General features: G+C 39.5%; 2 protein-coding genes across 3 annotated transcripts; both read right to left on the bottom strand.

Annotated features, from left to right (window-relative positions):
* Positions 1–1,189: 1,189 nt before the first annotated feature.
* On the bottom strand, positions 1,190–5,331 carry RPS13 (ribosomal protein S13). The gene is made up of 6 exons (XM_068194078.1): positions 5,229–5,331; positions 4,932–4,980; positions 3,246–3,324; positions 2,210–2,379; positions 1,790–1,890; positions 1,190–1,267 (listed from the first exon to the last, which is right to left on the bottom strand). Exons 1-6 carry the CDS (start codon positions 5,249–5,251, stop codon positions 1,234–1,236), a joined length of 456 nt encoding a protein of 151 aa, XP_068050179.1. The 5' UTR covers positions 5,252–5,331; the 3' UTR covers positions 1,190–1,233.
* A 575-nt stretch (positions 5,332–5,906) lies between these two features.
* On the bottom strand, positions 5,907–57,338 carry PIK3C2A (phosphatidylinositol-4-phosphate 3-kinase catalytic subunit type 2 alpha). 2 transcript variants are annotated; one of them, XM_068194069.1, is made up of 33 exons: positions 56,985–57,149; positions 44,053–45,227; positions 38,361–38,461; positions 36,609–36,766; positions 33,535–33,655; positions 32,782–32,893; positions 32,142–32,221; positions 31,975–32,038; positions 29,519–29,662; positions 27,484–27,526; positions 27,182–27,395; positions 26,962–27,084; positions 25,386–25,553; positions 23,129–23,237; positions 22,235–22,377; positions 21,419–21,607; positions 20,861–20,954; positions 20,511–20,605; positions 19,992–20,172; positions 19,336–19,440; positions 18,231–18,323; positions 17,858–17,987; positions 16,227–16,363; positions 14,808–14,977; positions 14,384–14,540; positions 13,854–13,963; positions 12,452–12,659; positions 10,543–10,667; positions 10,010–10,127; positions 9,836–9,917; positions 9,291–9,400; positions 8,936–9,061; positions 5,907–8,412 (listed from the first exon to the last, which is right to left on the bottom strand). In XM_068194069.1, the coding sequence occupies exons 2-33, from the start codon at positions 45,160–45,162 to the stop codon at positions 8,230–8,232; spliced, it is 5,103 nt and encodes a 1,700-aa protein (XP_068050170.1). In that variant the 5' UTR covers positions 45,163–45,227; positions 56,985–57,149; the 3' UTR covers positions 5,907–8,229. The 2 variants fall into 2 exon arrangements, with proteins under 2 accessions (XP_068050170.1, XP_068050169.1); XM_068194068.1 differs by lacking the exon at positions 56,985–57,149 and adding an exon at positions 57,315–57,338 and having other exon boundaries at positions 8,285–9,061; positions 38,361–38,467.
* Between the last annotated feature and the right edge of the window lie 3,610 nt (positions 57,339–60,948).

The raw sequence follows: 60,948 nt of genomic DNA, 5'->3' as shown, positions 1-60,948 counted from the left end.
CAGCGTCCCGGGCTGCGGGGACGGAGGAGGGACTTCAACCAGGCAGCAGCACGTGCGAGAGCAACTGGAACGCTGCACTCGCCTCTCCTAATCACGTCTGTATTTATCTGTATTTAGTGTCGCAATTTGCCAGAGGAATCCCGTTTTTCTGTGAAATCCAGGTCACGCTAGTTATCATCTAGGAGTAGCTACTACACTGTATAAAAATGACATGGCTTGGATCAATTTAATCAACTTCTCAAGATGATTGAAGTAAAGTAATGCACCCCCACTTAGAAGCAAGTCAAAACCCCGAGTAACAGGCACATTCTTCTCTCTCAAGATTTTTCATAGAAGAGCACAGAGAAAGAGAAAACAATTTCTATTTCTGGTCCTTGTTTTTCCCACGTGTTTAGAGAATTGTTTACCTGGGGTGATTGCTTGACTGGATTCTGGTGAGGATTGTTCGAGCCTGATGGCCAATCAAATCCACCTGTGTCTGGACCCTCGCGAGAGGGTCACGAGTTGGGAGTGGGTTAGATATGGTATAGAAAGAGCAGGTATGCAGTTTTAGTATCTCCTTTAAACAGTACATTAATGTATTATGGTATAGTTATAATAAAGAAATCATTCAGCCTTCTGGACTGGAGTTAGACATCATTTCTTCCCCCCGAGTTCACCTGCATTTACAATAGTCCACGTTTACCCAAGTCTCAGATTAATTTTAAAATTACTTACAATTGACAGCAAGTTAATGCCAGGAGCTGGCTGAGGTCTGCTTAAGCTCTCTGGGTAAGCAACAACTCCACATGAGTTGTGATGAATTAATTAACCTCTCCAATTCTGTTTTAACCCCTCATCTCCTGCATAACCCCTTCTGCAATTTCTATGTTTCTACATCTTTCTGCTGTCACTGCTTTCTCCCCCAGCTCTGCAGGACACCAGAGGCACAGCCCCACATGAAAAAAATGCATTTGCAGTGAATGAATAGGGCACTTCACTAACTTGAGGCTCTCAGGTAATAAAAAACCAAACCAGTTTAAGCACAGACACCAGCATCCAGCTGGTGTACAACTCCAACAAGCATGATGCAGATTTGGTACTGCAGGAGAGCAATACAGAAACACATCCCTGCTCCACCTGGAAAATGTCCTGTTCCTAAAACAAGCAGAAGCTTCCAACACACCAACCATTTAGAGACAACACAAACTCAGGTAGCGAAAATTTATTCTTTCAGTTAGTCACAGCCAGCTCTTACGCGACCAGGGCAGAAGCTGTCGATGATTCACTAAAAGAGAGGAGAGAAAAGAGAAAAATATTAATTGCCGAGGCAGTTTTTCAAATTAGTTATCAAAAACAAAGATTTAATTACAAGTTTTAACTATCAGTTAACTACTACCAGCAGCTAAATCACTATTTAAAAAATTTTTATGGCCTAAGACTTCACTCTTCCTTTCACAATAAAAATCCTATTGTGACAGCACAAATCCATGTATTTTAAAACCAGGCTAGCTGCACTTGAGTCTCCTTAGAGAAACAAGGCTAATTCTAACGTCTGTGGGAATTCTATGGTGGTTACCTCTCCTAGAGAAAAGCTACATGCTCACGAAGCTTTGAAAGTGACATGAACTATAAAAATACCTGAGAACCAAGACCACAGTTTAAAGTGTTATAAAAGTCACCTGGTACTGACTGGTGTGTGATACAGACCAATCACAATGCACTCCTCACGCTCTGAATTAACAGCCCCAGCAGAGTTTACAAGACCTTGCAGTATTCAGTGCCAAGAGGAATGCAGGAGAAGACTTACTACTTCCAGTTGGGTGGCAGCACTCTCTTGGTTTTGTAGTAGCGAGCCAACCTATGGATCCTGCTCTCAATCAGAATCAAGCGGAACTTGGCATCTTTGTCCTGGAAAACAAAGTTAAATTACAACCCCAACATTACAACTACTTGGACTTCTCAATACAGAATTCAGATGAGTTTCAGTAAAGCAAATAATCCACAGCTACTGCTAAAACTTCACATTTCCATTACCAAAGCTTCAGCATAAGTCAGAGCAGGACCAGAAATACATGGTTTAAACACTGCTTTAAAAATCCTTTTCCAAGACCATTGTCCTTGATCAAAACGCCTCTCCAACCTCAGGAGTTTACACAAAGAGTCTTTGCTTTGTCAAGCTGTGCACGAACTAGTGTGTAATTTAAAATCACAGACACTGAGTTATCACCTTTCTGTTTCTCTCAAGATGCTTGCGAACAGCAACTGCTTTCTTGATCAAGTGATAAAGATCCTCTGGGAGGTCTGGGGCCAGTCCCTTCGATTTCAGGATTCTCAGAATCTTGTTGCCAGTAACAAAGCGAACTTGGGCAACACCGTGGGAATCCCTCAGGATCACACCTGAAACAAACATGTACATCTTACACTGAAAAGAAGAAATATGCACCAACAACCTTGTGAAATGGACCTTACAGTTCCAAGCTATCAAAAAAAAAAGATCTTCTCCAAGTTAAAAGCCTTTCTAGTGGCAACTGAGCAGTGAGCAAAATACAACTTTTGCCTGGGAAACTTTAAAGACAACTGACTCCCCCATCATGCTTAGAGAGGTAACACATGAGGTGCTCACCTTTTCCAATACTACTGCAAAATTTTCAACAGGACTCATTAAAGCAACGTATTCAATCATTCTATGGATCCCTCTAAAGAGAATTAATACCGCTTCCAGGATTACAATAACTAAAAAAAATTAATTTACACAGCACCTACTTACACTGCATACACAGCTCATGACCTGTGTCATGCAAACACTTCGGCTCTGAAGGGTTCAAACCCCAGAACCAGTACATGGTGCAGCTGCAGTGCCTGGCTCAGTAAACCCCATAGGGCAGAGGGTATTGGAAAATTTCCTCCAGGAAAATGGGCACGCCAAACTTCCCTATAACACCTATTAGTGGCCATTCCTAAGGACAGGCTATAAGATGAAAGTCTTCCACTTGAAAAAAAAACCAAACCAAAAACCCCCACTGCCTCACTAAGTATGCTCCCTGCAAGAACAACACACAAAATGTCCCAGCGTTGGACTTGCTGATCCCTGTGGCAGGATATTATCCTAGGACTCTCTGTGCTACCCACAGTGAACACAGGTACACCAGAAATGCTGTGTTCTCTTAGCACCTTATTTAATATAGGCTGAAGGAACAATTACAAAATTACAGTCACAAAAAATGTGTATTTGTCCCCATTCAGGAGTGGTTAATAATCCTTACCAATTTGAGAGGGAGTCAGGCCTTTTTTAGCCAACTTGTAGATCTGTTCCTTTACGTCATCAGAAGTAAGTTTCAGCCACTAAAGAAAATTAGAAAAAAAAAAGCCAAGCTGTTTAACAACTGCTTAATACAGAGGCAAGCTACAGGAAAACTTTTAATAAACGGTAGAAAGAGATGCTTTGAAATGCTTGAAAAAACAATCAAGAACTGAAATTGCACTTTTAGCGATAAAGAAAGTTTTCAGCATATAATAAACCCATAGTGCTAGTGAAATTTCAGTGGGGAAGGCAGAGATAAAGATGAGAGTCTCCCTTCAATAAACTCCATAAAACCTCCAACCCCATAAAGCCTCCAACCAACTGCTTTATCATCATTTCATTTTAACTGCCACACCAGAAGCACAAATCCAATGTTACAGACAAAAAAAAAAAAAATCACTGTCCTTGGGAAGGAATTCTTCACCTAGGTCCTTTGATAAATACAAAATTGAGACCCATTGAGCCACCCCTCAGTAAAGTACCTACAGAGGTAAGCGAAAAATCAGACTCGAAGTACACTAAAAATTAAAAAAAGAAATGAACCTACCAAGACAGGACTGTGCCTTTTTTATTAATTTAATGTTAAAAAGTACAGTACTGCTTCCACGATTACTAATGAGAAAACAACACCAACAAGCTATGTTATCCTGACTTGCCATGAGCTACAGAAGCTCCTGGTTTTTTTTTTTACTTTTTAGTCCTGTCACAGTATGAAAAAGAAAAGCGCAGCAAAAATAACAAGGAAGTGCTCTGAAGATCACAATAGACAAAATATGAATAAAACAATGGAAAAAATCCCCACAGGAATTTTTAAAAACCAATACAGCATTTGATCATCCTAACAGTTATTGAACTGTTTAACCATCGGTAGGACTTCAAGCAGCTTCTTATTACCTTAATTTTAATTGTATCTATTTAATTTCAGATTTTGTGTTTATGTTCTCATTTCACTGTTTTTTACTCCACAGTTTTCCACATGCACCACAAATTGTTCTTTCTGCCAACAACGAGATCCTCCAAGAAATAATCTTGCAAAGGAGGACAGAGACAGACTTTTTAAGTGGAACTGTACCTTTGGCACACCAGAACTACCTTTTTTAGTCCCCTGACCAACAAATTGGTTGTAAGTATTTTTGAAGGCAATCTATTTATACCACAACTACAAACTTGAGTGTAAAAACAATGATTTAATCTCCAGGAATTACCAGCCTACAGACTGGAAGTATCTGAACAAATGCTTAAATAGAAGATGAAAAGAAACTTCTTTGCCAAACGAACCATCTGGCTAGGAAAAGACACTTGCTTCCTCAGTACACTAAGGATCATCTCAGAACCACGGAATTTTTGAGGTTGAGGGCTTCTGGAGCTCCTCTAACCCAACCCCTCCCCAGGGCAGGGTCACCTAGAGCAAATTATAGGGGAGCGCACCCAGGCGGGGTTCGAACGCTTCCACAGAGGGAGACGCCGCGACCTCTCCAGGAAGCCTGCTCCATCACATGCCGAGGAAGCATTTACACAGGCCACAATTTGAAAGTGACGAGGCAAAACACTCCAGATCTCGCTTTGTTTCCCTCCGTGGGCACTGCGAGCTGCTCCGAGGGTCCCGGAGCGCGCACGGGGCGGGGAAGGCTCTGGGGAAGGTACTCACCGTGGGCACGCTGCGCCTGTAGGGCAAGGCCGACTGGGAGAGGCCCTTTCTGCGGGAAGAAGCACATCAGACATTCGGCGCCCGAGCTGAGGGACTCGGCCCCTCGGCCGCGGCCCGAGCCTTCCCCACCCCGCCGCCACGTCCACACGGCCGGCCGCCCCCATCGCTATCCCCACACGCGCCGGAGCGCTCCCGCAGCATCGCTCCCGCCCCGGCCCGGTTCGCGGTGCCCCCCGGCCCCCCCGAGCAGCCCCGGGCCGCCCGCGGGCGCGGCCCCGGCCCGGCCTCGCGGCTCACCCCGGAGCGTGCATGCGACCCATGATGGCGGCGGAGCAGAGAGCGGGCCGAGGGAGCGGCCCCGCCCGCGCGCTTCCGCAGGAAGCGCCGGCCCCGCCCCCCGCCCGCCGCAGCCAATCAACGGCGCCCGCGCCGCGCCGCGCGCGGCCCCTCAGCCGCCCCCCCGCGCCGTCCGGTCACAGAGCGGGCCACGCGCTGGGGCTTAGTCCAGAATAGCGTTTATTGTACGTACAGGAGAGCTGCGGAGGCACAGCGAACGCGCCCCACGCGGGGCCATATTGTACACCTTTATTACCGTTTAATCAAAGTATTTGGTTCTCAGAGACACGCAGACGGAGGGAGGCGCCCTGCTCTCGCTGCCCTCCGGCCCCCTCAGGGAGCGCCCGGCAAGGGGGGACACGGCGGGCCCCGGGGGAGCCCCGGCCTTAAGGCGGGTGACGGGGGGTTCTACACAACCCTACAGTTGTAAAAATAGAGAAAAGAGCGTTCACCAAAGATCGCACATGCGTCCAGAGACAGGCAGCTGTCGTACAAAGGCAGTAATAAAAATTTCAGTGCAAAGTTGGAGGTTAGTAGAGGAAGAGGCCCTAGCGCAAGCTGCTGCTGCTCTCGGATACCAACACAAGGTCGAGAGGGACAATTACACTTCTGGCTGCAGGTCAAACGGTGCATAAAAGATTTTGTTTTCATTAAACAAGATATAAAAAGCTGTTAAAACTACATTTTCAAGCTACTTAGCATACTGGTAAATTCCATCCCAATCAAATACTTCCCTCTTTCACATCCATCTTGGTTTTTCTATGTAGCACGGTAAAATTCTTATTGCAACAATCAGGTTTTTTGTAATTGAGAATAGTGCAAAGAGGTGCAAACTTGGTGCTGGTCCTCTACATGTGAGGAGAGGCCAAGGCCAGATCCCACAGACAACATAAAATCCGTGACCATAAAAAGCTCCAGCCAGTGACGATTTTGAAAAGGATGGGAAAGGCACAAAATGAGTTAAGCTATGAAGAAGATTAAATCAGAAGTCAGGACATGTGCTAACAATAATACAGTACTATAGTTTTGTTTTTTTCAGTCCAGACAACTGTTAAAACTGCAAATAATTTTTAAATGATCTTAGTTTAATTGTATTTTGTGCTGTAAGACACTGTGCTTTAATAGCAAACTGCAAAAAAGGCAGTCCATATTGCTTTAATTTTATTTCACAATGGAACGTTTCACAAAAACAGTAGTCTACTTTCCTGTGTTTAAGTGACTTGTGATTCTAATGATGGAATGGAGTAAGTCTCAAAAGCATCAAGTGAGCAGGAAATATATCTAGTTAGTTATATAGTTTATTATTTACAGGCTATATACTAAATGAAAAATATGCAGAGGATGCCTACTACAACTGGGATTTGTTAGCGCCCATTAGTATTGGCCCAGTTTCTAACATTCAAGGTATCATTAGCTTCTTAATTGCAATAATTCCTATGAAATTGGACCGTGAATCGTTTAGGCACCAGGAGATTCAAGTTTTCTTCTCTCTTCTGTATTGAAGGGAGATTGGTCAGTAGCAAGGGAAGGAAAACTGGATTATAAAATGGGTTTTTAGTGTTGGGTAGATAGAAGGCTTTCCCTGTATTGTATCCTCATAGTTACATATTTCACTTTAAAAGCTTGCTTCACGATTTTGTACTAAAGAAGTGTGCAACTTTAGAGCTTTGTTTACACAGAACATGAGCATCCTAAATCCCAAATAAGGTGAACAAAAAGGTGACACCTGTAGTGCAGAAAGGCCTAATTAAGTAACCAGTGGTATTAACAGGAGATGGTGACATTTGCACTCCACTGTCACAATATATTCATATCTAATGTTCCTCGGAATGAAGAATTTTACTGGGAGTGAGAAATAGTATTGCTGTGAACTGCTAAAGGAAAAATAAAAACAAGTCAAGTTCCTCTCTCAAAGCAGTTGATATGAACTAATTTCTGGCCTGCAATCAGCCAGCAGTGGTGCTTTTCAACTAGAGGCCACCCTTTCCCTGGAAGCACAGATGCAAATGCCACTTTGGCTTAGTGTTTGAATCTGTCCCACACTTAATCACTGCAGTACTGAAAAGTTCTAGAAATTACAATAAAAATCCCCACTGAGAAGCTGGGTACATTTCCTACGGTACCACGTTCAGCCAGTCTTCATTCAATTTTTGGAGACCATGGGTAGAAGATGGAGTAGAAAAAAACTTATTTAAGTTGAACAAATTGTGAAGATCAGTATAAGTGATGCTATTTATACATAACACATTCTGGGAAAACGCTTCCAGTAGGACCTGCAAGGTATCAAATATGAGAATGTTCCCCCTTTATAAGGAGCTGAAAGTTAATATGTATACATATTTAAATACCAGAAATGAGGTAAAAGAGAAGCATTTGAATTATAAGGCACCATTATTTACAACTTCCACTATTGGCACTCACTCCAATAAGTCTCAGAGAAGCATGAATCTGGAATTAAAAGTTTTTAAGGAATTTTTCCAGCCCTTCAACCTTCATTTCTACAGGTGTGCGTGCAGACAAATTTTACCTGTCGCTGTTTCTGTGATGTAGTGGGAATGTAATCCTAAAATATGCAATTTCTTTGATGTTCTCCAGCATTGTGTCATGGATGACACAACAGCGGCAACAAATTAAAAGCAAAAATGCACTGCATCCACAGGCCTAATGATTGAGTTATGGTTCAACCAACCAGCATGGTCAAACTGCTCATCTCACTTTCACTGATGGTTTAAAAAATCCCTTCCTTTACCCACAACTCTTAAATGTTTACAAACGATGCTTTGATAACATCACACTGGTATAAACCAGGTTTTTTTTGTAATCCTCCAAATTAGGCTACCTGAACATTGGTCCAATGTATCTGTTGAAATGCAGAGTCTCTTGTTTTAAGATGTACAGGTTATCTTCAAGTAGGAAGATGCACAAAGCACAAGTGAATACAACTGTTCTGGTGTTACTGAGTTCACAGATAGGGTACAGCAGTCAGTCTATACCAGTTAACAGTCTCCTTGCTCAAGTTGAAGTCCTTTAGTGGGAGTGTAATTCCACCTAGGAAGAAGTTCTCACGTAACGATTCTGCACTCAGCACACTTAACTGGAGCTCCCTCTGTTTCAGAGTCTCCATGCTGTATCCGCTGTACACGAGCTAGGAGGTGAGAAGTCAAGAATTTTCTGGTTAGCCAAAAGAAATTACCCAGACTGCCCTTTCTTCTGCCTGCCCAGCCACTGGCAGATGTCTCAACTACACACTGAGATCATTCAGCACATCCCTTTCTCATACAACAGGCTGAAGAGCATCCCTGTTTTATTTTGGGCTCCAAATGTTAACTGTTTAAAATGAGTGAAGTCCTATTTACACACCAAGACTTCTGAATTCGTTTTTCTCCACATCATGAGTCAGTGCATCCAGGGCAGGGGGAGTTTTAGTTTAAGATTCCTTACCTTCTCCCCATCACTCCTCACACTCAGTCTGAGAAATTTCTACTTCCTTGTAATAGCACACTGACCCACTAAGATGTTTTATATTTACCCAGGGCACAAGGTTTTTGGAAACAGTTCCTTTTCCAGTTATACATATTCATGTATTTTTTTAGACAATATTTTAATTACTGCTTAGAATAAGAAATTATAGTAAGCTACAGGAAGTTATCACATAAATTTTAACTTGCCATTTCATTGAAAGTGGGGTTTCTTGTCTTCCGGGAGATTTTGGTTTTGCGTTTGGACGTTTTGTGCGTGTCTGGAAGTAAATAGGTTTTCACATAGGGATTTGGATCTGCACCATCTTCTGTAACCTAGAGCCAAAGAAACAAGACAAGTTAGAAAATTAATTAGTGCATAACTGTATATTTTCAAGTGTGTAGATTTTGCAATCAAGCTAATCAAAAGCAGCAGTTAATTAAGCAGGCAGTCAGAAAATTTAGAAGAAAAGAGAGAGTTTCACCTTTCCTGCATCAATCTAAGTCAAGATGGTAATTGAGAAAATGGAAAGCTTTTGGCAGTGAGTAGAGTATCTCCACTTACCAGGTCTTTGATGTGCATCACCATGACAAATAGAGTGCTATTTCGATAGGATATGGATAGCTTCACTTCTCCTCCCACTTTGCCTGAGGTAGGACTTGATGGACTTGTATCTGGAATAACAGACAATTATTTCTTCTGTGATACTGGTACATTTGCATCACTACTACACTGACTTATCACATAGGGGAAAAATACAAGCCTTAGACCAAGTTCAGTTCTATTCTATTCTATTCAGTTCCTATTTCTAGCTCTCTAACAGGGGAAAGGCTACAGGCTTTAAGGCTTTAAAGGTTTTTGCATTCTCTTGCAAGAACCAGCTTGGAGGTTTGGAGTGAAAACCTGAATAATTCAGTCAAGACATAAACAAGTCCAAGTAATCACACACATTCTTGGTATATATGTCCTTGAAATTGTATGTAGGCACACTTGGAAAGACAGCGATGCAGTTTTCAATGAGAGAAAACTCCAGGTAAGTAAAAAACATTTCAAAGATTCACACTGTAAATGTGTCGTACTGTATCATCCAATTCACAAACATCCCTTACCTGCAGGTCTGGCTATTCCATCTATTCCTTCCACTTTGTCATCACGAAGTAATGGATGGAAAAAAGTATAAACAAGATCACACTAAATTTGGAAGAAATGTTATATGTTAGTTTAAGTGTTAAAAAGTGCCAAAACTTGAAAACTTGCATTTGATTTAAATTATGTGTACTCACTTCTGCCACCTCTGAAGAACTGTTCATCAGGCTCTGTATGTAGCTGTTGAGCTCTACTTTTCTTTTGGCTGCTACATCTTTGATATGTGTTCTTCCCAGAACCATCTTATTAGGAAAGCTACATGAGAAGAACAACAACACAGAGTTTTCAGTTACTTTATCAGAAGCATGTACAGTAGGATTCCATTGTCATTTCCATCCTGAAGTGCTGACATCTGTTGTTTTTTTGGTTTTTTTATTACCAATCCAGAGTGGAAACACAGCATGCCAATAGCTATGACACTCCAGAAAGGCAAGGAAATATTTATAGGTAATTATTATATGTGATATGACACAAAAATCACAACACTGAGATGCTCCTCTGGATCTCCTCCTTAAAACTGAGAGACAACTGTTTTCTCCCTTAATTGCCAACTTTGAGGTCTAGTTTGCCCCACAGCAGTTTTGTCTCCATTTCAAGCAATTTCTTCCTCCACCCAGCTGGGAGCAGTTTTGTTGCTTTGGTAATAGTGATGAGAGAGTTAGGAACATACCCTGGTAACTTCCAAAGAGGAAAGAGAATGCCAAGTTTGTTGTGGAGCTCCTGGAACTCATCAAATGTTCGGAAGACAAATGTTGGCTCAACTTGCCCTTCTCTCAAAACTCTCACTACGTAGATCTGCCCAAAACGCAAAAATAGAAGTAGTTGATATAAAAACATTATAAAATGACTTAACAATATAATTTTCTTCACAATCAAATATTTCTCCAATGGTAATTCTTCTCCTAAATACATATCCCATTATTATATCTCTTATTCCAACACTGGCATTTCATAGTAGAGTTAGAATTATAAGTAGCCCTTAATGCAAAATAACATCACATGCTCTTCCCATAAAGTAGATCCAAAGCTGACAGATGAAGGATGATGATGAAGGATGAACTGTGCCTTTGAAGCCTCATTGGAAGTTCATACCAGGTATATAAAAATGTTAACACTGGTGCAGGATTACATTGAGACATGGATCTGTGGTGCCAGAACTACCACAGAACCTTTCAGGTGTATTTTTTTTTCAATTTCATTCCCTCCTGATTCTAAAGGATTCCACTTTTAAAGTGATAATTTGGTGGGAGCATGCAAATGCACTGCATTATACAAAAATAATTTTTCAAAGTGTTGTGAGTACAGTCCCAGGATACATTCACATTATTCAAGGGAAATGAAGTTTGAGAGCTGCACAGAAAATTCAGTTCAGTGTCCTCATTTTATGGGTAGAGGAGTTATACTTTCAACATATAATTTAACTTTAAACATCTAGACAGAATCTAGACCATCCTAACAGTTTCCTGGAAGAAGCGAGGCTGTTTTGGCTTAGACCAGGATTCTCAAATAGATTTATTATACAGTGATTCAGTACAAAGCTCTTCACTTCCAGCATTAGTCAGATTTGGTCTACCTTCCCTTGCTGGTGTCTTACCAGATTAAGACATTTACAGCAAACACAGCTTGGAAAGAGATGCACATTTACATCTATCAATATTAGCTCACATTATAAAAAAATTCAGGACAATGTAACTTGAGCTGATTACTCCAGCCCAGCAAATACCAGTAGAGAAATAAAACAACTAAAAAAAAAATTGAAGAAGGATGCACATCTGCATAGGAATACAAACATTAAGTCTCAAAGTGTAACCAAGGTCTATTAAAATCCTGAGGGCAAATTGCAATGGCTGGCGTCTCTAGTAAGACTAAGAGTGTGAGTGCATTAGTACAGGAAACAATGCTGTTACCTGGGAGGAACAAATCAAACTTTAATGGAAGGTCAGACCAGAGTGTCTGATGTTACAACTCCTACTCAGGAACGAGCCATTTTACAGAAGGCAGCTACCTAAAAGCCCATCAACATGACTCAAATTTCTGTATTTTAAAATAATCTCCACCAACACTACTTCTGCTCTTTCTATTTCCTTCTACATGCTTTTCAAGATGTGTTTCCATTTTGAAGGATATTATGGGATGCTAGAAATGCCAGTCTGTACTCTAGCAGTGCTGTTGCTGGTTTACCCTGGCCAGCAGCTCAGCACCCACACAGCTGCTTGCTCACTCCCACCCCCTCACCAGTGGGACAGTGGGGAGAACAAGAGTAAGAGTGAGAAGATGCGTGGGCTGAGATAAAGACACTTCTGGGGGAAGGTGACACAAGGCAATCACCACAGCCCACAGGCAGATCAGATCCATGCTCAGCCAGTTCCCAAACAGCCACCTTGAAAGACAACCCTCTCCCATCTCCTGCTTTCTTCCTCTATGCCCACTTTTTATTGCTGACAGTGACATTATAGGCTGTGGAATATCCCTCTGGCCAGTTTTGGTCAGCTGGCCCTGGCCCTGTCCCTCCCCTGTGTCTTCTTGGAAGAAAATACACGATTATCCTCCCCGAGGGGAAACAGCTCCCACATACTTACGTAGTGTTTATCTGGGTTGTATCTCTTCTGATACGTAAACACAGACACTTGTTTGATTCGGCCGTCTTGTTTGAGAGAATAGGTTTTAGCAGAAAATGACAGAATGGGCTCATCATTAGAAGGCAGACCTGAGAAACGCAGCTGAGCCAAGTTGTGAATGAAGAAATTGAACTTTGTGGCAACACTTCCCAGACTGGATTCAATCAGCCTAGGAAAAGAAAATGTCAAAACACACAAAAGTGGTTCTGTCAATGCATCAGACTCAAGCTGAAGAAAATGAAACCCTACTTCTTACTGACAAAGAAAAGGTTTCTTACTGACAAAGAAAAGTGATCATTGGACTATATAAACAGTATCATATCAACATTTAACAGAAGACTCATCATCCAAATTTGGAATAGGTTTTTAGTGAAGCCATGAAGGCTTTCCAGACATACATCCAACTCTGGAGCCCTGGCAAGACATGGACCTGTTGGAGCAGGTCCAGAGGAGGGCCACAGAAATTATCAGAAGGATGAACACCTCTCCTGTGAGAACAGTCTGAGAGAATAAGGATTGCTCAGAATGAAGAAGGCTCTGGGGAGATCTTATTGTGGCCTTTCATGGGGAGGTCATTCCTACTTAAAGGGAACTTATACAAAAGATGGGGACAAACTTTTTAGCAGCACCTGCTGTGAGAGGATAAGGGATAAAGTGTACGAGGATAGACTCAGATTAGATGCAAGAAACAGAGTGGTGGAACACCAGAACAGATTGCCCAGAGAAGATGCAGATGTCAGGACACATCTCTGAGGAAGTTCATCTAGCTGTGAATGTCCCTGCTCATTGCGGGGGGATTGGTCTTAGATGGCCTTTAGAGGTCCCTTCCTGCCTAAAGTTTTCTATGATTCTAAGTTGCATGCACACCTCTGCAGACTTCCCTGTGTGTCTGAAGTGAAGTACAGTAACACTTTTCTAGCACGCAGCAACATCTCAGTTACACTGTATGCACTCCTCCACTTAGCCTGGGGCATCATCCCTCCCTCCCCAGCGTGCAAAAGCACTTCTCCAAGAGAGAATTTCTTTGCAATGCTTTCCATCATATACTCTGCTATTAAATTATGTAGGATGTATTCAAATGTAAGTATTAAACAGCCAGACAGAATTATTTACTCTCAGCACTTTAAACCAATTTTTCACACAAGGTTACCCCTAAAATCTGCAAGGTACTTTAGCACAAGCATTACTCTTACATGGAATTGATCTTACTTATGTAGTCAACTGATCTTTTATGATTGTACAGTGTAACTGTTCAACTTGTACAGACACGTTTGTGACCATCCCTAGTACGTTTTTTCCTAACAGAAATCTCCCATTAAGAGGATGATACTGGGAGATATTTTAGTTTTCCCTTATCCAGTACCTCGTAAAGAAAATGGTGGCTTCTGCATCTGTTGTTTGGGGCTGGAGAGCATCCTGGACATACTTCAAGTCCTGAACTCCACTTAGTTCTGGTAACCCAGAAGAAAGCATCTACAAGAAATTGAAATTTAGTTGTAATGCAATAAACCAAATATGATTTTACACTGAAATCATTAAGACTTAGACCCTCAAATTCATTTGTAGCTGCACTAATTTTCTTAATACTAACAGCAATAGACACCAATTACTTATAATCAGCAGTTATTAACAACTTCTGCTGAATTAAAAGCAACTAAAAACTCTTTGCAGTGCAATTTGTGGTAGTATATTAGTTTTAAATTTTCAAGAAAGAGGTAGGCAGTAAAAAAGCTTAAAAGATTCCAAATGAAGCTTTCCCAAAAAGTAGATCGTATGTTTCTGGCTTTTACAAAAAGCCTGCATTATGAACTTCTGAGCATAAAAAGCATAGTTTTTAATACAACCCAGCATGACAGATCTATCAAGTTTCAATTGATTATGAAAAATTATTACCAATGAAAGTAGGTTAAGGAAGAGGCTGGCATGTTTCCTTATCAAGTTGTAAGCTTGGCAACAGAGATCCACAAACAGCTGAAAGCGAATTGTGGGTTTTTCCCCACCATTAATGACATAAGCCATATCTGATGTCAGCACAAAAGGAGCTCGATCCCTGTTCAAAAAGCACAGAATTCATGAGTTCATGATAAGGTCTCTTTGTTGTCATGTGCTTCCTGCTGCCCTCCATCCCCACCCTGAGGTAATGACATTAAATATTCCACTAATACCGTTTCACGGGTTTGGGTTGGGTTCCTCTCCCAAGTGCTGGCCCAGGTTATGCAGCACATTCACACAGTACTGGATCTATAGCAGATCTCCCAGAGCAACACTTGGAAAGAAAATCACTTCATTCTCTACATTGCTTAGGTACAGAAAATACCTTTTAAAGCTACCAAACATTTGTGCATGTCCCAAAAACTTTCCAAAGTCGATGTGGAACATATGCCCGGTGTTCCGGAGCATTATGTTATCATTGTGACGGTCACAGATTCCCAGGACATAAGTGGCTACACAGCATCCTGCACAAGAGTAGATGAAGTTTTCTGAAGCCTGGGAGGGAGAGAAAAGAAGTGAATTGAGATCAAGTATCAGTGGAAAAACATAATTCATATATTCAACAGTCAATCTTGATGAGTGCAAAATCCAACCCAGGCAAAAAAGCAGACCCTAGATTTGCCTTTTTTTTTTTTTTTTCCCAAATAGTGTTCTCCAAACAGTTGGCCTTGCCGAAATTTCTTGACATCCCACTGTAGGGAGTGCAGGACTCCACGACAGTTTAGATGGATGAGAGATCTCTGAAGTCAGGTCTTAGAAGATGTAGTTTATTAAAAGGGGGGAAAGGCCCTGCTTGGAGTTGCCAGCTGCAACTCGTGGCAGGCCCAGGGAGAGAGGGAGAGGGAGAGAGAGGGAGCGAGGGTTCCAGGTGAGGGTCCCAGGGGAAGGTCCAAGAGAGCGTCCGGTCCCTGGGCACACCTTATCAGGGGGCTTCAAGGTGGGCTGGAACAGGACTTGGGCCAATGGGGTCACAGATACCTGATACTTCAGGGGAGGGTCACAGGTGTGGGGTGAACCATACATTGGGGGTGAGACAGAGCATTCCATCTGACCTTTGGACCTATCTGCAGGTAAAGGGCATTGTTTAATCAGAAAGGGGGATTGCTTTCAACCTGGCTATACTATTGTTTTCTAGTTATTCAGTAGTCAAGGTTTGTTATCTCAAATCTAGTTCTCATCTCAATGTCTATTTTCCAAATCTTTTGCCAGGCAATCATATTTATAAGGTTTTCCTACTTCATCTTCCCCAACATCCCACTTTCCAGCAAAAATCGTTATTTTGTTTTTTACATAAATTAAAGAGTGAAGAGGAGTTGAAGACATATCACAAAACAATGTTAGCAAAGAAAAAGGTACAAGACTGGTATTTCCAATGTATTGTAATGGCACTATAGTCCAAAGAAACATTTTAATTTTTGAATCTCATGTATACAGGAAGAGGCCACTGTTCCTAAACTACAATTAAGAGCAGCCACTCTTCCCCTGTCTTAAATTTAAAGTACATTTTTTCTAGATCCAATAAAAACTCTTGATAATAATCCTGAGAATCCATCTGGCTCCTTTTTATAAGGGGGATTTTAATTTGCTCTTTTTCAAGTATAGAAAAAAAATTAAGTTTCTTAAATACACAAACCAAAAATTTCAGTGGAAGACCTGGAATATGAATTTCATTTTTTCATCAGATTGTACTTAGCCCTTTTAAAAGATCTTCAAAAAAAAAAAAAAAACAGTGCTGAAAAGCTACCTTTTCATACTCCTCTTCTGTAGGATTATACTTCCGCAACCATTCAGCCAGAGGCTTGTCCTTAAAAGAACCTGTCACTCCATATTCCACTTGAATTTTCCTAAGTGTATCTGAAGCAGGAACAAGCTCTACCATGCCTTGATATAGAATAAAATAAAGTGTATTTAGCCATCTCCTTAAGTTATGCTGCATTTTTATTATTCATTCCTAACAATGATGAATCTTACATCTTAATGATGAATATTACCTTATTATACCAACCTCCTTGAAAACCTGGTCAGGTGTAAAAATAATTCTATCAGTCCCCTAAGCATTTCCAATTCAATTTCCACTTTCCATTTCTATATTACAAAGTACACCATGAAACAAGTAGCAATCCAACTTAGCTTACTTTACTACAACTAGTTACAGTTGCTAGAATGCACACTTAAGTTAAACTTTGAATAGTTAGTTTCTAGCACATAAACTTCTTTTACTCAAAATTGGGCAAAATACTTTGATGCTGACAATTCCCACACACTAACAGTGAATTAATCTAGTAATTTTATCTGCTGTCAAGTATTGAGACAGACTAGACAGTGGGCTTTATATGTGGCCTTACTTTGCCAATATAATTTACTAAAAATATTTGTACAGCTAAATCATAAAAGGAAAACATTTAGTTGATTAATAGAATTTTACTTCTATTTTGGCAAGAGCTAATAAAGGTACATCTGTAATTTACATCCATTTGACTTCTCCCCTTCAATCTTCCAAGCACTTTAAGGACACTAATATCAGCAGCAAAAAAAAAAAGCTACATAAATCAAGTCACCATTCAGAGTAGGAGGAAAAACCATCTGTTTCTCTAAAAAGCCTGTCTTACATAAACAGAAGCTTTTTGCTTAGTTTTGCCAAACTAAATGTCCATCTTTTCCATGTATTTAAGAGTTTTGGTCATGCTGTTCATCCAACTGAAGAAATATTTAAGTTGTTGTTTATCCTCTTAAATAACTTTGGGTTCTATTGGGTAGCTCTAGACAATTAGCTAAAACTAGCAAAAAGCATGTTCAAGGTGCAGGGCACAGCATTTGCACTCAGAGTTCTGTGACCTACTTTCAAATCCCAGAGACAGCTTCATATTGCCAAGGAACTTTCACCAGAATATGACACAAATTCTGGAGGACAGAGTGTGTGTATGTCAAGGGCTGGTTCAAATTTTTCTTCTTTTTGTACGTTTCAGTACCAGCATGATACTCCCTGACTCAATTGCAGCAGATTCCAAATACTTCGGCATTTTGGTTTGCATTGGAATACTTTCACCAGAATTAAACTTTCAGAATAAGGATTGCTGTAACAACATTATTTTCCTGTGTTGCAGTAAGAGCATGAAGAGCAACCTTGATTTTTATCACTGTATTTGTTTGTCCCACTGTTCACTCACAACAGAACACTCAAGAGAAGAAACACATTTGGATGCCACTCAGCCATCAGGAAATTCAGAACAATCTAACTTATTATACTCTCAAGTACTGAAGTTCCTTGCAGTAGAACTGTTCCTTGGCACCTTCTGCCCAGAGGTTTTTCACTATCAGTGTGACAAGAAATGGAAGAGGGGGAGCAAAGATTAAAGGCAGCATCTGGTTTAGCACCTCGGTCTTTTCCTGTTGAGAGACACTTGAAGATAACCATCCTTAGATCCAGTCCCTCCTGCAGCCAGATCTTATCCATGATCTTAATCATTTGTAAAGCCAACATATCTTGTCTCAGATCTTCTCCAACCTTAAATGGAAAAATAAAAGTTAACCAGTGACACAGTAAACTTCAAAGAGGAACAGACTACAATTAAACTTTCACATGTGGTAATTTTTATGTTTTACAGCCTGTTAACATGTTGCTTTCTAGATACAAAGGAACAAACTCATGGAATAACTAAGCTTATTGGTCTATGCTAAAATTAATTGATACCAATGAAATAGTGATTATCATTCAACTTCTTTTCTCCAAAACACATGTAAGGCCTACCTTAAACATCACATTAATTTCTTCTCCCAGCGGATCTGCATTTATCAGTGCAACTTTCAGTGGTACTGCATTGGAGCTGAAGAAAGAACAGGCCTGCAAGTAGATTTAGTGTCAATGGTCAGAAAGGACTATTCCTGCTAGCCCAGAAAACAAGACATTCTGATAACAAGCAAGTTTGACACACAATGTGTCTATTCAGACTTTAAACCTTGCAATTGTGGTGAATACATGCTTCCTTTGAATAACAAGCCCTTTGGCTGTTATTTGTCAAATTCTTGTACAAAAGCCAACAGTGCTGCACAGTGATGTTTCAAACATTCTGAAGGGAAGAGTGAATAAAACATTAATAAATATTTTATCAGTGGCTTTTTCTTGAAACCTAGAAGATGTATTAAAATATGTATTTGTGTGTTTCACAATATCTTCTCATTTATCTGCTTTCAAGTCCCTCATGATTTAATAGTTACAGCAGAGAAGGAAAGTGAGATGAGCTGTCTCTCAAACACAGGATTAGTTCAAGCATTACCAAACCTTTAGGTTTTCAGTCATGCATGATGATATAATCGAGAGTGTGGTTGAGCAGATATTGTAAAACCTTGCAGAGTTCTGGAAAAATAATTTACCTGCTTCTCCTACATTATTACTTTCTGGACCTTCACAATAAAATAAAGCTATTGCCCCCCTCCCCAGCGTATCTGGACACAATCAGTATCAGGTAGTTTCACGTGTTTCACACTATTTACTCACTGTTTGAACTTTTATATTCTTGGTCAATTTCCTCTTTTGATTACTAAAGCACACAAGACTCATTCATACACTTTCAGGATGGCTGATCTCAGGAGACAGGGTCTGATGATGTAATAAGTTATTACAGATATATGTCTGTATTTTTTAACACAAGTGCCCTTGGTTTTACACTGTATTTGTACACCTTTTATCTTTGCTCACTGAATTTTGCTGCCTTATTCCATCAGCATTTTTGATTAAACCCCATCTCTGCAGCATAAAGAGCTTTCAAGCACTTGAAGTGGTTTTTTTCACTTGTAAAAGCTTTACCTAGATATAATTTTTACAAAAGGGTTTTGAAACCCTTAATGTGCAGTACCTTAATATTTAACTCTTTTGCCACAAGACTGGGATTGAGAGGCAAACGGCATTTGTTCTTCAAGAAAAATAACTGCACACGCTCCATGCCATTTTGCAAGGCAACCTGCAGACAAAAAGAAAATTTAGCTGACATTTTCCTACAAATGCATCTGAAGCATCTATAGAAAACTTTTCTGGACAAACCTACCCTGAAGGCACTATTTTAACTCCTCAATGTCAACAGAATGCTAGAAACTACAGCTGCTGGCTAAGCTATGAAAAATACCTAAGCCTAGCAATGTAACACTCATCACACATGTCTGTGGGGTTTTTTTTGACTGAACCAGATGACAGCATCCCACTCCATCAAACTCTCAGTTCTATCATCAGCACAAAAACAGATATCCCATTCTTTTGCATGATGAGATCATTCTTCAGCAGTAATAGGTTTAAATTCATTTCCAGCTGATCATACACAGAAACCATCCTATATCTTCTTGCCCTATCACCTCACCACCGTATGTTTCAGGTGACAAACTTGACAAAAGCATCAACTTCATTAAACTTTGCAGAGCAACAGGTTCATAAAACTTCCTATAAATTTACATAATATTTTGAATTCAGACTAAAAAGACAATTAAGTGGATTAGTTTTGAATTAAAAACATATACCCACCTGCCGAGCAGATCCACTCGTTTGCTTTACTCTTTCTGCTACCATTCCAAAGAGCTGCACTAGCCTGGTCTGCTTCTCCAGCTCTTCTCTCAGCCTTTTTCCACAGACTGAAAGAAAAGCTCCAAGAATTTGCTCATACCTTACACCAAACTTTGTATCATACAGTGTATCCTTAAGAAGCCTGAAATAAAAGATCTAAGTTAAATTTTCCTATGGAAAATACAGCAAACAATGCAATATTAAGACATTAAAATAGTTTAGAGAATCAGTACTACGTATGTCTGAAGTTACTGATATACAGACTAGAACAGACAAGGAATTTGTGCTTTGTAGAGGCACTATCTGTTCTTTCACTAAAAAAAAAAAAAAAAACCACCAGGATCTACATTCTGTATAATCACCATTCATCACAGTCATTGTTATGTTATTGAATGATGATGTTAAGAAGGATTTTTTAATCTGAAATATTAATCTTGTGGCACACACATTACATGAGCAATGGAACAAAGAAACTCTTACCAGTACAGGTAGTGTGCAATCCGAATGTTTCCCAGTGCCCGAGCCAAAAGAAATTTCACAAGAGCACTGTCAAGGTAAGTTTCATACTTCAATGCCTAAATACAATGGAAATTACATAAATCAGGTCTGCATTTAATTACTGATGAGGATATATTTTATGACTAATGCACAGACAGAGTTACCACAAATACTTTCAATGGTCACAAAGTGATTATTTATTCAAATTGTTTCACCTGCTGTGCATTACAGTTAGAGGCACACAGCTGCATTTCTGCTACTAGTCAGAAGCAATTCCTTTGGGTTTTCAGAGCCAGAAAAATTCAAACCTCTGTGTAGGCAGAAAGTCTTACCTGTACAAACTGAGGGAGGAAATCTGTTAACTCATCATCACTCAATGTCTCTAACCAGTTCACAGCTGTATTTCGTACTTCCTGATCAGCAAACCTAGAAAGTCACCACAAATCCACATCAAGTTTTCTCTGTTCATACAGGATTTATTTCTTATTCTTTTTTTGAGATCAGCTAGATAGAACAGCAACCATATAAAGTCTTTAAAAGCTCAATAAGGGACCTACAAGGCCCTTCATCACATAAAATGCAACCGCATGTGTATGTTTAGGACATGCACACTCAAAACCTCTCAAAACTCTGGCTGTATAAACTCCTGTCCTGCTGCATGTTAAACTTCAGAAGCCTAACCACAGTTGCTGTGCTTTCACTACATGACTTGGTTAAGCCTACATCAATAAAGTAAGCATGAGGTTTTTTAAAATTTTAAAAACATTTAACTTTTTCCACAAGAAATTCGGCAGTATTTTCCCACAGAACACCATTCCAGGATCTTCTACCAAAGAAGAGTCATTTAATACTGAACAAAACACAGGAGAGTCTATTTGCAGTTTTCTTACTTTGAATCAAGTAGTTCCAGTGCAGCTAAGGGTGATAAAGGAGGCCAGCTCTGAAGTAACGAATATATTTCTGGGAGACTTGCCCAGTCCCAGTGAGGGGCACTAACCAGTATTTTTGGTAGGCTATTAGGATGGCTATGACAATAATGTCTCTTCTCCCACAGAAATTCTTTATCTTCTTTCGACAGCCTGCAGACAAGAGCATTTCAGTTTATAATGCACATGACAAACCATCACCTGAATAGCCCCAGTGCCACTGATTGTTGTATTCAGACAGACAATTTAACACATAGAATGGAATGACATTGAAATTACTCTTTCCTCCACAAAACTCAAAACAAGAAGCCAAATAAAGCCTCAAACATTAAGGAAACATTTGTTCAAATTTATAATTTGGGCAGGACAAAATTAAGTTTTAGTATAATCTGAAATAAACCAAAAACATCAATGTTTGTTTGGTGCAGATGAGTAGGAAAGGCTGCCAGAAAAGCTCCCATGCCACATGAACAGCCACTGCTGGAACTCCCTGCAACTGAGAACCTGAGCCAAGCAGGAACAGGTGACTATAATAGGCAGGCAAAGGGGCAGCAGCCTTGTAGCAAGAAACTAATAGCACCAGCCAAAGAAAACAGAAGGAAATTCATTAAGTCAGTACCATGATTTGACATGCTTAATTCAATCTCTTGTTTAAGTCTCTACAGGTCTTCAAGATACATTTAAAAAAATTTAGAGAAACTTAAGAATATATAAGCATTCCATGCCCTAGCTACAAATTGTCACATGCAAAAAGAGCTCAGCTGGAGGAGACAGACGTACCCAATGGTGCTATCCTTGGAGAGAATGGCAAGGAGACGTTCTCTCAATGGTTTTTCTAATGTTTCTACAGAATGATGCACAGTAGTCTTTGCAGCTCGAGGAATTTTATATTCAGTATCAAAAGCATGGGATGGGAAGTCAATCTGAAAAAAAAAAAAAAAAAAAGAAAAAAGATGACGCAAGTCCTTAAGTAGAGAAAGCTCACCCTTCCAGCAATCTCAGATGTTTGAGTATCTGAACTCTTTAGTTCTACAAGTGCAACAGTCCCCAGATACTGTTTGCTGAGTATTTTTTTCCATCTCAATTCTTCTACATGACTACAGCTCCTAAATGTACAGCTGTGTTATTGCACAATGCAGTGGCTGGAGCACTCCTCAGAAGAGAAGTGAGAATGCTTAGAGCAAAGATAATCACAGAGCTGTTCAAACCCACACCAGTGGTTTCCACCCAGCCACCCACTCAGGCCATGTTTTGGGACTGCTGAGCTATGCCTAGTAAGGCACCTTCTCTTTGGAGAGAAAATTGAATTGAGAAAGAGAGGTGCTTATGTTCTGTAAAGGAGCTGGAATTGCTACTGCTTGTGTCCAGACAACTCCCATCTCAGCACACATTTCTAAGGACTGCTTTGAAAAACATTCTCTCCCAGTACTGACAGCATGTCATGCCAAAGCACTTCTGATTTCTCTTACTTTCAGACAGTTATTCAATAACAGATTTGTAGGCACTTCCAGGAGCTTCCCATTCTTTGCCCTTACAGTTTAGTAATCACTATTCTATAATGACTTTCAAATATTACTTAGCAGTACTTTCCCTCTCCCCAAAACATTCACCTAATATGACTTACAAATCACAACATTCAAACAAAGCACAGAGTAAAACAGAACTATGTATAACCTGCAATACTATTCTTTCCATATTTCCTTTTTTACTGGCCATCCCTGACACATGATGTGGATGTGACGAGGTCCACAGTTGCAACAGTTTCGTCCCACAAGTTAACAATCTGAGAAAAGAGCATGTACAGTTATTAGTATCACAGTCTGATTACTTCACCAAGATATTAGTTGTCAAATTTACTGATTTTCACTGGCTGTTGTCTGTTCTTTAAGTGCTTTAAAGGGATGCATACAATTTTAGGTGGAAAAGGCAAAGGAAAAACTCCAGTGTTGATTTAGTTGACACAGATAAATTAGGTGCTCCCTGTTCTTTAAATCAGAAAAGGAATACTTTTGCCTCTGAGAAAAAAACTGACACACACACACACACACACTCTTCTTAGCTTCTAGAAAAAAGGCCCAGGCATATGAATCTTACAGGTATCACCATTTGCTTGGAGTTCTCACATTACCAGATTCTGTAAGGGCATATCAAATGACATTTGCATTTGCCAGTGTATTCCCAACATTAATACCATTTCCAGCTGTAGTAGGGCACAACTGAAGACACTTCATAAATCAATTAAATGCTGAATGTTAGGTAAAGAAAACTTCCATCAGTCTTTTGAAAGCCTTAAGTGTATTTTGAAAGACATTTTAGGGTTTTTAAGTATTTAAAATAAAGAACAGGTTGTTATATGTAAATATTGATTAACTAGGAGCTTGTCATGCCAATAAAGATTACCAAATCCTGCCACTAAAGCACAGTCGAACAGCTTATTCTTTTTATAATTCTCCATTTAATACAGTTGCCACAGCCTTCTGTCTCATCCACAAGTAATGATGACTTAAGCCACTCTACATGCACTTCAGCAGAAGGAATTTTAACTTGGTCAGGGATTCCCTTCCAGAACACATACATGACCAGTTTTGTTCTCCCTGTATTTCAGTTAGCTTCAAGTTGTAGCTCCTGCCTGCCATTGATGCTATTTTCAACTGTAACTGGAGTATTGGACTAGCAGCTTTCATTACCTAGGTCTGGATTTAATTTATGAGGACTGCAAGTGGGTTAGACCACTAAGCATCTCTACAGCTCCTACATACAGGCCACTCAGCAAGCTCTGGCACAGCACACACCATTGCAGTACTCTGCATGAACAGAAAACACAATTTTTGCCCCAAACTAACTCCTGTAAGAACACCATGAAGACAAGATAAATTTGCAATTCAAATCAAAAACTGTATTTTCAAATACTGTGAAATGTGGTATTTAGATAGGAGACTGAAATGCAGCATTTAAACAGAAGGTTGAAATAAGCATCATTTATGAAAAGAAATCCAGGCTTTGGTGGAGACTGAAAGCAGCTACAGGCCACCTTTGCAATGCAGGAAATCCTAAACTCTGTGACACCCTCAAGCTGTTGGAATCATCACCAGACAAAAGAGAAAGCAGAACAAGTGAAATCAAATCCACAACCAGAGGATGCAAAGCACACGAAACAGCCACGAGCAACACATAGCAGTAACGATCCAGGAAAGATCTGGCTGCCTTTCTGCAGCCTTGCTGGACAAGTTAAACTCCCAGTAAGACCTAGAAGTCAGCAGCACACATAAATAGGAAACCTGAAGCACGAATGCAATGTTTCACAGTGGTGTGATCGCTTCTGCACCATGATGTCTCATTTGAGCACTGTGGGTCAAGCCTACTGGTTAATGTCTCACTGAGTAGCTGCCCCAGCGGTAAGTGTTTTGGAATTAGCTTCGTAATCAAACTTTGAGAACAAAGCAACTTGAACCAATCCAGAAACACTCAGCTTAGGGAACTTACAGCAGGCTTTTCATTCTTAGTGAAAAAAATGTAACAGCATCCAGCAGCTGTATTTGAAGGAAAGCCAGTTCACACCAGAAATATGCCTCAAGTTTAACACACTGGCTAATTATCCCTTTATTTTAATTGTTTTAAATAAACCCAGCTCTAAATCAAAAGGAGTAATTTTAGAATATTCTGGGGTATAATAATTCAAACAATACTCAACTTTCTCCAGCAGTGAAGTTTTTTCAGCCAGTTAGATGGAAATCCTACAACACAAGACCACATTTTGTCCTCTATTTAATGAAATGTATTTTTTCTATATCAGTATAGTTTACAGTTCTTACCTTTATCATGGCCTACTATATTCAGTATCAGAGAGGCAATTTCTACAGTTATGCATGTGGAGGAAGCTCTACGCAGAGCAAATCATATTGATAATCTTACCCATATTTTGGATACTTACCGTCTAAAATCAAATAGAGGTAGAGAAACCTGACCCAAATTTTCTGGGCCCTTTCTCTGCTTATTTGAGTCAGGAGAACTCCCACTACTTTGATTCAGGATTCCAAACAAAGTCAGACGCAAGACTGATTCCAAAGGCAACTGTGAAATCTGGATGGGGAAAATTATTCTATAAAATAGAAGTATTAAAAATAAGTCAATTAGAAAAAAGGCAGCAGTTAGTAAGTTACAGGCTTATCCATATAATCCATTTATGCATCTTGCCTTCAAAAAGACAATTAACATTGAAGAACAAGTGTTAAATATCCATGCAATCATATTTCACTCTACTTTATCTCCCACACCAATGGTTTGTAAAACCTGCTAAATTACACTTCTGCACTATACTGAGATTTGGAACAACCCTTTTAATCTCTGTCTATTAAATCACATTCCTTACACAGAAATGACTGTCCAGCATAACCAGTTTTCCCACTCCACTCACTAGGAAGGGCACACAGAATGTTCCATGTTAGCCACCTCCTAATTTTTCAGATTGAAAGGGTCAGCTGACAATAGTTTCCTATCCAAATGAAAGAATCTATTAAGAACTCCTGGAAGTTAAATTCTAAATGGTACAAAAGCAGCTGAGGAGTATACACTTCATTGAGCTATTCAAGCTTCCGCTTTTTTTTACACTGTTTATACTGCCTAAAAATGTTCTTTTAGCTTGATTTCTCTTTAAAAAATGGCAAATGCACTATAAGGCACTACACTGTTGTCAGCAGCTTTTAAGCAATCTAGCAGACCTTTCACTGTAATGCACTAGTACTTGCCAGCAAAAGATCTAACAATTAATCCCATGCATCACCAGAAAAAAAAAGGTAGCTGGAGTACTCTCTGAAGGCAGGTGTTCTAGAAACTCTCATTGCTGATCTGAAATAATTTATTCACCACAAACTTTCAGGGTATTCCTTCGGGTCTATCTCTGACCTTTAAAAACAGTCAGGAGTATAGATATGGGGCACCATGGAGCTCACACGATGCTTCAGCTATAACAGGCTGCCTGACAACTCAAGTGGCAGAGATTAAGCTGTGCACAGATAATGAAAAATGTTCCCCTTTCAGTCAGCAGATACCACCTGCCATAATCTCCCTAACTTTTCTCTGTATGCTCTTCCCTTCTATCCTCTGCATTTGGAATAAAAACTGATTCAACATTAATGTTTGTAAAAGTGAGACACTGCTTTTCCTCTCCATCTACGTAAATTTAGCAGTACATACAAGCAAGCTTTATTCTTTAATCCTTCTTACAGCAGCACAAGCCATTCCCATTGCAAGGAATGTTATGACCTTCCCAACTCCCTGTAATCTTATGCTATAAACACATTAGCACAGGGCACTTGTCCAGCATTTCTATTCCCCCTTTTACAATGAGTACTGAAATACCATTTGGAAAAATATTTCTGATTTTGATCAGTAAACTGTTCTTTGGATGCTTGAAATGGAATTAGAACCAAGAGTTGCTTGAATGACTGAATTCAGAAGCTAGCTAAAAAAAACATTTTATTGAGTTTTAGCAGACTAAAGTAACTTACAGTTCATCCCATTTAATCAAGTAGAAGAAGTTCTTGTATGTGCCAACCTTCTTGGACTGAACAGGTTTGAAGAGATCTTTTCCATTATGAGTCAGAGAACAAATCAAGTAGTATTTTTCATAACTGGACAAGGAAAAAAAGTTGAACATAAAAAATTTAAATAAAAATATTTAAAATATATATATATATAAAAGGAGGAATTTTAGAATAAATCACTTACTTTGACACCCAACCAGAAGAAATTCCATGAGCAGCAAATATTGTGAATTGGAGATGTTCTGTGGCAGTCCAAGCTTCCTTGGTACTCTTACTGTCTTCTGGAGAAATTGCTGCTGAACTGCTACAGGAATTTGTGTGGAGCTGCAGAAGGGCCTCAACTGCTCTTGTTAACTGGTCTATACTCACTTTCAGAGGGTTTTCAGGCTTCAGTGAACCTAAATGATAATTTATTTTTAATGCATTTCTTTCTAAATTAGCCACTTCAGAACAGTTTTTAAATAAAAATTGAAGAACTTTACTCACCAGAGGGGCTCTTGCTATTGTCATCACCACATTTTAAGGATACCTACAGAAAGTCAGAGGAAATTTCAATACTGAAAATCTACATGCATTTTCCATGGCTATTAAGTATCTTCTACAGAAATTATGAACTATGTGAATGAGGCTCATTTTAAGTTTATGTAACACATCTTTTCACTCAAAGTTCCTCAAGAGTTAACAGCATCACAATTTCCATATGATGTAGCAACTATTCACCAAGTTCAAAGCTCATTTTTTGTCAAGTCAACTGCTTTGACATTCTTTATATGAAGCCCAGGAAGACACAGTACGTTGGAATATTGCTCAGGATAATCTAACTTCTCTAGGTAGAGATAAAACTTGCTCAGGGCTGTTCTGGATGAAAACAGAGATCATTAGCTTTTTGACCAGTAATTTAAATCTAAACAGCTATAAACAGCATTTTGTTTTGTTTTGTTTGTGGAATTTGGTAAGGTTCCTTTTGCTGGCAGAGTTATAAATTTACTGAATAAAAAAATATTAAACAACTGAGAAAATGAACAGTAAGGACTGTTACTTTGTACTATATTTGTTTGCTTCTGGGTCTGCTAAAATGGAAGTCTCAACATGGTGCAACATCACAGCAATGTCTAGTCTCAACAGAGACAATGTTGGAACCAAGAGGTGACAAACAAATCTTGGGAATTTACTCCCTTCTAATCAGGAAGGGTTTCATGCCAAATTCAAGTCCTGATAAAACTAAGCTTGTGGTTTAAAATCAAAGCCCAGTGAATTGGTAACTTCCTAAGAAGTTTGCGACAAGTGCAGAAGAATGAAAGCTCTCGTTACACTTTCAGTGTACTAATTGAGCATCTTCAACTTAAAGTTTGAATATCAAGATATTTCACATTCTTACAAAAACATGGTCACTTCGTCCAGCCAGAAAGAATTACTTAAAAAAAAAAAAAAAAAAACAAAAAAACCACCAAACAATATCTTACAAAATGTTACAATGCAAGTCTCCAATATTTACAGCATTTTTGTTTCTGAAAGCAGTCCTACATGTCTTCATACACATTATTGTGTAAGCCAATATCCATCATAAAATAATCACAGGGTTTTATTAATAAAATCCCACCTTTTTCAAATTCTGCTGGAGCAATGTTATTTTTGGGAGCTATTTGTACACTGTAATCTAATTATTTCTACAGCTTTCTCCTATCAAAAAGTAAACATTGAAAAAAATATTTATATGCTGTATTTCACTATGTTGTCTTAATGTCTTCTGCACTTCCCTGTACAATTTTAACTCTTGTGACAACTGTATTTATCTGTCTTCTGCTCAGTATTACAAATACATCACTGAACTGATAAAGCCAAAAGCAAATAGAGCATCATGTGAGTTGCCACTCTAATAAGGCAGCAGGACAACCGAAATAGCATGATAAGATTATTCAGCTTTTTTATTTGCACACTTCTCTACTTAATGATTGTTTTTGGTAACATGACTTGAGACCATCCTGCTCAAGTGAACCATTCATTATAAGGCAGCTGCATCATGAAATTCTGTGCTGTTTGGGAGATTTTGGGTTTGTCCTTATGCTCAGGAATGCAGAAGCATGAACAGTTAAGAGTTTTAAGATGCTATTGCTAGTCACAAACACTACTGGGAAAATACGTGATGTCAATTCCTCCTTTAAAGCATAACTGCATTAATTTTAGACAGCATAAGTGCCTGTCAGTTCCCCTCAGTCAGATTTAGTGGCATCTGCTGTGACACAAGTTTCTACTTACAGAACCAGAAAACAGTACTTTAAAACTAGTTTTTAAACAGTCACTATTTAGAAAAGGAAAATATTCCCAAAGCAAGTGATTAATGCATTAACAGCAAGGAGATGTCAAAATAAATGGAAGCTGTCAAGTAAAATAAATAAATAATAAAACCCAACAAAAAAATCCCAACAGAACCCTGACAAAACTGTTGCCAGTATTTCCAGCTACTAAAGACTGAAATAAAATTTATCAGTTAAAACATGCAATTTATAGAGTGAAAGTTTACCTCAGCATTTTTAATCCTCGGGAGATTAACAGCCCTCTTGAGCTTCTTCACTGATTCTGTTATTGCAGGAGTCTCTACACAATCCAGTGTAGAACAGATTTTTCTGACAGTCTTAATTACATGATCTACTGCTTTATGCTGGTTCTAATAAGGAATGTATGAGAGAACAGATTGATCTGATCACAATTGTGAAAACCAGTATTGCTTTAATGTTTTTTAATGAATTGCCAAGAAAATGTCACTATTAGATGCACATCTCCTTTACATTAAACTGTGGTCTAATGATTGGAATAAAGAAAAACCTCAATACTGAGAACTTCCTTATGAACGCCAAAAACAGTAGTAGAGATCCTAGAATGGGGTGCCAGGAAACATTAAGAGGTTCCCAACCATTTTTCTATTAACCTGTTGGCAAACAATTATTTTCTAATGAGATACTAAGTTCAATTTCGCTCATGGCCTAAAAAGTAAGTGCAGTTCAAGAAGAATATTCAGTGAGTGTGAGGAAGCAATGCTAAAGAAGCAGTGGTTCAATTTCAGGTTTAAATTACACTGACACTTCTACTACTTACACTACAGTACTGCTTGCATGATGGAACTAATCTTTTTTACTTTAATTTACTTTTGTAAGCTACTTAAGACAAAGCTCAGCTGTTCCTAATGTTCTCTTCCCTCTACTCTTCCAACAGAAGAAAAGCCACTCAAGTGAAATCTGAATTATCCTAGGGGGCATCCTGGGGTTTGTTTTTTAATGTAAGGGAAGTCTTCACCCAGTTTTAAAGAACACATGTGGAAAATTAAGATATTTGCTTCAAAATAAGTTTACTTTTTAAAGGTTTAATGTATAGGTTTCTTTCACAATAACTTCTGAGTACTTACAACTAAATAAGAGGAATAATTATTGCAATATTCTCTCACTAAGATGTAAATTGATTCCCAACCACCACTCTCCCAGACATATACTCTTCGTCTTCCTACAAATGGATAGCAAAGAAGCCATTTGAATCAGAAGGTTTTTAAACTGAGACTTATCTGGCAACAATTAACTATTCTGGTAAGAAAATAATCACGGAAATCAGAAGATGCTGTAAATATTTAAGCCAATCTTCCAAAGCTAACAAATTGAAAGTAACAGCTTCTTTGAGACATGGAAAGAGACATTTCCACTGCTATTTTCCTCACAGGCTCTCAAATCTCAATAAAAAGACAATTGATAACTTTCAAAGTGTTCAACAATGTGAAATCAAAGCCTAAGTACAAATTATTTATGGATTACCCTTCTTCACTTGGATTAGCCATCTTCAACTACTGAATATGTAAAGGAATTCACTTCATGAAGTAAAAAAATTCAGATGTAGAACTGCCGCTATTTGGATCTAATCATCACCACCGACAAACTACATCCCCCAACCTCAAAAAGCTCAATTTCCAACAAGCTCAACAAAGGCTAGAACACAAATCTGAATTGAGATGTTTTGCTTTCCTCATCTCAGCCTGTGAAATCACAGCTCAACAAAGAAGCTGAAGCAGCTGCAAGAGCAAAGCAACAACACCATCACCATAGCAGGGAGCAGTAAAGCTCGTTCTTCTACAAAAAGGTTGTGTTCAAATCTACCCTTGAGAACGTGGTGAATCACCACCAAGGGAATTAAAAAATATTAAGGGAGTATGGAAATAGCAGACAGCAACTTGTTCAGACCTGCATTCCTGGATAGCCAAACAAACACAGTGGAAATGAAAAGTATTGCAATTAACTAATTCATGTCGAGACTAGTTAAGAAAAACAGTTATCTAAGGTTTAAGCATTTAAGACTCCAAATTACATTACTATCACCAGTTAAAAGCAGCTTCTCCTTTGAGAAATGAGTAAGGCAGGTTATATCCATAAGCTTTTGCAGATGGGATATTACTCTAAACTATTCAACATCCAAGCTGCTTTAAGCTACCTGTCATACACTGAAACAGAATTTTTTGACAGGGTATTTTAAATTAATTGAATAATGCAGAGTAAACATTATTATGCTTTTGTAGAACTTATTTGTATGTTCCAAACAGGCTTCAGTTCTAACTCCCATTGTACACAACTATTCCTACTCTCTATTATGCAGAATTTTTTCTGCTAGTAAATGCATCCTTCATGGCTGTCAACAACAGTCATAGTCAGAAATCAGATCTCTTCCCTATTCTCCTGAATTAACCTCTTCCAGCATGTTTGAGGAAGAGGTTATTTTGCACCCCAGGACTCGGAAGATACATTTCTAGTTGTGATGACCAGGTAATAACTGGCTTGCAAGAAAATCCAGGAAGAACAGAAATCTAAATACCCATGATTATAATTTCACATTTGAAAGTTTGCTCAGATTCTCAGCTTCCCTGAGAAAACCTGCAAGTCTTTTTGCCAGCTACCTTACCAGTGACTTTGGCCATGCTACTTTTGGTTCAGCAATAAACCTTACCTCATTCTTAAGGGCTATGTTAACTTGCTTGTGATACACCTCAAGAAGCTCTTCAATGGAAGACCTGCAAGAAATAAAAGCTCTTGAACACAAGAACAGAACAGAACCTTGGTCAGGAATTCAGCAGTGATCAGCACTTGATTATTAAAATAACCATAAAACATTACCTTATGATAGGTTCTCTGAAAGGCTTTTCTACTTTGTAGAGGTGTTTGGTTAGATGTACAGGTGTCCTGTCATCATCTTCCTGCAATAAAATATTAGGTACTAAGTCCAGCTCTCACTTTTCTATAACATGCATAACATTTTAGAAGATGAATTACTAACACCTGGGGTGTTGAAGGGGCAAGATATAAGGGGATCTCTTCAGAGGTGAAAAGAAACAACTACTTAATAGCCTGTGAAATGTGTACACATGGAGACAGAGGGAAGAAACAGCCATCAAGTGCCCAACTACGCAGATACCAGATACTCCTTCCTTCTTCCTTGATGGTCCAATACATATTTAACTAAACTCAAAAACTGTTCCCAACTTTTATTTAACTCTGAAATTTGTTCCTTCTTTTTCAAGCCTCAAGTTTAGTCCAACTGCTAGCATACCTTTTCCAGGTATAAAATACTTGGTTCTAGTAAGAGGCATTATCCATATTTATGTAATTTGCTTTGTGAAAATTCAGTTAGGTGTTTCACTTTCTCGCAGGATAAGAGGATAGCATTCCCAACAGCAGGCGGGCATGCTAATCTGTCAATCACACAAGGAGGTCACAGCCTGGGCCCAGCACTCTCCTGCAGACCAGGAGCACTCACTGTCCGTGCCAGGTCGTTGCACATCCCGCTGTGGGTCAGGAGCTGCAGGCTGATGTCCGTGTCCCACTTCCGGCAGTTCTGGATGTACTCGTGACTTCCTATGCAGTGCTTGCTGAGAAACAAAAGCAAGCACAGTCACAACCAAAGCAGTGCTTGCCCAAGAACTTACACCAAATACTCCAGGCAACCTGTTGCCATGAAGTAAGGAAATGGCGAATCAACCTCCACGCCATCCTTGATCTGATTTTTACTTCTGCACAAGTTTTTATACACTATTGCAGACACCTGTACTTGTGCTAAAGCTCTTAACCACAGTGGTTAACACTGAAACCAAACATTCTAACCCAGAATGGGTCTTTTTAAACCTTTGGTTTTGGAAAAAAAATTACAACAAAAAACCAAACCAAAAATCAAACCAAGAAACAAACAAAACCCTGCAAACCACAACTCCCCCAGTTTATTAGAAAATAGTTGATCTTTATTTTTTTTCAGTTTCTGAGATTTGAAGAGTGGTCAAAGATTACAACACAGAAATGCTCTAGAAAACATGCATCTACATTAGAACAGAGTTGATGACAACCTACTTTGCTATATCCCAGAGCAATTCCAAAAACTTCTGATCTTTGTGCAAAGAGTGATTCCCTTACATTTTTAAGGTCTCTTTCACACATTTAATCACTAGAGATACACTTTCCAGTAACTGTGTCATGAAAAAGCATGAAATTAAGTATTAATGAAAAAGAGTTTGCTTACTTCTGCAGAACTTCTTCTTGGCCACAGACTTTCAGGATATAGCTGCCAATGTCCACTTCATTCAAGTCATCATGCACCCAGCAAAGTGCCTGCATTATTATAAGCTCAACAGGGGAACTCACTGTTTAAAGAAATTATATCTAAAAGTTAAACACGAATCTATAGCGTGTGATATTAAATACTGTTCACTCACAAATTGTAGCTATTTAATGAAATTGATTTTTATACTTGTAGAGAAGACTTTTACGTTCCTATTATCACCTAAATTTCATCATTTGAGATCTTCACTTTTCTCTCACAAAGAAAGGTATCTCATGAAATTCGACTGCCATTATAAAAAGCCCAAAAAAATCTTTAAAAATTAGGATACAGTGTATTCACTTAGCCAGAAGTACAAACACAGTCTGCAGGACTAAAGATATCCTTTTTTTTTTTTTTGGAAATTTCATTAAAAATTTGCCCTATTTAACAAAGACTTCAAATAGGTAAGTGATCCCAGAGGCACTTTCAGTTTAAAAAACACTATCTGAAGAGTTGGAGATTGAACTCTTCTATGTGTTTGGCTTTTGAGGAACTAAATATCAGCTGCAGCTGAGGTAAATCCTACTGAAAGTCCTTTTCCCCTTTTTTCTTTCCACTTGTCCAGGTAAGTTTGTACTTAGTACAGAGCAGATCTCATTAAGCATCACCAAGCCTTTGCAAAATGCAACTCTTAGCTAGCAGTATTTTTGTATCAGGCTCCAAATGCTTTTTGGAAAATAGTCTCTCTTCCATCCAGTATCTACAGAGCAAAAAAAAAATAATCCCAGTCAAACCCAAATTCAATTCCCCCACAGCCACCAGCTGTCATTGTCTAAAAATACAGATAAGTTTGAATGACACAAATGTTTAAATACAAAATGCTCTCTAGCCCTCCCTAATCCAATGATAGTTTCCAATTATCTCCCTCAAATCATTTGCAAATAATATCAAAGTGCCTCAAAATTTTGTAAAAAAGATGCTTTATAAAAGTAATTTTATATTTTGTCAGTACCTTCAGAGAGGGGTTTTTTTCCCCACTCCAGGGACCTTCCTGATTTTCTCTTTTTTTTTTTTTTTTTTTTTTTTTTTTAAAAGAAAGAAATATTACTACTGTGGTATATACACAGAGGTAATGCCACAATATTTTCCACAAGATAACACATGTGCTTCACCTCATTAACAAATGATTAATTATTACAAGCACAGATGTATACAAGCACATGTGAAGAATGACTGTGTGAAATTCAAGAACAGGGAATGATGGGATGTATGAATTCAGAAACACTTTAAGTCAATAAGACTGTTTAACTTATTATTGGGTGAAATGGCTGTACTACCTTCAGCACAGAATATACGTGGCAGGTGATAAAGAAAAAAGCTGCAGTGATATTTCATGCAGGGGTAGTTTCTGTGCTGTAGCCACAGGCTGCCCTGCCAAAGGTCAGCCAGCCCTGCAAAGCCCTGTGAAGACTACAAAGATGTTACCACCTTTCCCCTGCCCTACATCTTATTCAAAGACATTAATTTCTTGCTGACACACAATGTTTGCTCAGACAGAGCAAACTTCCATGCAAAGTCTAATAAATGAATGCAAAATTAATCCAAGAAAGCTCTAAAGTTCATCCATTTTCCTCCTGGGTCCTTTCTACAAACAGTTGTCAGAGCACTGAGAGGCTGCAGCTCCTTCTGAGCAAGACTGAAAACCACACTGAAGTAAAGCAGCTCTAGCATCAGGATGCCAAGGTATGCAACAATCTGATCAAGAAGAGAAAGAATTAAAGGTAGAGAAAAAACTTTCAATACTTCCATTACAAGTCACATACACACCTTTCACCAGCTATGGAAGACAAGTAGTTTTAACTAAAAGTAGTTTCAGTGTCAGAAAAAAGGAAGTGAGTAGAAAGTGCAAAGAAGAAAGTAGAATGCAAAACACATTCCAAGCTAGTCACAAAAAATACTAGAAATAAAGGGCTGAAGCCCTAGCGTTTTAGCTCCCCTACCAAAGCCTTCTGTAGGAAAGGATTAAGCCAGTAATATTAGCAAAGTGTAGTCTTAAGGATTAAGTGCAGAAACCCCTTCTAGGCTATATTTGCAATCCACCTCATTTCTTAACAAAAAGATTATTAAGTGACCACAGAATAAATGTAAGGTCCAGCAAATTAATATAGAATGAAAAGACATTCACAGAGATGCACAGAGAGCTTGTTTTTCCAATAGAGCAGCAAGTTCATGTGAGCAATAAAATAACTCCAGATCTTTTGAGAACAACCAGCTCTGAAGCATCTACACTGTCAGAGGTTGAGATCTAAATGATAACCCTCAAAAGTGATAAGAGACTACAGAAGTATAGAGGCAAAAAAGTTTATTACCAGTGACTTTATCAGCCAGAACTGCCAGAAGTTGACAGCAGGCAGTTACAAATACAACCACTGTGCAGTCAAGACTGCACAGAGAACATGAATTTATGTAGTACAGCCAGGCAAACCTCAAAGGTCCACCCCAAATCAATATCCTGGTTACCCACAAAACTGGGACAGCCAGTTGTGGCACATCCAACAGTATTATTGTAGTGTTTGTGTTCATAAGCATGTATTGCAGGCAAGTAATATATAGTTTTAGTGTTTATTCCTATTCTCCAGCAGCAGTTTGCCTGAATTTTTAGATAGCCTACAAAAATTTATTTTAAAATATGTTATACTGTTGAAATTAACAATTAAACATTAAAAATCTCAGTCCTGGTGTCATTATCCCCTCAATAACTATGAAGTAAAAAGTCTTGAAAAACTGTTTTATTCTATCCAGCTATGGACAGAATAGTGCTTCTGGTTTATGGGACTTTCCTTTTTTACAGTCAATATTTCAGTTTGTCAGCTTCTAAATATTTTCTGATGGAGGCACTGACCCAGAACTAGTCCTTTCCTCAGTTACCACTTCCACATTTCCCACAAACAACTCAAGCCCCTGAGACCCAGGGATTACAAAAACTGAAATTCTCCTGGGCTGAGTGTACAGTCTTTCACAAGCAAACTCCAACTCAAGAAGCAGGAACATACCATCACATGTGAAAGTTACTGGTTGCTGGAATTCTTCGATTTCTATTGAAACTTTGATACTGGCACTCTCCCCACTTATGTTTCTTTGCAGCATGATTGGACTCAGCACAAAACCTGGGTTTGTTTGCTGATCAGTATAAGGAAACTTGGTCCTCAGTCTGGAAGAAGAGAAGGTTTATGAAACATTGCAATGGAGAAGTCCAAGACTAAAGCAAAATAACATGGTAATAACCACAAGGCAGAACAGTAAAGACTACCTTTGGCTCTCTACCTAAACCGCATGTGCAAAGCACCATTTAATTTTTCTACTCTCAACAGAACATTGCCCACAATAATTATACAACTAGTAGTTAGACAGGAAAAAAACCTTAAGTGTATAATTAGGCAGGTTTTCCACATAGCTTAAAATATTTAATAGGTCAATTCTTACAGGACATATCCAACTTCTGCAGAAGTTAAGCTCTAAAAAAAAAACCCAAAAAAATCAACAAGCCTTTTCACATGTTTCAACTTTTAGAAGTCTAATCTGAACTTAGATACCGTGCAGAAGGTAACTATTCCAAGCTATGGAAGTTGAGGAAGAGGCCTTAATTGAGGCAAAGGCTTTTATTAAGGAAACAAGCAGTACAGAACTGTTTACCTACAAGTGAATAAAGCATACTTGGAAAGCTGCTTTTAATCTTCTGCTATTTAACATGGATAAAATAATTTAGCCTTAAACTTCTGCCAATATTAAAGTAATATTATAGGAGATTAAGAACAAAACTATTCTCTAAGGATCATTTATTTCATCGTCTTGATTCTGGACAACAGCAAGATCCTCCAGCAAGAGTTGTCCAGTTGAAAGTCCATCAGTATTTTAAACACTGGGTCTTTAAAGAAAGGGTAACAATTAGATTTAACCAGAAAGTGTTGCAACAAGCCTATCCTATGTGAGCTTTGTCCTAATCATCATCAGTAAGTTTTCCATATATAAGAATTTTCATTGTTTTTGTGGAGTTTCCTTTTTATTTCACAACATTTCTGCTTTAAGAAAAAAAAAATAGATGCTATCATTGAGATTCAAAGATCTCTATTTCCTCCATTATTCTTGAATTTTGATCTCAAAAGGAAAAAAGGCAAGAGTAGTTTGTCTTCTCTAAGAAGAACACAAAAAATAATCTCATTAAATTGTGGCAGTAAGAAGAAAATCCCATACATTCTTTAAGAAATTTCACTTGATCTTTAGGGAGCAAAGCAGAGACAAGTTTAAAGGCTTTATGCTACAGAATTCCATCTGTGGAAGCAATAAAAATAAAAGCATTTAAAGGTTGGAAATACACGGAGTGATAGGACTTTGTGAGGTGTCTCAGCTAACAAGAAAAAAAAAAAGACTTCAAACTCTTTCAACAGAAATTGTAATAAAAAACCAATGAGACAAAGAAAAATACGTTGAGGATAAAAAAATTATCATAAAAACAAGGAAAAGTGAAATCCACAGGACAAAAATAAGAAAGAGGATATATGATAATAAAATAATCTTAGTACTGAAGATCTTAACAATTCTGTTGCATTCTTGAAAAAAAAATATATAAACCAGGACAAAACCAGGAAAAACTGAGATAAGAAAAGGAAAAAGGATACATACTGAAATTTGTCCCATCAAGCAAAAAAAAAATATAAAGACTGTTCCTGTCAAGCTAACTGAAAATGAATCATTTAGCTTTTTTTTTTTTGCTTCTGAAAGTTAATTCATATTCAGCCATTTCTTACTTTGTAACTGCTTCAGAAAAAGCTGACAGTTCTTGATTCTGCCCTTCAATTGCTTGGAGAAGCACGTTTTCTGTCAGTGTGCCAGTGGTCCCATTGTCTTTCTGCAACTCAAAGATAATACAGGACTTAAATAGCTGCAAACATATTCCTAAACCAGAAAAGCCACATGCAGCTGGCAGATTTTCATGAGTCTAAGGTTTACTGTTAGTTTTATGTCTACTTCTATATGGAGATAACCATGTATCACTACTAACCTGAAAAGCATAGATTCACTGGAGCAGTGACTCCTTGGCAGCAGGTCATTTATTTGCCAGCATCAGTTATTATCAATATTATCAGTTAATATTAAGATGCAAGCAGTTCCTGAGCTCTCAGCAGTGACCTGTTGTATTTGGATTTGGCTAAATTCAGCTGAACCACAGATAGAAAAAAATTGTATTTTTTTCTCCAGTTCTGCAATTCAAATTCAGTGTAGTTCCAGAAAGAACCACTACATACCACTGGTGCCCATGATTATCTCTTCCTACAAAGCAGGAAAATACAAGCTGAACACTGGAAGGAAATAGCATTCAGAACATGAAACTTACAACTAGCCCCATGGAATCAACTTACCAGTATTTTAATTCCTTATGCCAAATGCTCCCATCACCTCCCAAAACTGTAAACCACAATCTTTAAAGTATCCAATTCAAAGAACAACTGCTAAAAGACAGCTGTAGTTTCAAACAGCAAAATCGAATAAACTTAAAAAACCAACAAAATCAAAATGATAAACACAGAACTGCAGCAGATTTTAAATCCATATCTGTATTCTGATCCAATTCATAACACATCCATGCAAATGCTGGAGTGAGCAAAAAGCAGAGGAAAGTTGGAATAACCGGTGGAACTCAGTTCTCCATAGTATAATAGCCACCACTAGCCTTGAAGGATTCGTGAAGCTCCTGCCAGATCCTCCCTGGAATAAGTTACATGACCAGTTACATGTTTCATCCAAAGATTTTACAATGCTTATAGAAACCCTTAATCCAACCACAAGGCCAGGAACAAAGCAGACTGCACTACAGTTTTTCTGAAAAGCACCACAATTTATTCATATTTGAAGCAGCAATTAACTACTTCACAATTATGTGGGTTATTTATTATTAGCCAAAGTAGTAATCTAATTTCATTAGAGTGTATCAGACAATATAGTTAAATTAGCCTCTCAGAAAAGGGGTCAAATCTGAGAGCCACATACTGTCAGGTCTTTTTCTTTAAGCACTTTTTTCCCTTCAAATTAACTTCTTTAAGCAGTACAGCATAAACTTGGAAGAGATACAACCTATAATTGCCACTTGAATTGCACTTAAACTTAATTATTTCAACTAAAATACTGGTTGCATGAACACTGATCAGTCAAAAGGACAAATTCTGTGTAATTGGGGATTAGCCATACCACAGGAGACAATTAGAACAGGAAGCTGTAAAGCCACAAAACTTGAAATGAGCTGCAGGAGCACGCATAGTATCTTAAATTTAAATAGGTTCTTCTACTGTAACATCCTAGACAAGTTCTATCACATAAAAATACTGGGCAACCTCACAAGACCTGCTAACCTGTGCAACTGTATCTAGTAAGCACACACGCTAAGCAATTGCAGAACACCACCACCAAAAATCACAAGGAAGGAGGCAGGGAACATACCCAGGGAAAGGCAAGCACTTCTGATGAAAGGTAATCACCTGCTGGTTGGCACTCAACACAAAACTCAGTCACTGCAAATCAAGAAGCTGCCTCTACAAATGTTAAATTCTATTTAAAAACTCTTTAAGGAATGCTAAAAATAAGTACACAAAGCACTACGCAACCACAGGATAAAAGCATTAAACAAGGGGCCTACTTCAAAAAAAGTCACACCAGTAATGAAACAACACTTTGTGCCACTATGTGACACTTTTGAACTCCTTACAGAAAAATTTGAAGGTTATTCTACTGTTAAATTCAAAGTTTGGGGAACTAACAAGGCATGTCAACACATGCAAGCTTAGCCAGGGTAAATAATAAATTCTAATCTAATGAGCAAAGAAAAAAGATTTGGTTATCCATGGTTCACCTCAGGGCCACACTTGGTTAATGAGAGAAACCTCATGTTATTACAAATATGTCATGATGGGAAAGACCTCCTGGTGGAAAATTAAGAACAAACACCTACTTATTTGTAGCTGAACTTCAATATTAATTTTTGATTACTTTTGTGAAAATAATGTCAGGACAATAAACTCTGAAGAACGAAGAATTCTATTTAAACCCACTGGACTCAGACGGATTTTGAGCAACAAGTAGAATTTTCATTTAACTTCCACTTGGGTCAATCTAGGAGGTGCAAAAGCTATCAGTCAAACAGGAAATAACTTGAAAATAAGGACATCAAGCCAAATGAGATAAATCATGTCAGCACAGGCTGCAAAAATAGAAGTGCTCTGTAAATACAATTAATCTGAACAATGACAAACAAACCCAAACCCCAATAAATTTAACAAAAGTCAAGTTAAATAGAAATTCCATGAGTATACAAAGTCACAATACTCAGAAACTCTGTGGAAAGCAAGAGAAAACAACACATAAAAGAGGACAAAATGATGCTTTATGCTTCTGCTTTAAGAAATGAGTGACAAACACTGAAATATTTAAAGGGGAATACTAAATGTATAGTTACTTCAAATATTTACATAAAATAGGCAATAATAAGAATAGATACAAATAGATACTTCACCAAAACAAAGCAATCTATTGATTCAGGGATTAAACAGATAGGTAGTCATAAGCTTTGACAGAATCAAAATACTAATATTTTTTTCTAAAGGGGCAGTGAGACTGAGTTTTTCAGGAAGGGTTGGGGGGGAATGAACCCAACTTGTTAAGATGCAAGACTTAAAAGTATACTTTGAAGAACATATAAACCCAGGGTAAATTGGGTAAAATACAAGAGAAGTGCCAAAAAATAGAGGCTACATAGCTCAGCTTCCTATTATACTGAGTGGAAAATTATTTAAACTAGAAAATAAAGTAGAGGCATGGGACAGGCAAAAGAGGGACTATCCAGGTTATATTTCAAGGATATCCAATTGAAACATTCATCTTTAAATCTATTTATTTTCTTCTTTAATAACTCGGCAGAAACAATCCTGCTAACTCACAGTCTTGTATCATCACCTACCTCCATAACACAGGCTAGAACTGGAGTGTGCTACCAAAACAAGTCTGGAGGAGCACAAGTGGAAAGTAGATCTCAAACCTTCAGTTGGGCATTCACTGCAGAAGTCTGCTACAAATTAAGAACTTGTTTGAAAAAGATGGTGACTTAATAAAAATTAATTGCCTACAGAATTGATGTTGTGATGCTATCTCAAATGAATCAAATGCAATAAAAGAGTACCAAGCAGGATGGCCCTGCTTGTAGTGAGGGTTTATTCGTGCTGATGTACAAGGCATGTGGTACACTGTGCTCTCACACAGAGAGCTAAATTTCTCATAAGTCATCTTCAAAAAAATAAAAAAGGAAAGAGAAGCTCTCACACAGAGCTTGCAGTGAAAGCTGACAGAAAGTCACCATCTCTTGTAACATGCTGAAGTAAATATCAAAATGATTCTTTCATCTTAAGTACCTGCTGTTCCATCCTGAAAGAAGAACATTACCTAAGAGCTAGTTACAAATGCGTTCTGCTGAAAATCAGATGACTGCTGAGGAGGAGCTGGAACAGCCTTTAAATCAAAAGTGGCGGAAAGAAAAGACCACACGTGAAGGCAGAGCTTGAACTTAATTTATGAATAAGTAATCAGTACATGACATGCAAATAGCAGGAGACTGGACCTTATCAACAGGAAAGACCCTTTGAAATCCTACATTCTTGAAAAAACCTGGAATGCATAAAGCCAGATTTGATTCAGCAACAGTCAAACATTACTTCCTACAGACACCACCTGAGAAGCACTGATCCAGTGTAGCCCAGTTATTAGTCAGGAATTAATTACAGCCAACCAAGCACCTCTGAAAAACTGACAAACACATCACCAGGTGACACAGCAATCTGAGAAGCAAACTGCTGTACAGCCCAAATTTACATGCCTCTCCAAATACTAGGAAATAACAGAGCTAATGTATCACAGCTCAACAGCAAGGGGGAAAAAAAAGTTAAGTCAGACCCAAGATCTGTACACATGACACAAAACCAGAGATAAATGGATTTTTTGGGTTTCAGGGTGATTTTTATTCCTTCTCCACTGGCCTTCTATTGAACTTTTGCCAGAATACTGACACCTAACCCAGAAAAAACAGAAATCCTTCCAATGAGGGGCCAAAAATTTCACTTCAATGGAAATTCAGACAGCCTTTTAGGCCACAGTCTAGTAAATATTCCTATTTCTGAGAAAAAAAACACCCTCCAGTTTGGGGGTAGGGAGGGAAGATATAAGGAATTATTTGGAAAATATCCTTGAGTGATAGCAGTTGGGTTTTTAAGGCATGTCCTAGCCTATTAAAAACACCTAGAAAGACAACACCTAAGATTTAAAATATCTGTAAACCAAAGTCTCCAAAGCAAACAAACTGTTTACTTCCCATTCTCTAACCAGCTCCTACAAATACAATTTTTTTGGCCATTATCACCCTTGCCAGGGTGCTGGCTTTTCCACTGAAAACTTCTCCACTTCTCTTTTAGTCTTTGTACTCCTCCAAAAAACCCCAAATCCCAGAAGTATTCATATCCACTTTCTAGTGAGCTGACTAATATTTTAAAACACAATGTGGGTTTTTTTTTTTTTTTGGGTTTTTTTTTTGGGTTTTTGTTTTTTGTGTGGTGGAATTATCACAGAATTAAAAATATAGGAAAAGTTAAATAACCTACACTTCTTTTACTGGACTTGGGAAAATGTAGGATGCCCTAATGGGGCATAATTAAGCAGGTGAGACTGTGACACTATTGATCACCTGCTGCACAGTTTGCTTTTGACACAAAATGCATGTGCTCCATGTTCAAAGATAGGAGTGCCACAAATAAAGCCCCCATTGAGAGTTTGGTCTTGAATGTTTTGTTAAAGTGATCCTAGAGAAGAATCTCTCAAACATGTTTTTGTCCTGTCTGATAAAAGTAACATAACACTAAGATGTTTTGCCTTCTTCTAGAGCAGAAGTACAGTATTTCTGACCTGACAGCCACTACACCATCCAGCACAAAACCAAAAGTTATGTCTAGCATTCCTACACAGAAGGAAAGCTTTCTACCCACAAAAGAGAATTACTGTGGTCTTATAAAAGGCAAGATAAAAGTTTCAGTGCTTAGTTTGACACCTTTTTATTTCACAGTATCATGTGAATTGCTCATAAAATTGAAATATTTATCAATATGATTTAGACACTTAATTGAGCTGAGTATTATTTCTATTTCTTACCGGAGTGTTGAGCTGAAAAACAGCAATTTCCTCAGTAAATGTGGAAGGATTACACAAGGGCAGAAGTATTTTGGGAGATAATTCAGTAGTAATGTTCAATTTTCTGAATAGCACTAATACATATGCCATAACATCACATTATTTGGACACTGCTCAAGCCAAGTAATACACACAAAATAAATAACAGACCTTAAAGTGTCTTCAAATACTGTCATTAATCTTTACTGTTATACTGCAATTTCAAGATACTGATTTACATACCTGTGATGTTTGGCCCTGTAACTTTGCAAGCTGAGTTGTTCTCATGTTTAAGGACTGACTCCTTGTGACTGTGGCTCCAGAAGATTTCCCATTAACCTTTCTTTCTAGATGACAAGTTAGTAACAGCTTTTCTTCTAACAGAACAGCATCCCAGGGATCTTCAGCAGTCATACTTGAAGCCCTCTCTCCATCATCCTCTGCCTTGTTTAGAGTCTCCACAGTGTCCACTTTTGGTTTACTCAGAGGATCCAAATCCAGCCAGTCGAATTTACTGACATCCCCGCAGCCCTCTGAGGCCGGCAGGTTGGACACTGCAGACTTTATGGAAGTCATTTCTAGGTCCGTGCTCGACTTCCCGTTTCTCAGGAACTCTGAAGTGCTTGCAATTTTGTCAAATACTTTTGCCATTTCAGGTGTGAGTACTGGAGGATATAAAGGTAGGCCTCCGTGTGGATGGAAAGGTGTGGTAGCTGCCAGGGGGTAGGAAATGTATTGTGACTGTCTAGGAAGACCAAGATAAATAGGCTCTCTAGGGGGATAGGACGACATACTTGGATGGAATCCATTCTGAAATACACCCGTCTGTTTTGTGTAAGAAGCTGAGGTGTAAATAGGAGGTAAAGTACATGTCACATGTGATGGTATTCCAGGTGTCCACTGTCTCCTCTGACCCGTGGCCCCAAGATAAAATTGTGAAGACACAGATGGGCTCAAAATAGGACTTGCTGGTAACGTAGGTACTTTACTAGATTCAAAATTGTCATCCAGCAGCAGTTTCTCCAGTTCAGCATGAGTAAGCTTCTCTATGTCAATGGTACTTAGTTTATCTTCCATGCTCTTGGCATCAGACTCTGGAAACACCATAAGATCATGGTCCTGCTTGTTATGAGTCTGTGCTTTTTGTCTGGGGCTGCCTAAAGAATGAAAGGTTTGCTTATTACCAGCTACACCTCTTTCTTTCTGCATCTTGGCTAATGCCTCAGCTTCCATCTGCAGTGCCTCCTCTTTGTCCACATCTTTTGACCTTGGGGCTGACAGAGAAGGTGAGGAGCGCTGTTTGAATCCATTGCTGCTGGATATCTGGGCCATGCCGCAGGAGCAGATGTCCATGTAAAGCAGCAACACTTCCCTTGCACTGGTTGTCTCCCCTTGGCTTCAGAGCCAATTTAGCAGACCTGAAAAGGAAATGAAACATTAGAAACACATGCAACAAATCATATGTGGACAACTACTAAGTCACACACCACCAGCTGACAAAGTTGCACACGTCCTTCAGAAACCCAGGATGTAAAATTTCGAAGAGGCCAATTTTTGTTTATTTGTGGGGAGGGAGTATCAAACTTAAAAAGAAGCCACACAAATAAATTCACGGCCTTTGAATTATGCAAGGCCCATTTATTTTTCTTACTCTGCCCACTGGTGCTAGTTAGCACTTGGTTTCTTTTTGCACCACTAGACCCAAGACACACAAAAGGCACCTTCAGGTAAGTAGTGGTTTTCAGACTCGAGCAACTACACAGGTGCAATCTTGGGAGTAGAAGTCATTCTAAAGACTATACAAATATAGCAGTGATAAAGCACATTATCAAGAGGACTTCCATCTTACTTCACTAGATTACAAAACCAGACCTTTCAAACTGCTGTACTACGATTGTTACGGTCATAATGACACTGAAGGACCTCTCTTCCTTTGGAAAATACTGTACTTTACCCTCTTAACAAGAAAAATAATGCTTATGAAATGATATTTCTTGGACAAGCAAAATAAGCTATTTAAATACAGCTGCTCATTGACTAATCTCTTTAACAGCCCTTTACAGGAAGTGTCATTCACTACTTGGTAAGGAAAGAAACTCCAAAAGGGCACTTTTGCTTAAGGCCACCACCAAGAAAATGGTATTTTGCATTTCTCCAATTCCAGTCCTGTGTTTAGGACTATGATGCAACTTCCCATATTCACCACAAACTCTACGCAGACTCTTTATTAAAATAATCTTGCAAGAGATTACCACAAGAACTGTGTTATTTTTCAGCACTACTTCTACTTTATTCTGCAGCTTTTTGCACACAGCCGGGTCTGAGCCCAGGAGATAAGATGTCTTCCAGCAATAGCCAGTATGCACACCCGAGCAGCAAGATAAAAATCAGGAATAATGAGTTTCTGCTAGGAGGGTTACATAATCAGCAATCCTCATTAAAACACAGTTTCACTGAACTATGAGCCTTATAGATGGAAATCATTCTGAGTTTAAGTCATGCAACAATCTACAAATTAAGAATTCTCTGCAGCAAATAAGGCAGATAACTCAAAATTCTTTACGTTCTCTTTCAATTCATACCTATTAGAAGGGTTTGGATTTTAGACAGGCTTTTTTTTTCCCCTCCTTGAATCAAACCAGCAAGATGTGCTTCAAACAAAGTGACTGTATTTCTCTGGACTCCCCACACAGACAGCAAGATTCTTAGTAGATTTATAACAGATTCTTTAAATTCTTTAAGTCTGGCCAAGCTCTTGTTTTATCTACTTCATTTCAATGGCTTATAGTGTGAAGGACAGATACCTTTATAAGAGGTTCTATACATTTCAGCTCGGTCTGAAGACAAATCCAAGTGAAACCCTTCACAAAGCAAAATTAAATCCAAAATGATGTTAGAATACCAAGAAAATATTTAAACAAAAGAGGATGTCTTCAGAAAGACTGAAACAGTGACACACTAACAGAATTACCACACAATTCAAGTACTGGGGCATAAAGTCTTAAGGAGGAGCTTTGGAAGTTACAGATAGGAATGAATCCACAGGATAATGATGTATATATTCAACACAAAGTCTTCAGAAAAAAAATGGACACCAGAGCCTCTCCTGTATCGTGTATGCAGCTGCAGAGTTGGACACCCATTAAAGCCATAAATATTGCCATTAGGAAGAAGTCTTGTCCTGTCTACTGCCTCTCTCCAGAGCTCAGCATAAAACACAATCAGAAAATAAATTTTAAAAGCCCAAAATTATTTTGCTGGGATCCTTTATAGATAATGCAGGTCTCTGGTCCCATTAATGGCACAAATGTGGCTTTCAATTATTTACTGTGCTGCTGTTAGCAGGACAATCATACTAAAACTTCTCCTGAAGATATACTGAGTATTTCGTAGATGGTCTAAGCCTACCAGCCACAGATAATATCCTAATGAGAAGTCTCATATACTTGACACCACCTTCTCAGACTGTCTAGAAAGCTAAGCTGGCTTTAATCTCTTCATTAATTTACAGCTGGTTTCAACTGCTATGTCAGATTTTTAGATGCAAGAACACCCTAACTTACAAAGTCCTCTCAAGAATTCCTACTTAGCTTTTCCAAGAAGCAGCAGCCTGAGCTAAGTGCAGTTTGCAGTTTTCAGAGTCTTGCTGTTGCCTATGAATTCTAAAGAGCAGTTGGGCTTTTTCCTGAACTTTATGCAAAAAAATAAAATAGAATCATACTTTCGGAACTGCTTGGGCTACAACTTACAAGATTACCAATCATTCAGGTGCTGCTTTATAATTACAATTGATTTTTCTTTAAGGAGATGAAAAAATTACTTATATGGTCTTTAAAGTATTTATATATAACAGTCAGTGCTTAAAAGAAAACAAAAAGCCTTATTTGTCTGCTGAAATCGACAGCCTTGATCCCCATATCAGCAAGCAGTCTCCTGTTCACAAGGAGAGCCACTGTTCCACGAAGTCACAACTGCAGATAAACACACATTCCTCAGCTCTCAGAAACATGGTACACAGCTACCACAGCACCTCCATTCACAACATCTAGAGAATCCCAGACATGCAGTAACTGCTTCTTTATTTCACAATTTCACATTACAGTGCTGCATTTCAGTCAGTTTATGACAGCACACTTGCACTGACAAATCCAGTGACTTCCAGCATTCAAGACAGAAGGTTAGTGATTATCTGAAAAACTGATTTTCAGCCTTATTCTTTGTAAGACAGCCTCAACAGCATACATACACATAATATGATTGCTGTATTTAAGTCCTGTCCTTGGGAAACTTCTATAGTCAGTGTACAAATTTCTGTCAAATTTGATAAGCAGACTGCAGGGTTTTATTCAAAGTTTGACATAAAACAAACTGATACAAAAAATCTCATAAAATTGCAGGTTTTGGCAAAACTTTATCCTGCATGTCAGTTCTAAGCAGTACATTCATATAACACATCAGAATAAAAGCTCCCTAGGCATAAGCATGATTAAAATGCTGATAGACCTTCTTTTAAATGCTAACCATGCAGCATCAGTTAACTTTTTCATGTAAGTTTAGCTTCACTTTGAATCTCTCACTTTTGCAGCCATTTAAGTTCAAAGGCAGAGAGTGAGCAGAATTCAAACTTCTCCAACATTTACAAAGAGAAGGGCAAATTCCATTAGGATCATCTATCAGCAGGGAACTCCTCAAACACTCAGAAAACCAAGTTTCAATTCAAATCCTAGAATCCTGAACCATTACTGACCAAGCTACAGGAACTCACCAGAAGTTTGCAACAACTGGAGGTCACTGAAGACCCAGAAGTGATCTTTACAGAGCCAGGACTGCTCTCATCTGAACTGCTGCACACTATTTTAAGTAACAGTACTAATCAGTTTTCAGCTGTCAATCTGTTCACCTTCAAGAGTGCTCCTCTTGCCAAGCACTCAAAGAATGTGAGAAACATTTTGTTTATTTTTAAAGGAAAGCCAGAAGCAATTGAAGAGATTATAACAGAAATTCAGAAGTGATAAAACAATCCCCTACACCACTTACTTGTCCCCTAATTTTGAAATCAAACAGACACATTCATATTTGGGTGAAGTCACCATATTTCCACTGCTCCAGCAGAACCTCATCTGCTTCCTTTAAAAGTGGGTCTAAAACCTCAACCACATTTATCTACAGCCCTGACCAAGGGTAATGTCTCCTGCAGTCAGATTTCACTAACCTGAAGCGGTATTTTCCTTCTCAACCAGCTGTGATCAGACAGGAGTCTGCAGACCTCTTTGGCTCTGGTCTAGCAGAGTTTCTGCAAGAGCAACACTTCCTTGGTAACAATTATACATAAATGTGTTTAGAGCCTAAAGTTTATCTGATCACTCAAGTACCTGTGCATTGTTATATAACTTCGAGTCTTGCACATCATTCATTCTTTCAGATGAGTAAAATACTCTTAAAAAAAAAACACCAGCAAGAAAACTTCTTAATAATCAAGAACCAAGAAACTTCAAGATGCCTGACCATCTCCTTCAGATCAAAGCCTCTACATGGAATAGAAATGAATTTTAAACCAGATTTTCACTTAGGCTTAATTAAAAAAAAAAAAAAAGATATGCACTAGCCTAGCAAATACATAAAACGGAACCAGGAAGAAATTTCTTTTCAATAAGGAATTTATAGTTTTCTGGTAAGAAGCTTTGAGGAACCAGTACAGGCCATTACATCTCTACCAGGACAAAGACTCCCAAAATCTAAATTAGTTTCCTATGTTAATGAGCAAGGGATGACTTCATCAGACATAGATCGTTTTACCTTAAGCAGAGGTAATCTCACCATCTGCTTATGTACATGTTAATAACATTCTTCTCTATTTCAGATGAGTTGCACAGCTTTCTTTTCAAAAACACCCAAGGCTTGTAATACCCTATTTATAATTTGTTCTACGCAAGCACAGAACATATTATTTGGTAATTTCTTCACAAGAAGTACTTTACAGCTATCAGAAATCAGTGCACATGAACTCCCTGGAGTCCAAACACTAAATACAGAAGCAATGATAACAAGTCAGGCCATTTCCTGCATTCCTTATAAAGCAAGGCCCTGGCATACAGCAGCCAGTGCTTCCTCAAAACAAGTGCAATTTTCAAAGTAACTTTGAGGTTATTTTGCCATTAAAGCACAAAAAATGAAAATACTTCAAGTATTTGCCTCACATTGGATCATAGCTAACTTACGAATTAACAAATCTTGCCTGCATACCAGAGACAGTAGCAGTTTTATGGGAAACCAGGGAAAACTTAGCAAAATATAGCAGTAATATACTGTGGAAAATACTAATCATCTGCAAAGGAATTCATAGCCAGACATTTGCCACAGCAGGAAAACTCCTTAGCAAAAAAAAGAAAGAAAAAAGTCACAAGAACTTTGATGTTCAGAAGCCCTCTCTGCCAGATGCATTCAGATTACTACAAACTGAGAAAAAAAACCGAGCACATACTCATTACATGACTTCTTGAACTAAGGCTGTTATTCTTTTTAAATAATGTAAGGTTTGAAGTAGTGGTTTTCTCAATAACAGTTCTGAAAAGTCAGCGTTAAAGCCATACAGTTCTATCACACTTATCTTTCCACTAAAAACTTAGTAGCTTCTCTAATCCAGTCATTTTATTAAAATTAGCAAGTGCCTCCTTACAAATGAGATTAACACAGTTAACCAGAAAATTGAATCCATTTTGTTTCAGCTTGTACCTACAGAACCTTCAAAGACAATTTCACTAGCTCAAATACAGCTGCAATTTTTAACTGGGCACAAACCCTGAACCAACACTCACTTCATTTGTTTTGCTCAAATAATTCAGATCATAAATACCTAAGCAGGAACTGTATCTCTTCACTCTGATTTTGAAATTTCATTTATGCCTAAAAAGTACAGTTTCATCACAAAACCTTTGATCTCAAGGGCTAGGCAAGAATAGGACGTTTCTAGCACTAGAACAGGAAGTCTCAGCCTTTAAGGTCTTTCAACATCAGCAATAAATCCCTTGAAAAATCCAACCTCAGCTGTTTCAGTGCTTATGAAAATTTATGAAGTACTGAAATCAATTTTCACCCAGGACACTGTGCAGAGGATCATTAGTAGACACTGCACACTTTGTAGCTGCTGTTAAAATTTGAATTTTCAGGTTTTGATCAATGTTTCAAGAGAGACAAAGCATGGATGTGTTGTAGATGTCGGCGAACCCAATGGGAAGAATGATGATGTCTGATTTATTTCAGAAGGCTGAATGATTTCTTTATTATAATTATGCTATGATACATTAATATACTATATAAAAGAGGATACTAAAAATTACATGCTACTCTCTCTAACTATCATATCTAACTCACTCACAACTCGTGACCCTGTTCTCCAGAGTCCAGACACAGGTGGATCTGACTGGCCATCAGGCCCAAACAATCCACTGTGTTCCAACCAGGCATTCGCTCTAGGTAAACAATTCTCCAAACACATTCCACAAGAGAAAAACAAGGAGCAGAAATAGAAATTGTTTTTCTTTCACCTCTCTCTGTGCACTTTTATAAAAATCCTGAGAGAGAGAGAAATGTACTTGCCACATGGATGCATCTGTCATGATGTTCCAGCCAGATCTCAGTGAGGGCAGCTACAGATATCTACAGATCATGTGTTTCCCATGGCCACACTCTTCCCTGCAATGGTCTGCACCACTGGCCACTGCAAGCCCTTCCATCACTAGTTGTGGGTATATGCAGATTTGGTAGAGCAGGTTTGCAAGCTTACTGAGCACATTTCTGCTATTATACTCCTCCCCTCAAATTTTGAACCTAACCACCACTTCATTTAGGTCTGTTAAGAGATAGGGGTCATACAGATAATTGAATTCCATGTAAGTTTCATAAAAACAAAAACCCTGACCCTGCCAAGAACACTGGGTGTCACAGCCAGAAGAAAACTGTAGCATGAGCTCATATAACTGGACACTGCAGATTTATCGTCAGGATAAACTTTACAAATGACCGAATCATGGCAAGAAGTCCTTAAAGCCCATCAGCGGAAGACACAAATTAACAGGAAGCTTGGTATCAGTTTCATCAGCTGTAGAACTACTCACCACACTTTGCATCCCTATCCTGTTCCCAGCTCTCTAACAGCATCCTCCTATTCTGTCCCTGACCAGTATTTTCTGGATGCAGGTACCAGAAAAGATCAAGAATGAAATTGATGGCATCCCAGGCTGTTTCACTCCGATGCACTTGGCCAAGATAGTTTTTTTCCATGCCTTACAGCCAAGCTCATTACCCTCATTGTTTGACAAAGGCTAGGAATTCTAGTTCTGTTGCAATGTTTCTCCTTACAGAATAATGTTTTCAATTCCAATCCTCCTATTTAAAAAGTTTTCTTTTAAAACCTTTGTACTGGGTCCCTTGCTCTACAGACACCTCTTAAGTGGTGCTTTTCTCCACATCACCCTGACGGGCACAACCCCTCCACCAATCCCACTTTTCAATGGCTACTTGAAGACACTCAGGCAACACAAACTTTCACACAGAATCGCCATTAGCTGCTGGCTTAAGGGAAGCCTTTTTCCTGTTCTTTAAGTGAGGTCATTGTCCCAAATATTTTGATTCCCCAGCTGAATAATTGGTGCAGTAATTCCTGACTTGCGAAGTAATTTTATTCTGGAATATCACTTTCATGGAACAATTAAGGCTGGAAGGGACCTTAGTTATTCATGCAGTGTGAGGCCTAACCCCAGTAGAGCATGACAAATTACCTGGAGCATGTAGCTAAACTAGTACTTGCACTAATCCTGATCCTAGTGGTACTAAACAGAAGACAGACAACATTTTAAGCTACATATCCAATTTTATCAAAACCATAGAAAGTGTCTAGTGTAGGTAGAACAGAGAAAGAGGAAAGAAATATCTGTGCTGTCTGCTTTAATTACCACAACAGAGATGCCCAAACACCTTCCATATAGTTCTATAATATTCTGCAGCATAGACGGAGCACCATGTTAAAATCCCAATTTTTCCTAAATTATGTGCCTGAAGTAAGCCCTGCAGACATCCTCCTAATGTCACAAAACATTGAAAACACAGCAAAATGCAGAAGGCTCATGATGCAAGGTACAGAGACTGTTAGCACAAGGAGATGAAAACAACCCTCCCCCACAGAGCTCCTATTTTACTCCCTGTGCAGCAGTGCACAACATACACCACCAACAAAACATCACCTAAAACATGCATGGGGAGGAAACACTGACACCTCAGCTCTGGCCCAGACTTAACTCAGTATCGCTGTATTAGTATCACCCTGCCAGTCTAACCTCATGCAATTCTGCTGCAGTAGCCAAATTATTTCTACCACTTGCTTCAGCAGCTGAGTTTCCCCTCAGGCAGGAAACTTGCACAGTTTCAGATATAACCAGCAGATGCTTCTTAGTCACACACCTCATATTCATAGGAGATCGACCAGAATTGCTAATTACTAATTGACAGAAGAAATGCACTGTTCACGTGTACCTCTGCGCTTTATCCATTAGAAAATACTAAATGCTTATCACATGTATTGATTCAACAATTACAGGATTTGTTTGGGTTTGGTTTTTTTACAGTACACAGGTAGAGAACTGAACAGGGTGGCTACACTCAGACCAAAGGTTCATCTCATCCTTATCTTGTCTCTAAAGGTGGCTTTAGAAATGCAAATAGGAAAAAGCTAAACCAACACAAATACTTCCTCAAAATACACTTCTAGTCTCCACTAATTTGGCACTCAAGTACTTCCTGAATCCTGAGGTAACTTCTCTAAGATTAAGACTCTTGATGAACTTTTTCATCAGGAATTTGTTCAGGTGGATGGTAAACTTCCAGCTCTCACCTTATAACAGCACTGTCACCATGCTCTGCTCCTCTGCTGTGACTACCACCTAAGCAGAAGATCAGTTATTGATGACCTGCTCTTGATCAGTCCCTTACAAACATCAACTACAACACTGATGCCTACAGCCTCAATTATTTCCTCTGGGTCATGATGCACTAAACAACCTCCAGATGTGAACCAGTGACATTCCCTTAGCACAAACACCACAAGGTGCTCACACACTACACACTCAAAGTTCTGGTTGGGTTTTTGTAAGTCATGTTTTGTTTGTAACTCCAAGTTACATGAAACATGCACACATACCTTCTCCCTCTTACTTCAATTTTTTTCCCTCTGAAGTGACCATCACTTGGACAGCTTAATCTAAGGAAATACTTTCAGACTGCATTTCTACAAAGTTACAGATTGAAGTAATACTTCTCATAACTTTTTTTAATGTGAGCATTGACGAAAGCATTTCATTCTAAAACTTTAATAGCTTAAGTGAGGTTTATCATTACTGGCACACTTTGAAACATTTCCTCCTTCCCTTCCCGGTCCAGTCTGGAAACAACTTGACCATTCTTCTCACAAACTTACATCACATCAACCTTCTCACCTACAAAGCTGGATGATGCTGTATTAGATGACTAATTTTACTGATGATAAAGACTGAACCCTGGTTCTGGTAATTAATTACACATCAACATCTTCCACTTAAAATAGAACGATATATTTACATGGTCACACATCCATAAAGCAAACAACCTACATTTGTGTAACACTCTCTCATTTTTAAGCTTGTTATATTATCCTAAAAACAAATAAACACCAAATAACTTCTGTACTGACTACAGACACTAAAAGGCAATACTTCTAAAACAAACAAACAAAACAACAACTCCCCCCCTCCCTCCCCCCAAAAAAATATCATCTTTACCTGAATGTCTTTAAGGCTGATGTTGTATTTTCTGAATTTTAGTCATGTCAGTGACTAAACTGGCCTACCCACCAGAGCTACTTCACTGCAATTTTTGAAGTTCCCATCAGGCAGCCTTAAGAGCTGTTCAAGAGTTTAAAAGACAAACAACATGCAATCCTGCTCTAATAAAATTCAAATCTAGCATTCATGTTTCTAAATAACCCCATACCGTCTGGTTTTGGTCCCACATCAAAGCTTAAGACAACAACAACAAAAAAAAAGCCCTCCAAAACATCACCTCAGCATTTTTATTCCTTAAACAACATTTTAATCCAAGTGTCTCCAGCTAGGCAGCAAATACACAGCAACACTGAGTAAGAAATATCACCAGTTTCAATTTAGTTTGAGAAGCAAGAAACAAAGGAACACAGAATCAGAAAGTAATTTTTTTTTTTTACTTGACATTTTGAAATGTCTTTTCAAAAGGCATTACTTTCCATTTAAGGCGTTCAGTTTTCTTTGTTAGTACACAGAGAGCTACTCAAATCAAATAAAAATCACTAAATCATCAATTTCAATACAATGATTGTATGTCCTGATGAACCTTTGAGTTCTCAGGGATGACAGCAATTACCCACAGGAAAGAGTAACCTCAAGTACATAAATCAGGGTTACTAATGCACTGAAATTAAAACAAATATATTTTATTAAATCAATCAAAATATTAAATATTTCCTGAGATCTCATTTGTATTTTTCAGTAACAAGCATCTCTAAGAGACATAAAATAATATTCAAATACAGCAGACCATTTAAGAACATGAGACTCTAAATAACCTATTACTTGTCTGGTTTGTGATCCTCTCCCCAAAAGGTCATTTAACTTCCAGTATTTGTCATTTCTGCCTGTGTTCTCTCCCTCTGCCTTTATCTTCTACGCAACTTTCTTTCACTGTCCCCTTATTCTTACCAGTTTTGCTCCAACTTGCTTTTACTAAAGAACACAACCCCAAAAAACAAACAGAATTTAGTGGGAATTATAATTCCTTTCTCCCCCTCCCACAAATGTCCTAAGTGAGGCCAATTTAAGCAACTTCTCCTTCTCCCAGATACATAAAGTTTTTTACAGGCCCACTCTCAGTGTTGGGAGAATGAAGCACACAACTGCCTTCAAAGCCAACAAAGCCATATAAAAAATACTTTTGTCTGTCTGATTTCATTTCCCCTGCCCCATTTCTGCTTCCCCTTAGGATTCTTCATAAATCATCCATCACTACTACTCCAGAATACAGCTTATATTCAAAGCAAGTATTGCACAACATCTTGTACAAACATCAGACGTTTTTTCTTACATTTTCAGTTCCCTTTGGGAAGAGATGTGCATTAAACATGCAATGTTATCAGTTAAAACCTCTGCATCTCTCCTCTCCCTCTAATCAGTTTAACTGTGCTATGCTCTGGAGCATTACAAGTATCAGGCTTGTAATAGGTAATACAATGAGTAGAAAGACCACCAGAATCTCCTTTTCTTCCAAACACTTTTCTTTTGACTGCATCTTGCTACAACATCCTTCCCCCAAAAACAGCATAGCTGAAGTGGGAGGTTACTGGTGCTAACAAAGGTGCAGGAATACCTTTTTTATTGTGTTGATACAGAATGATAAACTAGATTGAGCCAAGAACAGCAAGGCAGTCACAAACTTCTATGTATCACTAGAAATATCGGCAAAGCTCCCGGAGGAAACAGCAGAGCTGTTTAGGGATCAGCTTTGTAAACATCCTACTTTTCTGGAACCACAGCAACCCGGGGCGAACGAACCCCCTCCAAAGCCAACAAGGTGATGAACAAAAAGGAAACGTAAACCTGGTGGGTCTCTGCAGCGACCGCCAAGGTGCCCCCTACGCCGAGCACCTCCCGAGCCCCCCGCCACCGCGGAGACTTCATGCCCGGGTCCAAAAAGCACCTCTGGCACCTGCGGGGCGCGGGCAGCAGCTCCGGACGGCTCCGCGCCCCGAGCGGCGCCGCTCCAGCGCTCCAGACACGCAGTTCCCGGCTGGAAGCGCTTCCCGCAGGCAGCGCCGCCGCCCGGCTCGGGGAGCCCGCAGAGCCGCGGGAGCGGGACGGGCCGTGCGGACGGCGCTGCCCCGGGCCCGCCGCCCGCAGGTGCCGCCCGGCAGCGCGGGCAGCCCCGGGGCGGCACCGGGGCCGCGCCGAGGCCGCGCCGGCGGCGGGCAGCGCCCGGAGGCCGAGGGTCGCGGCGACCCCCGGGACGGGCGGGCGAAGCGGGGCACGGCGGGGAGCGGAGCGAGCGGCCCCCGGCCAGGCGGGGCCGGGACGGCGCGGGGCCCGCGGCTCGCCCCGACCCCCGGGGCTCCCCGCGCCTACCTCGGCCATTTCCCCTCGTCCCTGCTGCTCCCGGCGGGAGCGCTCCAGGCTGCGGGCAGCTCCCCCCCGCTCCGCCGCGCTGCGCTCACTTCCGCCCGGCCGCGCGGGGCGGAGCGGGGCGGGCGCTGCGCCGGGCCCGGCCCCGGGGCCGCCTCACCTGAGCCCGCGCCGCAGCCGCGCCCCGGCCCGCGCAGGGAGCCCGTCCCGCCGGGGCGGCCGTGGGGGGGCCGCGGGGCCGGGTGTCGCTGGGGTGACTCTCCGTCATTTCCTCCCCTTATCGCCCGATCTTCCCAAGAATGCTCGGCATGACTGGGAACTTGCCCAGCGCACCAGAAACGTCCGTCGGGGGGGCTGGAGCCGCGCCGCGGACACAATGGACTTCCTCAGCCGCCGGCAGCGGGGGAAGGGCCGGGACTGGGCCGAGCAGTGACCCTGGGGAAGCCGGAGAGCCCCCAGCTCATGGGGCTGGGCTGCAGGCATGAACACCACCAGCGCTTGCTGGACGACCCCGGTGGTTTGGAACAACAGGTTCCACTTCACAGAATTTTGCTTAACTAACTTCAGAAACTACTTGGCCGGCAAGGGCAGATTCCTGTTGTCAACTCCAACCTTCCTGACATACCAAGACGTTTCAGAAAGAAGAAATATTTTGGTTTGACCTTCACAGTAGCTTCAAAAGAACGAAATGCTTTGGGTATGCCCTAAAGTCTTGCGTGTGGGATTTCATACAAAGTTTATAGACAATGGGCCTTTCATAACATCACATTAAAAGCCGTCATGGACATTTAAACTTAGCAGTATTATTTTTAATGTAGATGTAAAATAATTCCTGAGGGAATAACTTTATATTCCATCCACTCAGGGATTACTTAAAATAAGCGAAGTATTCAGTTTATGCCTATTGGTACTTTATTCTGCACTTTTAGCACACTGAAATTCCAAAAAATATAAAACACTTAATGAAGCACAGAAGACATGAAAAGAAGACACATAAGTTTAGAAGCTACAATATAAATGAATTATCAAAAAGTAGTCAGGAATACATTGCTGGCAGTCACATTTTTACTGTGGATATAAATAACCATCATTTTAGCATCTAAACATTTTCTATTGGATAGATCTTGACACCATTAAGGTCAATGAAAGCCTTTTCAGGTGATTTCAACATGAGCAAAATGGGTACTTAGAAGACTAACACAAAATGTGTTCCTGGAAAATCACTACAGACATGGCCGTAATTATATAGATTAAAAATATTACCAGAGTTCTTACTACCCTTGTGATCTAAGCCATCAGGAATTTTTCAGGCTGACAGTTACTAGGAGTAGAAATCAATCCTTTCTAATGCCAATCCACTATTGACAATCAATAAGCAAATTCTGCTCCAATTTTACAGAGTGGGGCATCAGTAGAAGAAATCTACTCAAAAAAAGAAAGCTTCAGATTCCTTTCCAGATGGTCTGTCCAAATACACCTTCTTTTCAGATTGCATTTTAGACTTTTTGTCCTGGCAGTCGTGTCTCATGGCCGCCTCCTCTGCTGGGCTCCTGTGGTGATCCTGGCCAGGAGAGCTCTGTACTTGGAGCAATTAGTGACCCACATAAATGATGCTTTACAGAGGTACAGTGTCTTTCTGCCTGGATCCTGCTGCAGACCAGTTCCTTGGTGTTTGTGCTGCTTTCCCCTTCGCGTACAGGTCACCTTAAACTGCTCCCAATTGCACCTATGACTCACTGTCCACAGGGTTTAGTCCTGGGATAACCATTTGTCGATGGTTCATCCATTGCTAAGTAAAGGAGCATTAACCTGCTTAGTCTGAGCAAAATGCAGTTGCCACACCCAACAGTTTCAACAAGATCATGTTGGAATGAGATATCTTTAAGGTCCCTTCCAACCCAAGCCATCCTATGATTCCATGATCATGGCTATTTGATTGACCAACATCCAACATGTTATTACATAATATGAGACAGTAGGTCAAATATGAATCTTACTAGTTGAGATAGGAAAGATGATTTGGTTTATTCTGTGGATTAATGAAGAATTTTAGACCATTATTAAGCCTGCCTATCGGTGTCACTATAACTGTAAGAACTGTCTTTGCCTTTACTTGGAAATTATTTCCTTCATGTAAAAAAAAATTCTTGCTATTCCACATTAAAAAAAAAAATAATTTAAGCCCATCCTTTTTAGCGCGATCTCATTTTAGAAAGGTATTCTGAAGGTATTTAATGTTAAATAGGCACTGATTTCATATTACCGCACTGAATACAAACTGAGTGTGCTATTCCTTCCTTTGCTTTCCCAGAGTCACAGAATCATTACAGTTGGAAAATACTTCCAAGATCACTGAGCCCAACCTTTGACTGAACACCGTGCTGTCAACTAGACCATGGCACTCAGTGCCATACCCAGTCATTTCTTTAACACCTCCAGGGATGGTGATTCCACCACCTCCCTGGGCACTCTGTTCCAGTGCTTGACAACACTTTCAGTGAAGAAATTATTCCTGATATCCAGCCCGAACCTCCCCTGGCACAACTCCAGGCCATTTCCACTTGTCCTGTTGCTGAGAGAAGAGACCCTCACCTGGCTATAATCTCCTTTCAGCATTGTAGAGAGCAGTGAGGCCTCCCCTGAGCCTCCTTTTCTCCAGGTTGAACAACCCCACTCCCATAGCTGTTCCTCATACCCTTCACCAGCTTTGTTGCCCTTCTCTGGACTAGCTGCAGTAAATGTCTTTCCTCAATGTCTTTCCTGAATTAAGGGGCTCAGAACTGGACACAGGATTCAAGGTGCCATTTCACCCATGTGGGCTCCAGGGGGACAGTCACTGCCCTAGTCCTGCTGGCCACACTATTTGTGATACAGGCCAGCACTTTGCACTGAAGAGCAACTCCAACACAAACACTTTTGCCTGTGCTTTCATTGTTTCTCAGCTACATCCACATTACCCAAGTACCAATTATCAGGTGTACTCTGGAAGTGGTACCAGCCACTTTTAGAAACACCATTTGTATGTCAAATGCCACACAGCTGTGCAGCCACAACAGTTCTCCTTCAAGAAAGACAACTGGTTGGCCTTGGAAGCTCAGATTCCAGGCAAAGTGACACTATTCCCTAGAGAGCTGAGTCAAGAAGGGAACAATGGCATAGCCTGCAGACCTGCTTAGGAATGGATGATTACAAGTTAGCCATTCCCACATGCAGAAATGATGCCAGCTTTAAAGTATTTCTCATACAGGAAGTTACTAACGTGCCCATGTAAAAGCACTGCACAAGGTGTGTGTCTCAGCAGCCTCACTGTCTTGTTCCCATGTGTCTTCTCTGTCATACACAGACCAAATGCCACATTGCCCTGATGGTTTTCAGGAGACAAAACTATGATAAAAACAATGATATTTTCACTTGATAAAACTATGTCTTGTAAAAAACACTACAATTTATTAAATAACATTTTAACGACAATTGAAATTGCATACCACAGATGTGGGGTTATACTTTAGTTAAATGGTATGCTCTGTCTCACCCCTCGAAAGTGTACGGTTTATTCCAAGCCTGTGATCCTCCCCTGCAGTATCCTGTGTCTGTAATCCCATTGGCCCAATCTGTTCTGTGCCCACTTTGAATCTCCCTGTTCAGTGTGCCGGGGGGAGGGTTCGCTCTCTCTTAGCCGGCTCTCCCTGGCCAGTGCTCCCTCAGCCCCCCTCTCCCTCAGAAACCATGGTGCCTCCGGGGGTAGGACCCCCAATAAACCCTCCTCTAATGAGCACCCTCAGAAGCCATGTGGAGTCTCCTTGCCTGCCTGCTACCACCAGCGAACTCACAGCCTTGGGGGGGCCCCCCAGGGACACCCCCGGGGGGGTTCCCCCGAAACACACCGCAACACACAGACAGAATAAATGAGAGAATCTGGTCAAATATTTGGAGAGAGTAAGTGCTGTGCTTGCTGTGCTGATAATCA

Source organism: Anomalospiza imberbis, chromosome 6 (assembly GCF_031753505.1).
Source record: "Anomalospiza imberbis isolate Cuckoo-Finch-1a 21T00152 chromosome 6, ASM3175350v1, whole genome shotgun sequence".
NCBI lineage: Eukaryota > Metazoa > Chordata > Aves > Passeriformes > Viduidae > Anomalospiza > Anomalospiza imberbis.
Note: the sequence above shows the minus strand (reverse complement) of the source record. Positions and strands in the feature narration are given on the sequence as shown.

Bases quoted from the DNA above. Each gene is read 5' to 3' on its own strand.
- PIK3C2A (XM_068194069.1), bottom strand. From the start codon at position 45,162: ATGGACATCTGCTCCTGCGGCATGGCCCAGATATCCAGCAGCAATGGA. The intron at 16,364-17,857 runs GTGCTAAACCAG...TTCTATATCAAG, and splicing joins CTCAACAGGAAAAGACCGAG to GCATGGTAGAGCTTGTTCCT. The intron at 10,128-10,542 runs GTATGTTCCTAA...CTTCTCATGTAG, and splicing joins CCTCTTTGGAAGTTACCAGG to CTTTCCTAATAAGATGGTTC.
- RPS13 (XM_068194078.1), bottom strand. From the start codon at position 5,251: ATGGGTCGCATGCACGCTCCGGG. The intron at 3,325-4,931 runs GTGAGTACCTTC...AATTTTCTTTAG, and splicing joins ACAGGCGCAGCGTGCCCACG to TGGCTGAAACTTACTTCTGA. The intron at 1,268-1,789 runs GTAAGTCTTCTC...CCTCTCTTTTAG, and splicing joins CTGCCACCCAACTGGAAGTA to TGAATCATCGACAGCTTCTG.